The 72,089-nt window shown below is 40.5% G+C and overlaps 1 protein-coding gene across 1 annotated transcript; it reads left to right on the top strand.

The window, feature by feature from the left end:
- The first annotated feature begins 49,017 nt into the window (after nucleotides 1–49,017).
- BMP2 (bone morphogenetic protein 2) lies at nucleotides 49,018–61,097 on the top strand. The gene is made up of 3 exons (XM_007469122.1): nucleotides 49,018–50,022; nucleotides 51,160–51,509; nucleotides 59,123–61,097. Exons 2-3 carry the CDS (start codon nucleotides 51,167–51,169, stop codon nucleotides 59,965–59,967), a joined length of 1,188 nt encoding a protein of 395 aa, XP_007469184.1. The 5' UTR covers nucleotides 49,018–50,022; nucleotides 51,160–51,166; the 3' UTR covers nucleotides 59,968–61,097.
- The last annotated feature ends 10,992 nt before the right edge of the window (nucleotides 61,098–72,089 follow it).

Here is a 72,089-nt window from a genome sequence, read left to right as displayed (position 1 = left end):
AGGGGATCTGAGCCAACGGGACATAGGACTGTTAAGTTGTGATGGAGAGTGGAGAGAAGAGGAGCCCTGGCCGGAGAAGACAGTCTGGATGTAGTGGGGAAGGAAACAGCAGGGCAGGACTGGAGAGTTCTGGAACCAGGCTACTCTAAGTGTGATCTAAGACCATCAGCATCACCTGGGAACTTGTTAGCAATACAGGATCTCAGGCCCCAGCCCCAACCTCCTGAATCAAAATCAGTATATTAACAAGATCCTCAGGTAATTTGTGTGCCAATTAAAATTCTAGAAGCACTCAAGAAATTAAACTTCTCCAAGGAATAATAAAATGGTACTCTCAACTCAGGATATAAAAGCACCATAAGAAAACCAGTTTTAATTCCTTGTAGGATCAATGAATCGATCCCTGTCTTACAGTTATTTATGCCCATTGAAAGAGTGTCAGTGACCAATAGGTTTCTTATCTTGATTGCAGAGAGAGGGAAAAGACAAAAAGAGTGTCAGTGACCAATAGGTTTCTTATCTTGATTGCAGAGAGAGGGAAAAGACAAGAAAAAGACATTTCCTAAGGGGTACGTTGCTTTCAGACCTGGAGTTCGTTGGGGAGCCAGCAGCCAGGACAAGGGCGCAGACTCCTCCACCACTCTGCCTTCTAAGTATCGAACCATACTTCCTCCTTAACCAGTCAGTCCCTCCTGGCCAAAGAGCAGGGAAGAAACCATGCCAGGGAACCGGTAATTGTATAGCTTTCCAGTGTACTGCTCCAGATCATGTAACAGACATGTCAAAGCCTACTTTCCCCTCTGAACATTCAGCAGTGACCAAATGGGCTGGAGGAAGTGGGAGAAATACCATGAAAAATCCTGGGCTGCACCTCAGAGACTAATAAATAATTACTAATGGGAAAGAAAACAGAGGAAAGAGAAAAAGCAAAGTAGCAGGAAAGACAGGCAGAATGGACTCTGGCCCACAAGAGAGGAACAAACTGGGGGTTAAGTGCAATCGAAAAAAATCTAACACACCAAAGAGCAGTGACCCAATGACAGCAAAAAAGAAAGACAGAGAGTAAAGCTTGTCGGGGAAACTTTCTGTTCTCACATTTGATCCCTCTGCTCACAGCATTTCAATGACTTATTGAAGTTTAGAATTGGACTGTTAAATCATTCAACATACGAGATTTGTCCCAAGTTGAATGGATTGCTTCCCCTTGTAGGTTTTTCGATGCTGACTTATTTTTAAGGAGAGAATTGGAGGGTTTCTGCTAAATTATTGATGGGCAGGAGACTTTAACCCAGGCAGCAGAAATGACCAAATGGAGAAGTATGGGCAGGTGCCACACTGTAATTTGTCCACCTCTTAAATTATGTAGCATATGTATCACAATATATTGAATTTAAAACCTGAAGTATGACATTCGGTAAATAATTCATACTGGCTCTTTCATTAAGTGTGAGCTGAGGCTTAGGATAATGATATCCAATTTTAGCTTGTGCCTCATTTAAATACAGATGTACAGAAGGGAATTTCTTTAGCACTGCTATAGACAAGGCATGCATGCTGTGTAGGAAACTGGACCTAAATCTCACACACACACACACACACACACACACACACACACACGCACATGCACACGCACACACACACACACACACAATTTCCCCAGGATAAAAATAAATAATGCATTATTTTTTTAATGGATTTCATTCACCCTTCTCCTGCCTAAGTTCTTTAAAATCTATATCTGATAGATAATTATCTCATTAGGGGTACTATTTTCTTCTCACAGAAGATTCTGATCCCAAGAACATGCCTGGGATTTTAGGGATGAGTGTTATTCATAGGGTGAAAATCCATAAAACACCTCCTTTAAGTCTTCCTTTTCCAGATCCTACAGGAAACTCACAGCCCAGAGATAAATCTCTGATTTACTTCTGGGACACTATGCACGCACATTTGAAAATTGGAATAATCATGCAAAAAAACATGCTTGCAACATTTCAAGCAATATGCATTTTAGCTTCCAGTGACTGATGTTACCAAAATATATTCTATGATTTTGTAGAAAGGAAGAAACTTGGGACTGATGCAGCTACAAGCATCTGAGCTGAAAAACTTGGGTGAGAGATAATGTCTTTCTTATTCCTTCTTACATCTGTTATCACATTGCCTTTTCTAACATCTTTTCTTCATTAGCTGAACAACCACCATGTTAACATCTTACTTTTAATTTTGTGGAACTTTTGGAGAATATGCTCAAAATATGATTCCCTCCTCTCCCCCTTCCCCCCCATATCATGTTTGAGATAATAAAGGTATAAGCAATGTTAATTGATGCATCTTTCAATAAGATTGAGTTTGGAAAAGATGGACATTGGTCTGTAAAGCCCCAAGGTAAGCTGTTTTTAACTTTAGTGCACGCAAAACCATCATTTTTTTTTACCTTTATCTTAATGGATGTATTCATTTAATACATATTTATAGATAGAGAGAATACAACATATGCACAAAATACTTCAGCCTTGCAATAAGAAATGAATCCCTCAGGTAAAATAACTATGGTGCATGAGTCTATGCAAGATCAGGTATCAACTATATCCAAAGGTTGGTATTGAGAGACAGGAAAGACCATTTCTGGATGGAGCAATTAGGAAAGGGTAATGAAGGAAGACAATCTTGTATGAGTCTTGAAATAAGGCAGGGTTTTATTAGTCAGATATTGAGAGAGGGAGGTGCCATGCACAAAGACAAAGGCATGGAAAGACAAGGAACGACTGGGAACAAGAAGTTAGAAGATAGGCTTTGCATGGAGCAATGGAAGGAGAAAAACATTACAAATGTAGGTGGAGATCGATCTGGGGGGACTTTGAAGCCATACTGGGGAGGTGAAGGCATTGGGTGAGTAGTGGGGAGCCTTGGAAAATGTGTGAAGTGGAGAAAGATATAGTCAAAATGCACATTCAAAAGATTACTCTGAGGAGGAATGTAGAATTTGTTGGAGTAGGGAGGGGCAGTGATTAAGCAAGTCCTTTAGGAGACACTGCCATGCATTTCAGGTACAAGTACCTGAATTACTGTGGTGATAATTGGAGCTTGCCATCTCCACCTTCTTGCCTCTAGGTCAATTCTCAACCTACTGTCATCTAGCTTCCTCTACTCAACATAGTCCAAACTGAATTTGTCTTTCTCACAAACCTACTTCTCCCCATATTGTCCACATCTCACTTATGACACCACCTACAGTGCCAGCAGTTAGAAATTTCCAAGTTAAGCCAACTCCTTCCTCTGCTGATCCTTCTTTTATCCAATCAACCTCAAGTTCTCTTTATCTATCCACATAAATATTTCCTAAATCTAATCCTTGTGGCAATTCCACTATCCCTACTTAGCTCATCTAACATTTGCAATAGCCTTCTATTTGGTCTCTCCACATCTAGCCATAACAAATAGTATAGTGGTTCACATTTGGTCTTTGATATCAAACTGTCTGGGCTCTCAGACTTCTTAGCTATATGGCCAGGAAAAAGTTTCTTCATTTCTTTCTGTCTCTCTTGTTTCATATGTAAAATTGTAAATCATAGTAGCCTATCTACTAAGGCTGTTAGGAGAATTAAATGAGCTAATGTTTGTATAACACTTAGAATGGCATCTGGCATGTAATAGGTGCTATCTAATGTTTTCTGTTTTAGTTAAAAAATAATCCACCCTCCCTACTAGGAGACATCTAGCCATGCCTCTTTCCCAAATTCTGTAGGCTAAATGCTAAGCTGCATACATCCATGGTGTACAAACTTTCCCATGGTCTAGACCCTGCTTAATTTTCCCGTCTCATCTCCTACCACCCCTAACTTCACAATTTAAGCCCAGATAATACTGAACCACACGTAGCCTCCCCAGATCCACCACACTCAATCACATCTTCCTGGTTCTCCTCAGAAGAGTTTGTCTGCTAGCTATGTCCCATCCCCCTTTCCCTGATACTGCTTACTCATTCCTGAAATGCCAGCTCAGGTGTCATTTCCCCCAGGCATCCTTCTGAGAATGCCCAGGTTAGGCCATGTGCCTCTCCTCTCCACCAACATGATAATTTTATCACAGCATGAATTGTATAGTGCTGAAGTCATCTTTATGATCCTACTCCCAGATCAGACTGAAGACTTCTCAAGGGCAGGGGTTCTGTCTTATCCCATTGTAAATCTCACAAAAAGAAGGGCCATGCTAGATCTATAGTAGGTTTTTATAAACAATTATTGAAATAAAGGAAAAAATTCAACAGGCTTGACAGTTAACTAAATATGGAATTAGTGAGAAAGAGAGAGGTTGGAAGCTGATTCCACAGTTTGAAGTCCAAGCTAGCATAAGGATCTATGTCATATTTATAGAAATGGGGAAGTCAGAAGGAGGAAATTCTATTAGAGAAAAGAAAAAGAAAGAAAAACCCTGATAAGTTAATTTTTAAACAAACTAATTTTGAGATGCCAACAAAACAGTCTGAAATATGGGCTGTGTGGTATTGGAAAGAAGCCATGGTAAATTTGAGATTGACTGTGTTTGTCATATTTCACTAGATTATGCTGCACAACAAACATCCCCCAAGTCTCAGTGACTTGTAACAACAGAAGCCTCTTGCTGCTCACCTAACTAACATGTCACCTGTAAGTCAGCTGCAGCTCTGTGGTTCTATTGCTCTGTTCCAGGCTACATGTGGTTAGTACACACTGTTCTCAAGGTGAAAGCTCAGAGTAAGTGGAGCACAGAGCCATCCACATAAGCACATTTAAAACCTATGCTCAGATGTGACATGTATAATATCTACTCACATTCCATTGGCCAAAGCAAGTCATATGGCCAGGCCTGTAGTCAGTGGTGTGGGGAAGCATGGCAAGGACATGGCAGAGAATGAGATATTATAAACAAATAATGCACTGCAGCACAGTGGGGCTAGCTGGGATTGTGTAGGCAGATCTGATCATGCACTTGATTTCTAATTGGAGGGGAAAGAGAAACCAATGAAGGAAGAAAGGAAGTAACTTAAAGGCAGTCCAAGAGATAAAGAGAAGAACAAGAATAATTGATTATAGTGAAATTCAAAGGAGAAAACAGTCCAAGAAGAGGTGGTCACATGGTCCAATACTGCAGATGTCAATGAAAATGAGGATGCCATGTGACTGTGATGAGGAAAATGGGGACATTGGAGAGAAGAGGTTCATTACCTATGCTGAACCTATTTCTTCACATATTCTGAGCAAGTTGGCTAATCTAGGCTTAGGGTGACACTCACAGGAGATGGCCTAGAATGGTTTTGGACACTAAGTTCTACAGCAGCTGAGTCGTGTGGACCAGAAGATAAGAAACTAAAAGCATATAACGTAGCACTCCTAATTTTCATCAAGTATTAGGAGGATTGTCACAAGGGGGGTGGGGTGACACCTCTAGGTCCTGGGTCAGTCTAGAGAGCAAGATTCCTGACACAGTTGCTGGATAACCTAGAGGCAGATTTTTGCTCAGTTAAGAAAACAATGTTCTACAGCCTGGAAAGTCCAACAATGGAATGGTAACATTCATGAAATGACCACCTCCCAACAACAACCACCACTGGAATTCTCAAGCAGAATTTAAATGACCACACAACAAATATGCTGTGGAAAAGTGCATGATGCATGGGATAAAAAGTTAGGCCAATAGATTTTTACTGTCCCTTTAAAGTATAAACTTTATACTTTATGATTTATGATCATCATATGAAATATGTTGGCTCCCTTATATCCACCACTTACTTTTTTGTTTCTCTAACTCCTTGCAAATACATTCAGCTTTATTTTCCCTATTAAATAGGTGTTTTCAGGTATCTGAATGTTATGGTTTGAATTGTGTGTCTGTAAAAGGTATGTTGAAATCCTAATCCCCAGTACTTCAGATGTGAGCTTTTTGAAAATAAGGTCTTTGCAGATGTAGTTAAGAAGAGGTCAGACTCGAGTAACCTTGGCCCTTAATCCAATATGGCTTGCATCCTTAAAAGAAGAGAAGAGACAGACTCAGGGAGAAGGCCATGTGATGAGAGAGGCAGAGATTAAAGCTGCAAGCCAAAGAATGCCAAGGATTGCTGGAAACTATCAGAAGCCGGGAAGAAACAAACGATTCTCCCCTATGGGTTTCAGAGGGAGCATGGCCCTGCCAACAACTTGATTTTGGACTCCTAGCTCCAGAACTATGAGAGAATAAACTTCTATTGTTTTAAGCCACCCAGTTTGTAGTACCTCATTAGGCAGGCCTAGGTAATGAATACACTGAAACAGATTTCTAAAAGCAGCAAAGTATCTTTTGAAATGCCTGCTGATGATTTTGTTGTAATTAATTTTAATTAGAGTAGGATTATTTTTCTTGAAGCTACAAACCTCCATGAGTATGAAAGACATAAAATTCTACCTCCTATGAAGATGCAGGAAAAAAAGTATTCAGTATTATAACATCTGCCTTCCTATGACTTGTCATGAATGCAGTAACATTGCTCTAAGAATGCTCTTTGTGAAACTTACTTTGACTCTTATTTGTTTCAAAGATTTGAGCTCTAGCTTGGCGGGAAAACTCTCTTGAGATGTTTAATAGTTGTAATTGTTTTAAGGAGAGAGGGAAAATACAGATTCTCATTTGATTAAATAAAATATTTTTGCTTGTGTTAAATGCAGCTGCAGTGGAAACTTTATATTCCATTATTTACATTTTCCTGGGAAGCACTTGGCTTCAGGAGGTACAAAACAAAGGACATTAGGCTTTCAATCTAATCAAAAGGGTGTGTCTTTCAGACAGGTGATTGGTACTGCAGAATGTGAACTTGGCAGCCATCGTGGAATGCTCATACAAGTACATATGTGGGCACAGACATGGAGATCAAGATACAGAGATGTCTGGAAGCAGAGCAACACTTGCAGCCACTAACGCTCAATAAAGCCACTTTAGCTTACAGGGAAGGTCCCGAGATATGCTCAATGGCAACCAGACCAAGCATGGACTGGTCTGAATTCTACTGAGCTCATTAAGTGCTCTGTAAGCACCCACTATGTGCATCTGTTGGCCACAGTCACCTGGAGGTTATACATGATATATCCATAGCACTGACGTACATAGGAATTGTTCTTACCACTTTCTAGATGAGACAAGCAAGTCCAAGACAGTTACTGTTATCTTTCTAGTGTCATATAACCAGTAAATGGCAGAAGGGGGCCTGGGACCCAAGTCTCCTCCTTCCTAGTGACTTACACTTACCCTACAATCAAAAAATATGAACACCATGGTTCATTTTCATATACATTTGTGTAGAAGACACATCACTTTGTACAGCTTGTACCCCCTCACTCTCACAGGAGTAAGTCTCAACACAGACTCCAGTCCACTCAAGATGTTCTCCTAACAGCTTTGTCTTATGTTAAGCCAGGATTTCTCTTCTACTTTGAAATGCCACCAACAAATATATGACAAGAAGGAAAATCCATTCCAGTCCAACTGTTATCATAAAACCTTAATCATCTCGGCAAGTAGCCATTTTCAAACTGCCTACGTTCTGCATCAATACTTCCTTTAGAAACCTACCAAGGCCTGTGTATCCATAGAGAGTACAGAAGTTTGCAAACATTTTGAGAGCTTAGAGACAATCACTGCTGAGTCATAATCAAGTTACCTTCCTTGCCCTGATGCCAAGGGTTCTGCCATTTGAGAAAAACAAAAACAAACAAACAAACAAAAAACTCATTGCTGCTCTATCCTTGTACCATAGAAATCCACTGATTTCCCTTGAATCTTTCAGTTCTACTCAGGAACCCAGTTCAAGAGCCAAGAACCCACGTAGTCAGATTCATGGTCATGAGGGCACCCTAAAAGGAAGTTTTGGCCTGGAAAGAGACCAAGATTTGAACTAACTAGCTAAAGATGTAATCAACAATAATAAAAAAAATAGAGGTTACTGGTGTGGGACATCCATTATATGCCAAGAACTGTCTATACATTATTGTTACCATACCCTACCTACCAGGGATGTTTCTCAATGTTTTCCAGAAATTGATGTTGTGAGTTTGGCAGAGCTGAGACTGGGAAATAGGACTGTCCAAATGGAAAATTCTATGCTTTTCTTTGTCATACCATAAAAGCCAGCTTTCACATACTGAGTATTAGCAGAATCAGAAGTGCTCAGCATTGTCCTTGCAGCACTGTGCTCACAGCCTTCTGTTCACGGGCAAACATCACCATCTTGTAAATGGAGATGAAACTGGAGAGATCCCTTTCATGGTAGTAAGTGAGGATGCTAGCAGGCAGAGCCAAGTCTCCAGGCCACAAACCCTGGCCTCCTTCCCATCCAGCCAGGCTGTCTCTCAATGGAAAATGGAAAAGAAGTTCCATGCACTAAAGACTGAAATTTCAGTCTCTAGGGTTCAGCAAGTGTCCAGAAACAATGATCTACTCTTACAAGACCCAGATCCCTCTCAACATACCTTCTTTCCACTCTGACTTCCCTAAACCCCACAGGAATGGGGTGCTGACACCCACACATTGACTGTGTCACCAGATTCCCTACAAGGCCATGAGACCAGTGCCCTGAGAAATCACCCACATTCCAGATGGTTCTTCTGAATATCCAATTAGTACATTTTTAAAGTGATAAAGAAGATGTGGCACATATATATAATGGAATATTACTCAGCCATAAAAAGAAACGAAATTGAGTTATTTGTAGTGAGGTGGATGGACCTAGAGACTGTCATACAGAGTGAAGTAAGTCAGAAAGAGAAAAACAAATATTGTATGCTAACACATATATATGGAATCTAAAAAAAAAAAAGAAATGTTCTGAAGAACCTAGGGGCAGGACAGGAATAAAGATGCGGATGTAGAGAATGGACTTGTGGACATGGGGAGGGGGAAGGGTAAGCTGGGATGAAGTGAGAGAGTGGCATGGACTTATATATACTACCAAATGTAAAATAGATAGCTAGTGGGAAGCAGCCACATAGCACAGGGAGATCAGCTCGGTGCTTTGTGACCACTTAGAGGGGTGGGATAGGGAGCATGGGAGGGAGACGCAAGAGGGAGGAGATATGAGGATATATGTATATATATAGCTGATTCACTTTGTTATAAAGCAGAAACTGACACACCATTGTAAAGCAATTATACTCCAAAAAAGACGTTAAAAAAATACTGATAAATTTTATGCCTGGCACATGGTTTCATTATAATTATACATCGTCTTATTCATAACAGCATTTCTCCATAGAATTGCCTACCACCCTGTCAATTTCCATGTGTTTCTTTTCGTTCAACCTCTTCTTTTAAAAATGATATCTGTTTAAGTGCTCAAAGTTAACAGTAGTAATAAGACATCATCATAATTTACTCAGACATGATGCCCTGAGGAGGGCCCAACATCACTTTTTCAATATTCTTAACAAAAATTTGTAACACCAATCTAATCATGAGAAAAAAAATCAGACAAACCCAAATGGAGAGATATTTTACAAAATAACTGGGCAGTACTGTTCAAAGTTGAAGATGTCATGAAAGACAAGGGAAGACTGAAGAACCATCACAGATGGGGGGAAAGCAAGGGGATGTAATAATTGAATGCAGTATGGGATCCTAGATTAGATCCTGGAACATAAAGGGGACATTATTGGAAAAATGAGTGAAATCCAAAAACATCTGTAGTTAATATTGTACCAGTGCCAATTCCCCTGTTTTGATCATTGTATGATCAAAAAAATTTCTTATGTTTTACTTTGTAGGTAGAGAGAGGGCTCAAAGTCAGACAAGAGTTGAAACCAGGCTACTTGTGTTGGAATCCCAGCTCTACTACTTCCAAATGGTATGGCCTCAGACAAGTTCCCCAAACTTCTATAAACTTGGGATTCTCAATTGTCAAATGGGAATAATAACTACCTCATAGGTCTGTTACAAGCTTAGTATAAGACAACGCATGTAAAATGTGTGGTACGGTGCTTGGCACATGGTAAGTACTCACAACTAGAAGCTATTGTCATTACCTTTAATCAGTATATATTTTTTCACCTCTTAGCTGGATGCCTAATAAACACATTCTCAAAAGGACATTAATGACTGATAATAGTTGATCATATTACCTTTACAGGAATAATTGTGTTTTAGTGAAATTACATTACAGGTGCTCTGAGAGAATTCAGTGACAGATTGTATTTTCTAAAGATGACACCGACAATGTCCCCCACCCAAAGGCATTTCTAAGACCTTGCCACCCTCCATCAAGAGGTAGAGTATATGTACCCACCCTTTGTGTCTGGACAGCTTTTGTAAGTGCCTTGACCAATAGAATATGATGCAAGTGATGCTACATGATTTCCTAAGACAGATCTGAATAATGTCATGTACTGAAAAATTCCTGTTGTCTTAAAATGATTACTCTTGGAATCTAACCACCATGTTGTGATGAAATCTAAGCAGTTCAAGGAAAGACTTGTGTGGAGAGAAATAAAAGTCTATGGCCCACATCCCCCACTGAGCTTCCAGCTAACAGCCGGCACTGACTTGACAACCATGTGAGGGAATCATCTTGAGAGTACATCTTCCAGCCCTGGTCAAGTCACTCACCTGAAGCTGCATGGAAAAAGGATGGCCTGTCCCCATCATGCACTGTCCAGATTAAAATTTTGTAATCAAAAAATACTACTGCTGTTTTAAGCCATTAAGCTTTGGGGGGTTAATTATACACCTATAGGGAAGATCTTTTGATGGCAGAAACTTCAAGAGTAGGGAACAGGAACAGAGAATTTTTAAAATGTGGGCAGAGTTGAGAACTGGAGCTGTAAAGGGGCTTGAGTAGCCTTGAAGAACATTCAGTGGACTTGTGTGTCCATTTTTTCCAAAATGCAAGACAACTCAAAAGCTTTTTTTTTTGCCCAGCAGACTAGAAAATGGAACAAAGTGGGAACACCTAAGACTGGACAGAGCCCTGCATAGATTCACAGGGAAGTTGGTACCCACCATCAGAGCCAAAGTCAAAGTTAGTCCCCGGCGGGTCTACTGTAGGAGCTGAAGTTTGGTGTTCGAGGTGCCAATTCATGATGCCTCTTTCGCTTGTGGTTTAAATCAATGGAGAACAAATCCAAGTGACAAGAAAAGAATTCAATCCAGTATCAGAGTTTTGACTTCCAGATGGAGGATTTCTGGTATTTTGTGTCTGAGGAAGACGTAGCTTGGACTTGAAGGCAAAGGGGAACTGCCCACATGCTCCTTCACGCCTTCCTTTAGAATGTGCCTGCAGGAAGGCCTGGGTTTGTGGAGCTGGGCAGATGGGTAGTCCCTGCCTGCCTGGCTCACAACGCAGGGAGGAACTCCCAAATTTCTAGGCCTTTCTCTAAAAGGCCAGCCCCACCTGACCTGCACCACATGTGCTTGCTCTAAGGAAGCAAAACAAATTCAATGGGCAGCTGTGAGCATGGACCTGCCAGAGACAGAGTCAGGAGCCCAGTCCACATGGAGAGCTTCCTCTGTCCCAATTCACTATCAACTCAGTCATTCCCCACCTGCGATGGAGGGATTAGGGAGGAGCCAGGGGAGAAAGGCTGAAGTTTCCTCCTCATACTTTCTGAGAAGGCAGAGTATCCTAGTTAGAGTCTGAAACAAGACCTTGGGAGACAAGAGCTGTTTTCCAATTAAGAACAGCCACGTGTCTGAGTAGTACAGTGGCTCTTAAACTTGACTGAGTATCAAAATCACCTGGAGGGCTTGTTCAAACACAGATTCTTGGTCCCCACCACCTGAGTTTCCAATTCAGTAGGTCTGGGATGGGGCCAAGAAATTACATTTCTAACAAATTCCAAGAAATCATGATGTTGCTGGTCCAGTATGAGAGCTCTGATACAGTGCATTTTACAGTTCAGAAGACACCAGCACACAGCTTATCTCAGTTAAGTCTCACATGATTCATCATTGACAGGTGAAGGAACTGAAGCTGGTGAGGACTGAGGGTCTCATATAAGCTTACACAACACTGACCTAAGACTGGGGCTTCAAATCCAAGTCTTTTGACACCAACTCAAAAATTATTTTCACTGAGCTATAGTTGTTTACTGGAATAGAAGCAAAACAAAGATAGAAACCCAGGCATCCTTTAGGTATATAAAAATCAGAGATGAGTATTTTGTGTACTTATTATTTTGGGAGGGTAATTTCTTCAACTAATTTTACAATTCCTTTTGAAAGATTTCAAAAGGTCTTGCATATATTGAGAAAAAAAAGACAGGGAAAGGTTGTGTGTTTGTCTGTTTTATCTCCACCTAGACCAGCAGAGCTAGGAGAGTTGAGTGCCTCTAGAAACAACCATGGTTGTAGTAACAGCCACTGTCTTGCCTGGAGACTAGGTAAAATTTGACACCATTGGAATAAGGAGTGGGAGTGTTGGCTAGTTATGACTGGTAATTCTTTTCATAAATGAGCCATTTTTTAAAACAGATAAAAAGTCTTAACCAAAATGAATTAATCTACAAGAGTGCTATTTCAGACAATACCAGAGATGTTTTAAAAAATAAGATCTTTATGTCACCCTTAATATTGCTCCATTTGGATTGGAACCAGGACCACAATCTCTCCATTATTTCTCCTGACCTCCCCTTAATTAACTTTTAGAAAAACCAGGATGAACAACCAACTAGTGTGAGGGATTAATGGAGATCATGTGCTGACGAGTTCAGTTTTCCATGTCTCCTTTCTCATGCTGCTAAAATGAGGACAAGAACCCTCCTGAGCATTTCCAAGGAGTCATACCAATTTTTATGATACATGATTATTTAGGTATCATAGGCATCTCCACTTACAAGTGGGTCTTGATGTGATATCTAGCATACCTCAATCTAGTGTCACAATCACTTTGGCCTTCTTGATAATGACTTGGACTGCTAGGCACCTGCTCCTGCCCCACGACCCCACTTTATGAACCACAGTTGGCAGCATGACTTGCCAACAAGTTTTCAGTTCCTGTAATGTGTGCGAATTTGTGTGAATATGTGTATGTGTGTAAATGAGGGTGAAGGATTAAGAATATAAAAGCTTTCCTAATTTTTGATAGTCTTTATTGAATGATTACAGAAAAAGGACACATTATTAAGTGCAGACATTGATAAATTTTCACAAACTGAACACACCTGAGTAACCAGATCAATAAACAGAACACTACCAGCCCCATGGAAGCTCCTGTCACTACCTCCACAAAGGCACCCACTATCATAACTTGTAACACTATAGATGAGTTTTAGGAATGTATAAAAGTGTATGCTATGGTTTGTACTCTTTTGCATCTGGCATCTTTTGCTCAACATAATGTTTATTAAATATATATATATATATATATATATATATATATATATAATGTCCACTCTCATTGCTGGGTGGTGGTCTATGATGTAAATATACTGCAATTTATTTACCCATTCTACTGTTGATGGATACTTAGATAACTTTCTGTTTGGGGTTATTATAAATAGTGCTGACATGGGAATTCAAGTGTATGTCCCTTGGTGCAACATGTATGTGTTTCTACTGTGCATAAACCTCAGAATGGAATTGCCAGATCGCAGGTTTGCATGTGTTAAACTTCAGTGCATACTGCCAAACAGTGTTCATAAATGGCAGTATCAATTTACACCACTGTAAGCACAGCATGAGAGTTTTGTTTGCTCTACATCCTTGCCAGTACTAGGTACTGTCAGCATTTTTCATTTCAGCCGTTCTGGTGAGGGTATGATGGTAATTCATTTTAGTTTTAATTTGCAGATGTTGGATATTTGGATATTGTCTTTGTGAAGTGCCAGCTGTCTTTTGCCTATATTTCTATAACTGTCTTAACCTCCTTCATCTGTCTTCTCTACTCTCTTTTCTCTTTGTAAAACTGTATCCTATTTCTGTTTAAAAAAACCCAAATGTCCAACAGCAGGTAAATGGATAAATACACTGTGGCATATTCATACACTGAAATACTACCCATCAATAAAAATAAATGATATCTGGATACCCATTACATCAATGAAACTCAAAAACATTGTCTTAGGCAAAAGAAGCCAAATATGAAAGGAAACATACTGTATGATTCTATTTGCATGATATACTAGAAGAGGCAAAACTAATTTATAGTGACAGAAAACAGATCAGTGGTTTTCTGGGGTTGGTAGATAGTACTGACTGAAAAGGGGCCTGAGGGAACATTTTAGGGTGATGGAAATGTTCTGTCTTGACTTCAGTAGCGGTTAGTTAGATGGATGTATACATTTGTCAAAAACTCTTTGCACACTTAAAATGGGTAATTTAATTGTATTAAACTATATCAATACTTCAATAAAATTGATTAAAAAGAAAACTTTTACTGAGCCCTACCATGTGTAACCCATAGAATAAGGTCAAATTAGGGCTTTGCTTTAGCCATAGTGATCAGTCAAGATGCCCAAAGACCCACATGTACCCCAGTGGAGAGCCATATCTCCCTAGAAGGAAATGCAGAGTTGCCAACATCTTTTGAAATAACTATTTTGATTGAAGACATCAAAAAAGCCTGTTTCTGGCTACTGTGGCCACCTCATACCCCACAAATTGTTCAGTTTCCTCTCACTTACAGCTGCCTACCAGTCACCAAGACAGCCAGCCAACCAGCCAGCACACTTAACAAGCTGGCCCATCACCACATTTAAAATATACAAGGAGAATGCAGGCATGTCAAACCCTGGACTGAGGAGAGAAGCCTTCCCAGCTAGTTTTCCCAATACTTTACCTTGCAAGAGCCAAACTCTAATCGTTTTTTTTGTTTGTTTGTTTGTTTTGGTTTTTTTGTTTTTTTTTTACTCTCAAGGGAAATCTGACAGGGTCCACATTTCAGAAAGCTCCCCTACCAGTAGAGAACCAGAGCTGTGATATTCTAATAGCCTTTCTCAGCCCCTCCCCTGGGAACATATTATTATGTGATCATTAGTGATGGGCAAACCTCACTGGGTTTCCAGGTTTGAGTCTGTGCCAGAAGTTGAGAGTTCCTCCTTATTGATGACTCCAAATCGCCCCCATTTTCTCTCATTTTATGTATGTATGTATGTCTTCTTTACTTGGTTTCTTCTTATGGACCTGGGCTTGATCTCCAAGCCTTTACCTACTTTTCACCCCAGAAAGAAAAAAGGGAAGGAGATAAGGCTGGCAGTGTGAGTTCCCTGAATGTTTCTCACCTGGCAAGCATACCATCTCCCTCTGTTGATGTGCCTGCCCTGGGCCGATCAGAATTGCAGTTAGGCCCGAATTATTGGTGTAGCCAGAAAAGAATGACTAGACACTCGTTGTGAGTCCACAGCCACATTTCTGGGGGTGCCCAGTGAATCTGTGAGTGAGTAAAGAATGAGGCTTTTCCTCAGAAGGCTAAGAGATATAACTGAAAAAGCCCTGTCAACCTCATCCTAAAATAGTACCCTTAGGACTAAGAAGCAAAGACCATAGGAAAGCTGAAAAGGGAGCATTAAGAACGTGCAAAAAATATGTGAACATTCTTCCTTGGAGGCAACAATTTCTGTTTCTGGAATATAAGTATAATGCATTAAATTCATTCTATCTAAACTCAAGCACTCCTATCAGTTATCCCTGTTTATATTTTTCTCCTTTAGAAAATAGGAGTGTTGATATTTATTCCATGAACTATTTTGTCAGGTAAGGAGGTAGTGGAGTACTGGATTTATAAATTCGAGATTATATTTAATTCAAATCCATAGAGGCTCGATCACAGGGCTGGAAGTCAAAGCCTACTTTTAAAACTGGACCCACCAGCCAGGGACTCAGAGGGTCATGGGGACAGTGGGGATATGCAGTTTCAAGCCCTTTCCAGCTTCCATTACAAGAATCCCAGAATACACCATGTCCTGTGACCTTGTAGAAGGCTGGGAATGTCCAGGTCAGAGGCAGCAGCTGGCCTAGGAGGGCTGCCAGAATTTCCAGGACACTGATGCATTCAGAATGGGAGAAAAGGGAACATTGGAGGGGGTGTCTGGCAGAAGGAGAGGGGAAGGAAAGCATAGGGAGCCCTGAGCTGATAAATTCAGATTTGTGTGTTGCACTCAGTCTGAAAACACCGATGAGTCACTTATGTTAATATGTATTTTCTCTTTAACACATTTTCCCCGGTTGGTCTGAAACTATACCATGTTTACTATGAGTAATCTCACAGAGTCACAACACAAAATTTGCTTTTCTGCCCAAGGAGCAGCCACTTGTTTTTGGACCACATTCCCCCAGTGTGTAGCTAAATCAGGGAGAGCATTTCTGCCACTGTTAAGGCCTTTCCACTGCTTTCTGTGACGCTGCAGTGACTGTACCTGCTTCTTAAGGAATTTTTCTAACAGACCAGGAAGATCTGTGCCCTATTTATTTTCTTAGTTCTCTTTAGTCAATAATTTTGATTCTCCCTGAGCCTTTGTTTATCATGTTGTATTGCCATTTTTAGATAATTTCAGGTCAAAGAAAAAGAAAAAAAGAACAAAAGGAAATAACTATTCAAAATATTATCTGTTTTCCAATCTGTCCTTTTACAATTGCACTGATTTTATTTTAGAAGTGGTTTGACAGACGGAAATTGACAAATGTACATAGAACAACGACAATATCAGAAATGCAAAAAATATCTAGGTCAAGCGAGGTAACTAGTTATCATCTCAGGTGACAACTTCATTGATTGGTAGTGACTGTTGACAGTGTTGTACTAAGAAAGAGCCTGAGGCCACTTCCAGGCTTAGCAGGATTAGTAATGTCTGCCACAGTAGTACCTTTGTGATGAGTGGGGAAGGAGAGTGTCAGCCCAGACATTATGAATTTGCCATTTCTGGTCTCAGCAAAATGTTCATTCAAGCAATTAACATATCAAATGGAGTTCTCTAGTAACTGATTAAATTGAATAAAGACCTGAGCATTTCATTTGGAGTACATAGTGGATCAAACTACAACTCAGGGCACTTCTAGCCCAATCATGCTTCATCTCCGTAATCATATTTTTACCCTGGCACAGAAGTAAGAGACTCGAAGACTATCTTCTAATTTAAGTCATAAACCATGGAAACATATTTATAATTTGTTTCTGAAATCGCAAGTCCCTTCCATGTAAACACATTCAATACCTCCCTACTCCTCTGCTCCCTTCAGCATTCTTTCTCCTTCCATGCTCCTTGTGTGTCCCAAACAGAAGTTGTGTGACCGATACTCAGAGAAAGGTGTTTAAACGAGGAAATGATGGTGTCATCCTTTTTTAACTGTTGATTTGCTTCTCTTGTTTACCTAAGAACTTGACAGAGCATTGAGCAAAGAGATCTTTGGTCTTAGCCAGGACTGAGAAACCACACCTAATTGGTGAGTCAAGAGAAATGGCGGCCCCTCTTTTGCAGTGTATAACCCATGAGTGCGTGATCCATATGAAAAGTCCTTAGACAAGTCTTAAATCTTTAAGCTTTAATAAATGTGATTGTTGGGCTGAAAAAATTTTTTTTAGTGTTAAACAGTAACATTTTTTATATGTGATAAGAACATCAATTTTGCTAGCCACAGAGGATGTAGATTACCATTTGGGCTAAAGCAGGCATTATTTACTACATTTGGGATCAGAAATAATAATATGCTGTATTAAATGTTCATAGTAGGTGCTAAAAATGTGAAGATATATACAATTGTGCTAACTAGCAATGTATTTGCTTTTTGGCATTGTGTTAGTCAGTTCTTGCCATCATAGAGCTGCATAACAAAATACTCCAAATCTCCTGTGCTTACAACAGCATTTACATTTCTCACTCATGGGTCTATAAGTCAGCTAGGACTGTTTGCTTTAGACTGGGGGTTGACTAGGCTTGGCTTGGGCTTTAGGTTGGGTTCAAGTCTATTCCATGTGTCACTTTTGGGGGACTCAGTTATATGAGGCTGTTGCTACCTGGATAGTGCTTTTCTCATTGTGATCATAGGAGCAGAAGGAAATGAATGAAACCACCTTTTCTGTAGACTGCACACAGTCATTTCCACCCACATTTCACCGATTAAAATTCATCAATGGCTAGCTCCATCATCAATGGATAGAGAAATTAATTCCACTTCTAGGAGACAAAATTCAAAGTTACATGGCAAAGGATGTGAATATACTGGGTTGGCCACAAGTTCGTTTGGGTTTTTCATATGCTGTTACAGAAAAACCTGAGCGAACTTTTTGGCCAATCCAATATCATTCTAAAATAGGAAGGGTATGAGAATTAAGACAATGAACCAATTTACAAAAATACCAGAATGTTCCATCTAAAACATCAAGTAGGGAAGTATTATAATGAGGTTAAAAAAAATCAGGCTTTAAGTATCAGGAAGATCTAAGTTTGAATCTTAGCTCCATTCTTTTCTGACTATATGTCTTCAACAACAGGTAGATCTTGGGAATGCTGGAACAGGTAAAGTGTCCATCCGCAGGACTTTGTAGATATCTCTCCCTGTGCTCTGCCATGTATGGGACTTCATTTCTTTTTGCTTGTCTATTTTTTCACGTACCTGTCTGCTTTCCATATTTGGCATCAATTTGACTAAGCTAAAAGTCACTGTGCCAGTTAAGGCATATAGTTTTACAATGAGCCACATCTGATGCCAGTGGCCAGTATATGAATAGGGCAGGTGCATAGGCAGGCACATACCCTTGGTTCAATCAGCCGTGGCTGATGGGAAGTCACACATACTGAGTCATGCTTTTAGAGTAAAGCTGCTGTTAGGCTGAGATGTCCATTCTTAGAGAGAAGACACAACTCTCAGTCCCTCCTGAGTCTAGGCTGGGCCATGTGACTAAGATTCCCCAATGGAATATAAGCAGAAATTATGTGTATCGCTTCCAAACAAAAAGGTTAAAATGCTGGTGCCTTTTCTACGGTCTAATTTCCTGTCAGACTCCAAAAATGGCAGTGCCACAAGATGGAAAGAGCCTGGATCACTGACTGATAATGTGGAAGGATTCCTGTAAGAAATAAGCATTTAAGGATTAACACTTTGGGGTTGTTTTTATATCAGAAGGCTGTCCGTTCTGTAGGGCTGGAAGAGAACAGTTGTCTCTAAGAAGGGGCTGATGGTATGGTAGTCATTGAGATTAGGGTGTAGAATGGAGCAAAGCATAAAAGCCTAAACAACTGAGCAAAGACTTCAGCTGGAGAGGTCCAAATGTTCTGGGTAGGATTACCTGGGGTGGCTTCACTGATACACACTCAGCTGAGAAGGTTGAGTTCAATTAGGAGTCAACTGTATCTGTCAGGGAGCATGGCCTGTGTGAAGGATAAGCTCCAAATCCAAACAGTTGTCCACACTTTAACTCCTACACATTAAGGAGGGCTTTCATTTAACACAGAGAAGTGAGGATTACCTTTGTGGGTCTGTTGCTTCCCTGGATATGGTTTCTGAAATATCTTTCTTAAGGACTAAGCATCTCTCTTTCTTTTAGGGTCTATGCTCACCCAAATCCACCAGTTTTAACAAAATTTGAAAAGTCATCATCTCTTTGGGGAAGACACACTACCCTCTTAGCCTCCATTAGTAACGAGCATTAGTACCAACTATACTTTCTTAAGCTCACTGATGGTGAGGAAGAGAGGGAGCTGTTCCCTCATTTCTAACCATACCTTGACCCCAGCCTCAAGTTTCAGACCATTGAGGGGGATGATGGTTGCCTGAGTCAGAGGACCCTGCTAAAGTCCATCTTGGACTGCAGGGTATTCCAAGGCCAAAGAGAAGTAGGAAGAAGAAAGCTCAATCCCTTGCAGCTGTTTGTCTCTCTCTCTCTTTCTACTCTCACTCTTTTTCCTGACACAAATCCAGTTATCCAGTGCTGCCCTCCCCTAGCTAGCACACCACCCATGGCAACTGAATTTACTCCATGCTCTTAACATTTTCTCTGTAAGCTGCACTACAATTGCTTCTGCTTCTCTGGTTAATGAGGGTTCCGTCTCCCTCGCTGGACCTATGCTGCTCACCTCTCATTAGTAGAATCCGACCTCAGTCTGTGCGTTGCCTCCACCCCACTCACCAGTTCCTCTCCTTTCCTCTGACAAATTCACCTTTATCCTGCAGGACTGACTTCCTTTTGGACCCCAAGAGCCTCCTAGCTCAGTAGTTTCCAGTCACAAGAACAAAAGCAGAGACCCCCTTTTAGATCTGCACGGCATCATCGTAAACAAGAATCCTGCAACACCAGTACTGGAATGGGGGCCATTCATCTTCAGAAGAAAGGCTCTATTCTGAAGCTTCCTTTCCCAACTGATAACCAGTCTGTCACCGCAAGAGGGAAGGGTGGGGTGGCAAGGCATTGAAGAAAGGGGAGGAGGGTGCAGAGCAGCAAGCTTATTAACCTTTCCAGGAGGCTTGTGATTCAAGCTTGTGGAGCTTAACATTTTTTTTCTCTCCCAATTATTTTAATGATGCTGCAGAAAGTCCTAACTTCTGTGCTGAGACTGTGTTGCTGCCACAGTCTGGGCTGATCACATGGTAACATTCCAACCCAGGTTGGGTCACCCCTTAAGAAAAATCAGCTTGGGAAAACCACTCCTCCTGCTGCGTGCATCTCACTCTCTCTCTTAAGGGCTGGGGGGCGGGGGCGGGGGGAAGCCTCCTTTTTAAGAGCTTTGAAGCTTAAGGCTCAGATGTGAGCTTTTGCTTCAGAGTTTATTAGTTATTTTTTATCCCCATCTACCACCCCCCTCCAAAAAGTTTATGTTCACTAAGAATGGCAATTATTTGACTCTAATTCAAACCATTTTTGTGTCATTTAGATCCAGGCGCATCGCTTGATCTCAATAATAAGGGAATGTACCAAATATTTTTGTTGCTAGAGGAACTATAGTCATATAAGCCAGTTCATCAATCACGTGTTTTTTCCTTTTGCAGTCTTAATGTATTCCTCATTTCATTTTTGAGCAAGAAAATTAATCCTATAACATAAACTTAAAAGCCAACTACTGTAGTCTGTACTTTGAACCCAGATACAAAAGCAAACATTCCTTCCTATTAGGTTTAGATCAAGATGTATTGATTTAGGAGGTTAACTAATACTTAGCAGGAGGCTGATTGGGGGTTGGAAATGTGGGAGGCAGAAGGCAGGGGGAAGCAGAAGAAGTGGCTTTTCTTCTTGTATATGCACATATACACTTATCTGCAGGCATTGCTAGATTTTCAATAATCCACCATGAACATCATCATGACTATGGGGACTGTAAAGATGGAGAACATCTTTCTACAAGGCCAGCCTCCTTTCCCATTTAACAAGAGCAAGTAAACATTGCTGGGGATTAGACATTCCAATCTGGATTGTCACCTTCCATGTATTAATTTTTTAAACTTTTATTGACATATCATCCACATAGGAAGAATTGTGCTTATTGTAAGTGTACATTTTGATGGATTTTCACAACCTGAACACACCTGTGTAACAAGAGTCCAGATTATAAAATGAGACATCAATAGCACCTAGAAGCCACTCACACACAACCCCACCCAGTTACTATCTCACCAAGGGTATCCACTGTCCTAAATTCTAATACCTTAGTTTAATCTTTTTCTTTGAAGTTTCTATAAATGGAATAATATAGCATTTATTCTTTTATGTATGGCTTATTTCACTCAATATTATGCTTGAGAAATTCATCCTTGTTATTGTGTGTAGTTGCAGACTGTCCACCCTCTTTGCTATTGATATTCATTGTATGAGTACACCAAAAAATCTATATCTGTTCTATTGCTGATGGCTATTAGGGCAATTTCCAGTTGGCTATTATGAATAGTGCTGTTATGAACGTTCTAATACATGTCTTTTGCTGAATATATGTCCACATCTTTGCTGGGCTTATTCCTAGGAGAGGACTTGCTGAATGCGGAGTGTGCATGTGATTAATTTTAGTAGAAACTGCCAAACAGTTTCCACACTAGCTGTAACTAATTGATTCTCGCACTAGCAATGTATGAGAGTTCCAGCTGCTCTATATCCTCACCAGTACTTGATATGTTCAGTGTTTATTTTAGTTATTTTGGAGGGCAGGTAGTGATATTGCATTGTAATTTGACTCTGCATGTTCCACACCCATTTTCATTTCCATGCTTCAGTTAATTTCCAATCATCCCTTAACCTAGCAAAGGCCAAACTGACCAACCAGTTTTCCCTCTGCAAAGACTATCTTTCCTATAATGATATCTCCACATCACCTCCTCCACCCACCAACATGGACTTTTCCTTTTGTCGAGCTCTTATTGAATTTATGCATGGAACCACCCCATTTATGCTTGATTAACCACTGGGTAGTGTTATGCTCTAAATGTTTCTCCTGTGCTATTCTGTCTTTCTAACTGGCGGCAGAGTCCCTTGAGGACAGAGTCCAACTCAGCAGGTCATGTATACCCACACAAATCCACCGGGCTGAGTTCACATGAATACAGGCTGTGCCCGGATTGGATTGAACTTTGCACTTTTTGCCCAATCATTATGATGCCCAAGAGCCTAGATGCCTGATATTGATTAAAAAAAAAAAAAAAAACACTCAAGACTTAAGATGTTAAATAGGGCAGGAAGTTGAATAATATGGTTTAAAAAAATGGTTCTTGGAGTTAGAGTTGGATTTGAATCTCACACAGACCAATTTGGTTCTTTGTAATCTTAAGAAGTTATTTTATGATTCTGAACCTCAGTTTCCACATATACAGAAAGAACAGAGTTGCAGTGAGGATTTAACAAGAATAGATAGCTAAGTGTCTGGCATGTTGTAGGTGCTGGAAAAGTCCATTTCTTTTTCCATACTCTCCTTCTTTGAAGAGCTCTCAATTTCTCAGTCTTGTAAGAGGATAAAACTCAAACAGCTTTGTAGATCTTTGATTGGCCAAGCCTTCTTTGTCACCCTCTCTGAAATCAAGCAGTATCCTGAATTAGATGGTGAATTTTGAAATAAATTTAATAACATTTTCCAACAAATAACTTTTTTGAACTAAAATTAAAAAGAATGTATTTTCTGAAATCTAACTAGGCCCCTTAACAGCAAAATCTTCTTTGAGGCAAGACTAGTTAACAGCTTTCTATGTAATCTCCATCTTTCTATCTGCTCAGCCCACTAGATAGAAGTACCTTAAGTGCAGACAATGCAATTTTCATCCACCTCTGCTCTTAAGTATGTGATTAAAGTTCCAACATGTCTACTTCCAGAAGGGCTCTTAGGAAAGTAAATAAGGAAAGGATTTGTCTTAGGGCTTTCTTGCTCTTCCCTGGAGGTTTTTGGCAGCCTTTGTCAATGGACAGGCAAGTTCTGGAGTCACATACTGACTTTGGCCCTTAAAAGTGACTCAGGGCTGGGCTTCCCTGGTGGCGCAGTGGTTGAGAGTCCGCCTGCCGATACAGAGGACAGGGGTTCGTGCCCCGGTCCGGGAAGATCCCGCATGCCGTGGGACACACGCGGGCCTGTGAGCCATGGCCGCTGAGCCTGCGCATTCGGAGCCTGTACTCCGTAACGGGAGAGGCCACAGCGGTGAGAGGCCCGCGTACCGCAAAAAAAATATATATATATATATATAAATATATATATATAATAAAAAAAAAAAGTGACTCAGGGCTTGGAATGGTGGCCTCTATTTTTCTTCTTCTTGAACCTTACTGTGCTGTGCCATGGTGTGTTGGTGTGTCCAAAACTAATTTGGCAGGTCATTCATTTGTTTCCTCTGATAATGCTACACTGGAGGCAGGGTTACAAAATATATTCCAGCTGGCTGGACTTCTGATATGAGTATCTCAGAAAGGTTCCACAGCCTTTAGTTAGATTTAGTGGTCAAGATTCTGGTAGAATCTCCTTTCTCTTTTCTTTTTAATTTCCAGCCAATTTCAATAGAACCACATTGTAATACAGCTCAATGCATTATATATGTATTTTTAATGTCACAGGTCAGACCATGAGGTAGGAATCTTAGCTGCTAATCCTGTAACCTGATTTACTTATAGAGAGGTTCCCATATAGATGCTTGCTTTCTGCCCCCAGGAGGAGCGGGATGAGTGGGAATATTAGAGGGAGAGACATAGAATATGCATTTGATAATTTTTCCAAGGTTCTGTCACTTAATTATGTGACTACCAAGAGGAAGAGGTATTATTATGTCCATTTTACAGAGATGAGACAACAAAAGCTCAAAGTGGTTTACTATCTTGTTCAAGGTCACAAATTGGAATCAGAATCTTGGGCTTGTCTTTTTCCAAAGTCTGAACTCTTTCTTCTCTCCTACCTAGAATCCATGTAACCTTGACATAAATCTTTCAATATTAGACTTAGACATGATCTAAGAGGTCAACTCATGCCCTATCAAGTACAGGAATTCCCTCTATGAGGTCCACGACAGCTCCCTGTGCTTCAGGTGACCTACAATAATGACTACCTCATTCCTTCACAGGGCAGCTGATAGCCATTTTGGATGGCTCTTCCTCTTATTTAGAAAAAATCTTCTTCCTTGAGACTTCTATCCAATGGTGCACTAGAGCAGGTTCATGCTTTTTCACACCAACTCAAGAGCTGACTGTGCACATTTATTCCTAACTCCACACTTGGTGACCTCAAGTTGGCACCTTGAAATCAACTATGGTGGGTGTGTTTACACTACAGAAATTGCCAAAAGCCACAAATCAGGGCTTCTCTCCCCACCCCCTCCCACAGTGAGAGATCATTATTAAACATTTATCACCACACCACTGCTTCTACCCTTTGGGTGTGATTCTGCCCTTTGTCCTCACAGAAAAAAAGTCCAAGTCTTCTACAGCACCTTCTCAGAGATTTCAGGACAGCTGTCCACTCTGTCTTTCTATGATAGCTTCAGAGAAACCTGAGTTTGAGTCTCAGGTCCATTCTTTAGTTGTTGTGGAACCATAAACAAATTATTTAATTTTTCTAAGTTTCAATTTTCATATATGAAAAATAGGGATGATAAAAAATCTTTACCTCTGGGGTGAATGAGGCTTAAATGGAACAATGCATATAAAATACACTGCTTAACCTACAGAAACATCTCAATTAACTTTATTATCAGAATCATTATTACTATTAACCAGAATGCCACAAACATTTAAAGAGTTGCTCAGGACTTCTAGGAAAAGAAATTATATTTTTCAGGGTCTGAGCAGGAGCGGGTAGTCCATATACAAAGAGTCTGGTTACAGAGAGTTTAATGCCTAGACCATGTGCAAAAGAATGAAGATACTTGGATAGTTAAGGGAACTAATAAGGGATATTGAGATACCCAGAATCCACCAACAGGAAGGAATTTTTACCATCCTAATTCTGAAGGCTCAAGAGAAGCTACACAGGAGCTGTAGCACAGCATAAGATCATATCCACTCTCAGACATGAGGCCCAGAAGGAAGAGAATCCAAGAACAAATACTGTGATTTCTCTATCTCTGTCTTGCCCTCCAATCTCTTGTCAGTACCTCCCAGAAGCCAAGCCTGAGGACACAGGAATGGGATGATTCCATCCATAGATATCACCTCATGGGGCATAAAGCAGGATAGAACAAAAAGGAATGTGGATTGGGGGTGGGGTGGCATGGGGTGGGTGTGGGAATAAACAGAATAACCAACCAGCATTTGAATTTTCAATCTTACATTCAATCTATTGAATCCACCTCTGGCCTCTTTTTCCTGTAGAAGATCCAGACTAAGAAATTGTACAAAAATATAATTGTCAAGAGTGGGGCAAGATCTCAGTGTGAGGAAGTGTGTTTTGTTCTTGGGCTTAATTATGCTTTAAATTCAATGTGATGCACTGAAAAAAAATCTACACCTGGGATTGGCAGAATGCCTATTGTTATAATGTGACTTTAGAGTTCCCTCAACACCCCACCAAGGGAAAAACGTCCGATGTTACCTTATTGATTTATATGATCCTATTTAGATTTTGGTCTTATCCAGTGCTTGCCTTTATTTTCTTTCTCTTAGAAAATGTATCTTTTGGTAAATGCTATTGCTGTTGTCTATGCATTTGTGTGTTTCATATTTTAAGGGTCTTCAACTGTTCCATTCTAATAGCATTCCCCTCCCCTTTGAACTACCTCTGTAGTCCATTACAAAAAATCTGCAAGACCTGAAATGTATTAAAGTCCTCAGATTTCCCCAGTACAATGTTTCCATCTGTTTTTAAAAAAGAGACAATTTATAGCTTTGGGAGAGTCACTTAAGAACTTCATGTACTGAGGCATCACGTGCCCCTGTGTGCTGAGAAGTCTTGACTGACAAGAACAGCTTCCCTCTCACCTGGGTCTCCCTAATCCTGTCAGATACAAAGAGGTCAATGACTCTTTCCTCAACTCACTCTTTATATACAAAATTCTGTGGTTATTCACACAATTCACTAAGGATAGTAGCATTTACCCTTTAAAAGCTATTTCCAGAAATTATTTTTTTACAAAACTGAAAGTGGAGTTTTGATGGTTCAAATAAATCCTAATGATCTGAGGAGATAAATTCTTGAGCCCAGCCACCTCATACATTTTTATGTCTAGATCCATATACTGATTACAGAACAAAGATGGAAGTGATAACACTCTCCACAAGTGATCATGTGTGTACCACAGATCCACCACTGTCAAACTCACTGTCATTTTCACCCTTCTAGTATAAATTAGTATAATTTAGGCTCTCAAACTCAAATGCCTACAACAGCCATGAGTGAACTAAAACAGGTATAAGAAAACATTCCTTGGCATTCATAAAGGCTCTCAGTCTGTCTTTTTCTTACAGTTGATAGAGATGTTCATACAAAACATATTTTACTTTTATCTTATTCTATATTTAAATGGAGCAATATGTGAGTGTGTTGATAAATGGCCACAGAGCCCAAGGACAATAGGGAGTAATGGGGTCTGTGGAAAACTGGGCAACACATATCCCCAGAGAGACACTCCACTGCGTTGGCCCAGCATGCTGGGGTTATATGGGAATGAAGACTTGGTGTTTTCAAATCTGTCTCTTTCAAAAAGCAGGGATTCTAACTTTTTATGGAATTTTTTCCAAATTTAGATATTGGCAACACATTTGCAAAAGTTAATATGTTCTTCATAGGCCAAATCTAACACTTCTTAAGCTAGATATCACCTACTGCTATCAGTTAGCAGCTACTAGACTCAATGAGTCCATGAATGAAAAGCCACTGGGCAGAGTTTTACATGGAGTAAGAAGAGGGCTGGCTGGTCCAATTTCCTTCTACAATGATAAAAGTACAGAAACTGTAGAATGTTCTAGAAGCCACTAAGAAGTTACTCAACTGCTTTTTGGGGCAATCCTGACTCTTGATCACCTTTTTCCTATGCCTCAGGGTCCCCTCTTCCCCATCAGCCTCATGCACAAATAATCCACTCTTACATACACACACACACACACACACACACACACACACACACACACACACACAGCATGATTATCTAAGGATACCATCCTTGACATTCAGTCTTTGTCTACACAATTTAACTCCTTTCTTGTGCATTTTGCCATTACTATGTGAAAATATCTCTAGAACAATACTCCCATTTTGCCAAACTCTAATTTATCCTTGATTCAAAGTCATCTAGGCACAGCCATTGAAAACCTCTGGCTCACGTGATCTGTAAGCATTTTCCAGGTGCCACTTTACTAGCAGTATAAGTCGACGGCTGATTTATAAGCACTCGCCTGGATCTCACTGACAGCAGCATAATGTGTACTAAACATGAAGGAGAATCTTGGGATTTCACAATCCATTGATCTGGTAAGAAAATCCATCTAAATGATTGTTTATCATTATAGAGATAAAGGCTTCTCAAATGAGAGATAAGTATAAGGGGTTGTGTATGTCAGAAGACATTCTTCAGTACTTTAAGGCTTTCCAGAGCAAGCCTGTGGCTCCTGCTCCTAGGAGGGACATGTCACAACCCTACAGTATCTGAGTGCCATAGGAAATAGGATAACTCTGAAAGTAGCCCATGAGCCAGTCTCTTGCCTCTATTTCCCCTCCCTCTGTGTCTGGACTGTCTGATTAGGGCTGTTATGGTTCTGGCATTGGCCTGCTGGCTGGACTCACATCCCCTGGCTTTCTGAAATGGTCTGCGTCATGTTTGTTGCATTTGCTTTCCTCAGGTTCTGTTGTCAGTTTTTCCAACCAAAGTGCATTAACTTTGAACCCTTGACTTCTTTGCTAAGAGGATGCTGTCCTTGACAGTGTGAGGACAATTTCCCACCCCCTCCAAGGGCATCTACCTCATGGAAGGATACACAAATTTTTTCCCCTGACAACAACCCCTCTTGCCAGACTCCATGCCTTAGAAACCCTGCCTGAACATTGCCCATTGTTTGCACTGAGTTACATTGGCTGACTACTTGTGCACAGAGACATACCAGAGTCACAGCATTGGAAATATTATTTTATGTCTTTCCCTTTGGTTTTAAAAAGAGTTTTAAAAACAAACTGGTTCCATAATGAACAGAAAGCATGATGTTATTAACCTGAAAATAAAAAAGGCAAATGCTTATTAAGGCATGTTGGTCACTATATGTTAGAGGACGGGAATTCCCAGTGATGCAATCTGCCTCATCCAAAAACCGAGCACAGAAAACCTTTTCATATGTGCTAAGTCTGCAGCTGCAATAAAGCCTCTGTGCAAACAGTCAGCTCTGACTGCAGATCGTAGCCTCTTTACTGAGGTTCAGATCCCTGGGGGTGCAGTGGCATTTCCTGATGGAATCCAGCATGCACATTCTATATTCAGGCCCCCAGATTGATACCTTGCAAGAAAATAAAATGGTTTATGGGGAAGTATTGCTACCAGGTCTTGGTGGTCCTGAGGTCAATAAAAAATGTTATTTGAGGAAAAGAATCATCAGTGTTAAAGATTAATTATCTGTTAAATCATGTTAGTGAGAGTAGCTTTTTCTAATGGGTGATGAGTTTTTATGCATTACATGACATGCATGAGTTTGACATACTGCACACTTGACAGAACAGAATGTACAGTGAGGACCCCATAGAAAGGTAAATTAAACAGAATTTGATTGCATCTGAGTATATAATTCATTCTCTTGAACAACTCAACTTTCATGTCCTCTAAATGAGCAACTATGTATGAAAAACAGAGCATTTAGATCAGGAGAAAATAAAAATTAACATGAGTGTCATAACATCCTTAATATAGGCAAATGGTACATTCTGTCTATAAAAATGCCAGGCCCATAAAACAACATTATTCCTGCAAGTTTTATATCAGAAACAATAATAATAATAAAAAAGAAAAACTGCTTATGGGTATCTGTGAGAATTCAGTCAGGAAAACTGGAATCATTTTAGGTGTTTCAAACAGAAGAGATTTAATAGAGGAACTCAATGACAGAGATGAGGAGGAAGTAAGAAGCCCTACAGGGGATAGTGAAGCAATCCAAAGATTACTTGCGAGAAGCAGATACCATCTCTAAGGTTAACAGAAGGAAAAGTGATTCCCAGGACCAGCATCTGGGTTCATCTATTGCAAGCTAGAATTCATGGTGAGGGCTTCCCAGTGAAAGCGAAATCACAGAGATGATGTAGTCTGAAGCAGTGGAAGTAGGGGAGAAATATCCTGGTTTCTCGCATCTACCATCCCCCAGTCTTCCATCAAAGCCTCCCTTTGGCTCCCTCCCTTCCCTACCAGGAAGCCAGGGTGCAAGAGAGCCTGTGAAATGTAGTTTCCAGAGTAGAGTGTGGGAAACATTGATGACTGACAAATGACTAGCACATTTGGCATCTCTGAAGACATGCATATTTGTATATTTGCATTAGCTAATTGATCTATATCTTAAGTGGGCTTTGATGAGCAAATTTTAGCTCCCGTTTCATTCATTTTCATTCTGAAAAATGAGCGAAGGAAAACCACAGACGATCAGGCTGTGATGTGTTTGCCAGTAATTTACCCTGCGAGATATCTAGTGAGGTTTCTCTGTACCCATATATCTTCATTTCTCCTTAAATGTTCCTTGCTGTCTCCCCAGTTCCTTTTTTTTATTTTAGCTTTGGGATTATCCAGTAAACAAGAATGATGATTTCATTCATTTTTATAACTTAATCCCTCACAGGGAGAGGCAAGCTGTAGAGTGGGGGAGTATATGCTGGTAATTATTTTAGACTTGTAAATTTTATAAGTTCAAATATCTTACTCAGTGCTAGAACATGAGTAGGGAAATACCTGGTTCAATCATGTAAACACGGCAAACATCAGCCTAGAATGTAAGAAGGGAAATACAAGCCAAAGAGTTTTTCAGAAGCATCCCTGCTTTTCAGACACTACCATTTTCTTTGGGCTGAATTGCTCAAGTTCGTTAGAGCTTTGAACAACATTTTTACTTGCTACCATGGGGATCCATTCTCTGAAATCCAAATTTCAGAATGATTTGCTTTTGAACTGTATTGAGTACAATCTGCTTCTAAACCTATAAGGCACATTCAAAAGGACGTGTGTGTTTTATTTAACAAATACTACCATTTTTATCTATTATCTGCCAGCACTATTCTAAGCTATTAAGACATTTGACCCTTTAAACAATTGCATAAAGTTCAGGTAAGAGGACAGGTGTTTTACCCTAGACTATTATTTGTCCTTATTTTATGAATGAGGAAACTGAGACATAGAGAGATTAAGTAATAGTTCTGAGGTTAAACAGCCAAGTACAGCCAGGATTTTCAGTTACTGCTTGGCAATTCTGGGCTCCAGGAATGAGCGTTTCAGTGAACAAGGTGGAAGCTACCTGGCCTTTTAGGATTTGGCAACAGAAGTCACCTAGCGCAACTTCTTCTGTCTCTTGTTTGGAGCACTGACAAGTCCAATCAGATCCAGCAGTGCAGGAGGGGTATCCAAGTGTCAAAGTATTTGTAACCATGCTTTGAAGCCATCACAGTAAGCAAAGTACCAGCAGCAGTGACCACAATATATGATGCCCAGATGGTGGGTTGGTTTTTATTTGCTGAAATGACCTTATGGTTTCCTATATTTGGTCCTCATTTATCTACAACAGGAAATGGAAGGAAATAGAGTCTTTCCTTAAGGCAGTTTTCTGTTCCAATTGGTATTCTTCTAACGCCTCCCTTTGCTCTGACAACTTTCTAAATGGCATCGGACAAGACTTCCACTGACTCAAGTTTCATTGATGTAGTTGTACCCAAATAGAACATGTTCTGTTGCCTATATTCAAAACACATTGCTAAGCCAATTTTCTTTAAATTCTCCTGAATTTCCTCCCCTGAGAGGATCAAACAACTGCCAAGTTTGAGTTTTAAACTTTCAGATACTTTTGAGTAATACTCAGTGGAGAGAATAAAAAGCATTTCGGTAAGGTGATGTTGGTGTGTGTGCGAGTGTGCTGTACTCAGAGAAAAATGCAGGTTTTCTATTTTAACTTAACTGTAAAATGCTGAACTAATTTAGCTCAAATCTTTTGAAAACACATTCGATTTATGGGGCCAGTGACTATCAAAAATTTTAAGCTGAAAAATATTGGAAAAACCACTCAACTAACCAGAATTCTGTTTTTGATTAAAATCTGAGTTTGTGACCAAGTGTTGCTTTTTAAAAAATAGCTCTGGTGAATGCTTCAATTAGAGTATTCAATGACATTTCTTTATGATGTGTCCTGAGGGAACAATTTGATTGGTATACAGAGAAAATTTTCAGAAGAGGAACATTTCCTTCTGTGCCACGGTCTAAGACAGGAATTGCACATGCAAAGAGGCAAAGGTTGGAGTGTTCTGGCTGGGTCATCTGTCGTGCCTTCACGGCCAATGTTAATTCTAATTACATGGCTGGCTGCCAAATCTGTCCTTTTCTCCTTCACCAAGGCATAAGTAGACAAAAGTTGGCTCACTGCAACCTAACAGTTCACTGTTACATTTTCTTTGTCAACCTCTAAATGTGCAGACAAAAAGGAGCTATCAATAAAATTGCTTTTATTGATTAAGGATGAGCCAATATGAAATCGAATCATCCAAACAATTCAATAAGAACTTTGTAAACCCAGCCACCAGGAGTACTGTGCATGGAGTATCTAAATGAATGGATGGAGTTGACTTAATTAGAAAGCTAGCACAGTCTTCTTAGGACAACCAAACTTTTTTTAAGGTCACATGTGCAATACAGAAAGCCTCATGTGACTTGGCAGTATAAAGTAAGGGTTAAAATCACCACTTCTGGGACTGGACCCCCAAGATTTGAGTACTATTTCTACTACTTGGAGCTGGGTAGCTTTGGAAAAATTACTTACCATCCTGTGCCTTTTATTTTCTCTCTATAAAGAAAAGGATAATTAAAGTGCATATTTTATGGTGCTACTGTGAGGAGCAAATGAGTTCATTCATGTTCAGCACCCAGTAGGGTATCTGGCACATTGTACATGCTCAATAAATATAGCTATCATTTATGCTACTGTCTGCTTCTGATATTCTTACCAATTTATCGACATGCTTTCTCTAGCCACCACAACTGAAAAAGTAGGATAAGTCCTACCTTCAACATAATCATCTGGTGGCCATGGGGAAGTTATTTATTATCAATGAACTTTGTGGGATTTTAAGGTTATTCTTACACAGTGGCATCTGCTTTTAAATCAAGCAAATTAAAACACATGACATAGCACATGGTAAATAAATAGTTGATATGCAGAATCTAAAGTAAAATGGCAGAGTGAAACAGAACAATAATAAGTTAAAAAAAAAAAGGAAAAGAATTAGAAAAGAAGGAAAGAAATATACCGATAGGGATCAATAAAAGGAAAAGGCACACTACCTAAAGGAACACCAGTCAGAATCAGAAAGAAACTAGAAACTCTGGCATCCCCCCACCTCCCAAATGGACCCTTCACTTCTACCCAAGCTCAAACAGATGGAAGAAAGTCTATGAATGGACATCTATCTCAAATTTGTAGTGATGTGCACTCAGAGGGTGTGAAGGCCATCCATGGAAAATGTGAAGAAAACTTCTCATAAAGAAGTCATGGGTTGAGGGTCTTGAGCATCACCTTCTGGGGAACCCAAAGATCCAGGAGGAGTCAAGCTGTGACTAGACTTCCGATAGACTCATCACAGAAGCTGAACCCAACCTGGATCCTGTCTTCTCAGATGCCCAGTGAAGAAGATTCCTGGGAAGATTCCTCACAACATATCTCAGGAGTATTAATAAAGAAACTTAGTAACTTTACTCTCAAAAAAAAAAAAAAATCCAATTACAAACTCCCAAGAGATAAACAGGGGGCGCTCCATGTATCAAAGCCCATAGCCTAGTCATTTTTCAGAAGAATGTCTGTGAACTGCAGTTCATTTTAAACAAACGGCTGAAAGCAAGCAAACCACATGCAACTCAAGAAACTAGAAGAAATGAAGATGAACAGCACTTCATCAATAAAAACAAAAAATGGCTGTTAAAAAGGGAGGTTTGGGGCTTCCCTGGTGGCGCAGTGGTTGAGAGTCCACCTGCCGATGCAAGGGACACAGGTTCATGCCCCAGTCCGGGAAGATCCCACATGCCGCGGAGCGGCTGGGCCCGTGAGCCATGGCCGCTGAGCCTGCGCGTCTGGAGCCTGTGCTCCACAATGGGAGAGGCCACAACAGTGAGAGGCCCACGTACGGAAAAAAAAAAAAAATTAAAAAGGGAGGTTTGCTCAAAGAAAAGATACCAATAGGCCAGGGTTTTGAATCTCACCACTACAACCATTTGGGGCCAGGTGATTCTTTGCTGTGCCCTGTCCCGTGCACGTAAGATGTTTAGCAGCATGCCTGACCCTTTGCACTAGATGCCAGTAGCACCTTCCTCCCCAGTTCTGAGAGTCAAGTATGTCTTCAGATATTACCAAATGTCCTGGGGGGAGGGGGATAAAATTGTACCTGGTTGAGAACCATTTTACTAGACATTGGAAAGGAGAAAGGGGGCAACAAATAGACCATCTCAATCATGATTATTAAGTAGGACTTTACCCCAATCAATTTAGAAGACTCAATAAAATGGTGATCATCCAGGAAGATATAAAATTACAGTCTTAATCAAGAAAGAAAATGGAGCAATAACAATTTAGAAAAACTTCTATGTCAGAGATGTACCCCAAGGTAAATTGTTTACTGTTCAAATATTCACTGTCCTTCCCAGGAGAATTATGCTGCATGGTCCCATCACTGCAGGCTTGGACATGTGACTGGCTCTGCCCAATGGAAGAGGAGCAAAACTGATGAGTCACTGTTAGGCAAATGCTTTTAAGAACCAGTGCCTTGGGAATTCCCTGGTGGTCCAATGGTTAGGACTCCTGTTCGATCCCTGGTACAGGAACTAAGATCCTGCAAGCCACTCGGTGTGGCCAAAAACAAAACAAAAACAAACAACAACATAAAAGAGCCAGTGTCTGGTTGGCTACACTTGCTTCTCTTGCCCAAGATGAACTGTAACGTTCCAGATCAGGGGTTGTTTGTTTGTTTGTTTTTTAAGTATAGTTGATTATAATATTATTTATTTCAGGTGTACAACATAGTGATTCACAAGGTTATATTCCACTTATAGTTATTATAAAATATTGGTTTTATTCCCTGTGAAGAGCAGGGGTTCTTTTATTTTTTTAAATAAATTCACTTTATTTATTAAAAAAAAAAAAAAGAAGTCATGGGGTTGTAATGTACAGCATGGTGACCATAGTTATAGTACTGTATTACAAATTTGAAAGTTACCAAGACAGTAGATATTAAAAGTTCTCATCATAAGGAAAAAAAATTTTGTAACTGTGTAAGTGACAGAGGTTAACTAGACTTATTGTGATCATTTTGTGATATATACAAATATTGAATCATTATGTGGTATACCTGAAACTAGCCTCAATTATACCTCAATTATACTTTAATTTAAAAAGTTTTATTTTTTTTTATAAAAAGAACCTGACAAGTAATCCTAACAGATGGAAGAGAGAAGGGGATTAAGACATACACAGGAGAAAATGTCACCTAAATGAAAATGATTTAAATTAACAAATCTATTAAAAGGGTTATGTAATTTGTTCTAAGATAAACTAATAAATAATGACAAACACAGGCATGTCAGCTAAAATTTGAACGTCAAGGATCAAGATGATTTTCTTCAGGAATACAGATAGAAAAAGCAAGTAAAGTATAAGGGTAAAAGTCAAGCTGGCTTCAGACTTCTTTACAGCAATATCTGTTGTCTTCAAGTTATTTGGGTTGGAGGGGTTGATACAAAAATCCTAAACCAAGCCAAGAGGGTATATAAATTTAAGGTCAATTAAATTATATGCAAAAGTTCAAGAACAATACCTTTTTGTGATTAAGTTACTTAATATCTATAAAGCACATAGAACAGTGCCAGGCAGATAGAAAGCACTATGTAAGTATTAGTTAATTCATTAAACAAGAATAAAATAAATCTCATGAAACCCATGAGCTCTTTTTAATAAAATCTACCTTAGGAGAAGCCCTGATCAGACTACAGGTGGATGCACTGAACCTATTTACACATAGAACAAAAATTAAATCAACGTGAGAAATATGATTTCAGAAAGTCAATATTCTAAATATTGAAATTTAAAAAATAATAATAGAGCAACAGGAAATCCGGAGATGAAAGGCAGAGCTAAGGAGATGTGTCTGTGTACTAATCTCCCCATTTTTATATGGACAATCAAAAGATTATATCTAAAGGTGATGAATGAAGAAATAGAGCTTTTTATTATTCATGTGTTCAACTAGTAGTTTTGAAAACCTACTATGTGTCAGAAACTGTTCTAAGTGGTGGATTTAACTACAAACAAGGTATATAAGATCCCTGCTCCTTCACAATTTAGTAGGAAAAGACTAGGCCACGCAATTAGATAAGAAAAAAAGAAGTGGATGAACAGATCAATGAAAGATTCTCAAATATAAATGAGAAATTACATGATAAAGATGTCATTTCAAACCAGTAACAATAGATGGATAACTCAATAAATGTTATGGGAAACTGACAAGTCAAAAAAAATTCCAAATGAGTCAAAGATTTAAAGATAAATATTGGAATCCATTAAAATATTATAAGAAAACATTGGTGAATCTATGATCTTGCAGTATGAAAAGTCCTTTTGAAGTAAGACATACAACACAAAAGTCACTAAATTAAAATTTAATTCATTTAATTACAAAACTATTTGAAATTTCTATACAGAAAAAGTGCATCATAAAATCATAAGCCATCAACAGATGGAATAAATATTTAAACACATTTCTGACAAAAGACTAATTTCTTTAATATGTAAAGAACATGTAAAAATTAATTTAAAAATTTAAGTGTGATAATAGTATTATAATATTTTTCTGTTTTCTTGCTTAAGTTAATGAGAAAGAGACAATCTAGAAAAATAGGTAAAGAGTGTGACCAAAAATTGAAATATAATAGCCAGTAGCATAAGGTAAGACTTTCAACCATGCATAATAAGAAATACAAATTGTAATATAGTGTTTGTACCTAATCATTTTACCAACATTTGATGACACACAAGATTCACAAGGATTCTGTTGATGGTAGAATAAATCAGTATATACTTTTTTGAAGGACAGTTCAGCTATACTCTTTCAATTTTTTTTTTTAATAAACATATTCTGACTGAGAAAATTTATTGTTGGAAATGTACCCTCTGAATATACTTGCCAACTTTTACATGAATTTCTTATTAAAACATTCTTATAAGAGCAAACAAAACAAAACAAAACCTGAAAATATCTAAAATATCAGGAGGAGCAGATTAAAGAAATCATGGCAATAATACTACCTTTATAGTAAGACAGATCTGTGTGCTCTGTCTTATATATATACATATATCTCCATGATATATGTATTTTAAAAATCAAATGATGTGGATATCAGTGTGTAGGATATCAGTCCTTTGTGCAAAAAATTTCACACAAATACACATACATGCATATGTGCAAATGTGTATGTATATGTGTAATGTCTTGATTTCCATAAGATTACATATGCATCCATTAACCCTGGTTACCTTTAGAAAAAGTCATTTTTGGGTAGAAAAGGAGGAGGGAGACCTTTATTTTCATTTTATGCATTTTGGTAATGTTTAATTTTTTTATATACATGTGGATCATTTTTTAAGTTAACAGGAGTTATCTGGGTAACAATCATGGGTCATCATAAATTTCTTTCTCTGCTTTTCTCTACTAAAAATGCTTTAAAATATTATTTAAAATAAAATGTGGCATCATCATTATTCAATTTTTAATAGGTTATAAACTTCTCTTATGTTAAAAAGAAAGTGAATTCTGTAAAGTATTCAGATATTTTGTAAACTGGGAGCAATGCTTTCAGTTTATAGTGTAAGGAGTGATCTGGGGGTTAAACAAGGCTATCATTGGCTCTTGGTATTCTCTTTCTCCCCTGATGGTAACCTGGTCCATATGGCAAGACAATGGCTTCTTCCCCTAGTTCTCCTTCTCCAAAGTGAAATCTTTAAACTCCATTGAAAACAGATATCCCTGGAGGCTTTCCTAGTATGTGGACTTGGAGGAGAGACCACAGAGCTCTGAAAATAGTATGAAGCAGAAAAGGAAAAGCAACTTAAAATACACTTCTGAAAATGTTCATTAAAGCAGGATTTCATGAAAGAATTAATTAGTCATTCATTTTTAAGATCCGTTCATCTTACTCAAGTTATTTCAAAAAGAGAAAGACAACTGAAGAGCTGGTACCATTCAACCTCCATTGTGGCTTAACTGAAGGTAGAAGCCAAATTGACAAAATGGGAAAAGCATCCAGTTTTGATTTTTTTTTTTTTTTATAATGTATTTATTTATTTATTATGGCCGTGTTGGGTCTTCGTTTCTGTGCATGGGCTTTCTCTAGTTGTGGCAAGTGGGGGTCACTCTTCATCGTGGTGCGCAGGCCTCTCACTATCGCGGCCTCTGTTGTTGCAGAGCACAGGCTCCAGACGCGCAGGCTCAGTAATTGTGGCTCACGGGCCCAGTTGCTCCATGGCATGTGGGATCTTCCCAGACCAGGGCTCGAACCTGTGTCCCCTGCATTGGCAGGCAGATTCTCAACCACTGCGCCACCAGGGAAGCCCCAGTTTTGATTTTTAATTACTGACATAGGACATGAAGCAAGAGTCAGCTGATCTGAAAGTTTCTTCCTATCTAAAAGTGCTTCATTTGTTGATTGTTGAAAATAAAGGAGGACATACGGGGTTGCAATTCAGACATCTCTTGGTAGTACCATAATGAAAATCATTCAGTATACATAAATGAAATAAATTATAGAAAATACACTAATACTGAAAATAGCCAAATAGTTCTGGTTCTGTCTGATTCTATGTTTGGCACTTCGGGACACAGTATTAACTCTTTAGCTAAAGTCAAGCAAACTTAAATGTACCCTGAATTCAAATAACAAGAACACTCAAACAACCAGAGATCTTTACTCCTTTATACTACATTCATGACAAATGAATGAATAGCAGGTAGAACTAATTTCTTACCCCTTCCCTCCCTCCTTCCTTCCCTCCCTTCCTTCCTTTCTTTCTACCTCCCTTTTACTCTTCTCTCTTTGCAACACCCACTCCATAGTGTCTCAAATTGTTAAGACAAATATGATGCAATTTCTATATATTATTTTTAGATTAACAGCTGGTACAAGGATAATACTTGGTCATTATCAAGTATTATGGTACTGAGATTTTCATTATAGAAAACTAAGCAAACTTAAAATTTTCAAAAATAGATTAAGTTATGCTCAGAGACATTTTCTTATAATTATATGTAATGTATAAATAAGTAAAATGTAAAATTGCATTTTGATTTCACTTTTGAAACAATACATATGCATATTCATCTGCATATTAATATTCATCTGCATATTAAAATAACTAAGTCACCTAAGTCCCCATGTTTTCTGTATGCATTTTCTGTTTACTTGCCTAATAAGATGCTTAAACAGTAATTTTCTGAGTTAGCAAAAATTAATTGTTAGAAAAGGAGGAGGACTACTGTTAACATTAATTTTCAAGGCATGGAATGTAATGATGGCTGTTTTCCTTAATTGTCTTACAACTTTTTCTATCCTGGATTAGACCAAATATTGCTCATCTTTTAGCTACTTCATGCATGCCAATTTGTCTTTTATTAATTGTTCACACACAAAATGGCACACTAATAACTTAAAATTACTAGTTTCACACTGTAAGTAGACTTAGTTTACTGCTGGATATATACTTACTGGCATGAATGACCTTGAGGGAATAATCTTAAGAGCACAATCACTGATAGTTGAATCTTAAGGACATAATCATTGTTAGTTTAAAATTGAAATTTTGGATCCTGGAAGCCCCATGAGTTTTTTCAAGAATTTTCTCAATCTCTATATATTTGTAAGTTGAGCCCTTCCTACACTTTCTACATCTCCTTTTTCATTCCTTGTGGGCAGTTAAGTGCCATCAGATCTCATCTTTTCAATCTCCTATAGCTTTCTCCTTCACCCCATGCATCTGCTGAGTTCAAGGACGCCCCATTTCTTGCTTAAATAATTATAACAACCTTTTAATTTGTTCAGAAGAAAAAATAGCATCATCAGTCTGGTGCTACTCCAAGGCATCATGCTCCCTTCTACCAAAAAGCTTTTTTTCAAAGTAGATTCTATGGGGAAAAGTCCAAATTCCTTTGCCCAGCAAAGTGCTGGCACCCCTCTCTCCTCTTCTGTCCAGCCACAGTAAATTGTCAACCATTTCTTTAATTCATCTTGATATTTTATGCTTTCCTGCCTTTACCCCTACTGTTCCTCCTGTCTGGAATTCCCTTCCCCCTTTCCTAACTGCTCAACACCTGCTCAGTTTTCTTGATTCAACTCAAGTTTTATGTCCTCCCAGCAAACCTCTGACCTACAAGGGAAGGTGGTAACTCTATTATTAGTTAACATTCTGGACCTTGTGTAAGCTTCTATTTGATCAATTTGCATAATTCACTGTATTCATCTCTATAGCCCCAGAAACTTAGCAGTCTGGAAAAGTAAAAGTCATTGAATGAATAAAAGTAAAAGTCATTGAACAAAATGCAGGAGGTAGGTTGCTAAAGCTAACCATTTTATTTCATTCTTGTCATAGTGCAATCTGAATCTGAGGTGCTATCTTAGGTCAGTAGAATACCCAGGGTTTATTTGAAGTTTCTCTAGAAGCTGACACTAAGACAAGGGTTTTAGTACAGGTAGTTTACAGGAAGGTGGAGAAAACACAATTAGGAAAATGGGGAAGTGAGGAGGGAAAGGGAAGGTCAGTAAAGGATGCATTATCAAGCCAGTTACACTGGGGGTGACAGGGGCTGAGGGAGTTCAGATCACCATGCACCCCAGAGTTATCCCTCCCAGAGATGTGAGGGAGGTGAGGTACTCACTCACTAAGTCGCATTGGTCATTGATTGGGGCTGTTCCTGGGAGGTATTAACTCCCTAGCACATCTGGCCAGCAACACATGTGGGCAAAGCAAACTCCACCAAATGGGGGAAATTGGCAATCAGGTGTGTACTGGTGTGATCAGGGCATTGACATGTGGGCTGCATTTGGTCTTTAGTGACACTGAGTGGTCACTGTAAATATGAGAGGATGAAATATGATATGATTTTTCAAAATCTCTTAGCCACATATACCCCACATTATTTGCTCAGCAAACAAGTTCTGCAGTAGTTAGGGCAGGAAGCAAAATCTTTTGTGTCTAATTAAGACAATTGTGAAATATGCCCAGGATGAGAATATCCCTTAATAGTCACCAGTCAGAGTGATTCTCTTGGATTGCTACTATTCATAGCAAAATGAATTTTATCATAATTCTAAAGTCACAGCCCTCAAACCCCTTTTGCCTTTGCAAAATTCTCTTACTGAACTCCTAGGTAACCAAGATGAAAAGGATTTGCAGTGGAAAGATGAACATGACTGACAGTTCAGTGATAACTGTGCCAGGTTTCTCAGGCTTCCTGTACTCCCAGAAACTGTGAAAGGTGCAGAAATATGCAAATAAAGTTTTAAGTAGATGAGGAAGCTCTAGGTATTAATTACAATGTTAAAATACACTATTCTGCTAGGAGATTCCTTCTTGTAAAAAGCAAATGACCACACAAAACTACTCCAACAAAGCCAATTATACAAACTTGTTATTGATTTTGGTAAGGCTCCCAGAGAACTTCTACTATTTCATGAACTATTTGGAGATACTTTTTACATACTGCTAAATCCTCTTTCACTCATTTACTCAACCTCCTCAGTACTCCTACCTCAGTTCCATGCAGCCCCCTCCCCACTTCACTCTTCTTCTATACCTGTCATCTAGAAACATCGCCAAGGAGCTCTTGTTAATTCTCAGTCTCTCAGTTGTCCCCCAGACCTCACAAGCATTAGGACTGTGGACATGATTCCTCTTCTGAAAGTTCTTCTCTGATGAATTCTAAGACAAATTACTATTGTCTGTTTTTCACTTCTCTGAAACTTTTCCTTCTACATCTATGCCCTTCCTTGGCAATCTTTTCCTCTCCAAATGGTTAAGCCTTAGCTCAGAAATCTGCAATGCACCTAATCCTTTTCCTGAATTCCAGGCCCACCTGCTCTAGACTTCCACGAGGATATTTGACCAGAGCCTCATAGGTAATTCCAAAAAGAACAACCCCTGCATCTCCCATCTGGCTTCTGCACACACTCCTATCTGTTAAGGGCACCACTAGGTTTTTGTCACCTGGACTCCAAACCCTATAGATATTGTTGATTCTTCCCCTACCCAACGACATTGCCTTGTTCTTCACGTGGACTTCAGGCCCCCATTACCACCTGAATGTATAATTACAGAAGCTACTATCCAGTTCCTTCCTCTCCAGTCTCTGTCTGTACTCTCTACTCCACCAAATATGACATTGGTTTTCCTAACATGCACCTCCAACCAGAGCACTCCTCTGGTAAAATCATTTCACAGTGATCCATTTACATGGGATAGAGTTCAAACTCCTTAGACTAGCACTCAAGAGTCTTGAGGTCCTGAAGTTTGCTTATGTTTCAAAATATACTAAATATCAGTACCCAGATCCACTCTTCACCTTGTTCTGTGCCTGAGAGGCTGATCTCTATGGCTGCATGGACTGACATTCCCAGCCTCTACAGGATCCCCTCCCCTTGAGTATGATCTGGATGTACAGATATAATGGAGGGATATTACTCCCCTTATTAGGTTATGTTATATGGCAATGAGTGATGGGATTTTTGCAGATGTAATTAAGGTCCCTAATCAATTTAATTTGAGCTAATCAATGGGGAGATTATGCTGGGTAGGCCTCATATAATCAGGTAAGTCTTTTATTTTATTTTTCTTTTTACTTTTTATTTTATATTGGAGTACAGCCGATTAAAAATGTGATAGTTTCAGCTGCACAGCAAAGGGACTCAGCCATACATATACATGTATCCATTCTCCCTCAAACTCCCCTTCCATCCAGGCTGCCACATAACATTGAGCAGAGTTCCCTGTGCTATACAGTAGGTCCTCGTTGGTTATCCATTTTAAATATAGCAGTGTGTACATGTTGATCTCTTTTAGAAGACAGTCTAGTAGTCAGAGATTTCTTCTGCTGGCATTGATGATCATGAGTGAGTTCTGCTGCTGCAAGGTCATGAATTCTGCCAACAACTCCATAAACTTAAATGAGTACCCTGAGCCTTAAATGAGGCTGCAGTCCTGGCCACCATCTTGACTGTAGCCTTGTGAGATCCTTGGTAGAGAACCAGCTAAATTGCTCTGGATTGCTGACCCACATGAGATAAGAAATGGGCATGAAGCCACTAAGTTTGTGGTAATCTGTTACACAGCAATAGCTAACTAATACCCTTGTCCTTCTGGGAAGATTAGGTCAATAGAATATATCAAGATTGTTCAGAGAGTAGGAGGAAAGAGATCTTGAGATACTTATTTTCCCTGCCAGCTTCTTGCCAGCTGACACCCTACCAGAGCTCCCCACTGCCCCCAACTTCTGCCAATGGCTTCTCTTTAGCTACAGCCATCTCAGGGAGCTAGTAACTGCCCCTCCTGTGCCCCTGTAGACTTAAGGTTGGTAAAGCCTCTGGTTTGGATTCCTAATGTAGGGCCAGAGTACTTCACTATCCCTGGTTATTTTTCCTCAACTCTCCCCCCAACTTGAGTAAATGTCCCTTTGTTAAACATTGTTAAATTCTTTTTTAAAGAATGTTATTACCATTACTTTCATGCTGGGATCCTACCTAAAGAATAAAATTACCTCCTAGTATCCTATCCAAACCCACCTCCAAATCTAAACTACCAGCCATGCTCCGCAGAACACAATCCGACATTTTCCCACCTGATGTCTTGCCTTTGGGTTGCTTCTACTGTCCAGAATCTAGAGACTGTTGGCATGATGGGGGAAGAAAATCCAAACAAACAAAAACATGAATTCTAGAACAAACTACTGACTGTGCTCCTTGCTACCTGTGTGACCTTGGGAAACTGTCTTAACCTCTTTAGGCGGTTTCTTTATCTGTAAGATGGGCATAATAATACCCACTGAGCAAGGGTCTTGTTATGATTAAATGAAAAAATAAGTGGAAAGCATCTAGTATATGAAACTCAGTAACTAAAGGTGTTGGTGGAAATTCTGCTGCTGCTAATGCTTTCATTCATAAAGACACCTACTGATCCTACTGAAATTTTACACACCCTGAATTTTTCTCTCAAGTTCTCTCACATCTATGAATTTAGTGAGTCCACTTTTTAGAAATGAGATTGCTCTTCATTAAACCTATAGAAAGTGTTTCTCACTTCTCTTATTAAAGTTCTTACTTCATATGTCTTATATTCATTTACCTGCAAACATGTCCCATTGTTAGGGGAAACACTGACTGAAACTGCCCACCCTGGCCAGGCACCACAGTAACCATTTTCACGAGTTATTTTACAATAGGAGGTCCTGGTAAGGAACAGGGAACTAATAAGCAACCACAAACTGGAAGAATTCAGGAAAGTCAAAAGGAGACACAAGTCCGTTTGTCCTACCAACCTCCTGTGTTAATTACATTATGAAGAGTCAAAGATAATATTTCTCATTATCATCCTCGCTGGAATCCATGTTGGCTGAGCCATGCATGTGCCACGAGGAAGGACCCTGAGTCAGAACAACAGACAAGAGACAACCCAAAAACTAATCTCATCACCATAAAACCCTGAGACTGCAAACCACATGGCAGAGCAGTCCTTCTGGTTTCACTTCCCCTGCTGCTCTCCACCCCCGGGCACCCCTTTCCAATAAAGGCTCTTGCTTTGTCAGCACAAGTGTCTCCTCAGACAATTCATTTCCGAGTGTTAGACAAGATCCCACTCTCGGGCCCTGGAAGGGGTCCCCCTTCCTGCAACACCATCTCTTCTGCTGAATTCTAAATGCATTATGGGCAGAGATTTAGTATCTTTGTATTTCCTGGGCCCGAAGTGGACAGTTCCATGGCCATAATAGCTGCTCAAGCATATTTGCAGACTGGATATGTAAAGAGAAATATTTTCATTGACTCTTCACAATATAATTAACACAGATTTTAATATCATTGACAAGATATGCAAATATATTGATATGAATATAATAAAATAATATTTAATGGATATCTAAAACAACATATTAGGAAGCTTATAATTATTTTTCAGAAGCGTGTGCTCATTTAACATTGATTTTTGCTGTCTGCCAAGTACAAAAGAAAATAACATGAAACAAAATGAATATTCCAAGAACCACTGACATTAATTTGCATGTGTGTAGTAATTCAAATTGGGCAAATTTTGTTGTCTTGACACATGTATTCTCATTTATTTTTCACTACAGCTCTGTGAGGAGATAAGCAGTTAATCTCTACATATTATTCATGAGGGAGCTGAGACTATCAGAATTTGTTATTGGCTTAATCAACCTCAGTGGTAAACTTTCTGATGAAATACCCACTTCTAGGCAACATGATAAAAGCTGTTAGAAAAGAAAAATAAGAAGAAAAGCATACGAAATCTATCTCAAAATCAGGCCATAATATTTCAGGCAGAAGGCCAAGAAATACATTTAAAGATACATAGAGTAAGTAGCAATCAAAACCTTGTGTTTGTATGGCATTTTTTACTTCTCCAAGTCCACACATGCTAAGCATTTGACCTTTATCATGCCATCTGAGGCAGGTAGAACATATCTATTTACCCCAATTAATAGATGAGGCCAAGAGATGGCCATTTTAAATTCAGCCATCCATAGCCAAACCAGAATTAAAATGTAAGTCACCCAACTATGTCTTGGGCCATAAGCAACATGTGTATAGAGCACCTACTATGCGTATCCTACAATACAATACAATCTAGTTAAATGCCTAAAATTTATTGTCTCTTAATCTTTAAGGAGTAGTCAGTATTTGCCTGAAAGGAATAACCCAGACTCAGAATACTAGGCCTACTAGTTGGCAAATAAGTCACTTTACCCCACCCATCCTTCCACCACATCTAATTATACATCACATAGGTAAAAGTTAAAAGTTTGATTGACCACATGCTGCTCTTTGCTGTGGCTCCTGGTTCCTGTGAAAGAACTTCATCCAGGTGAAGTAAGTGGAATTGCTGCTAAGTGTCACACTAGTTACAAGGTGACAGGTATGCTACCAAGCCTAGAGGTTTCCCTGAGGAGCTGTTGTAGGTTTCAGTGGAATAACAATTACAAGGTAGATGGATCATTTCATGCCTGCTGTGACCTTTACAATATATGAGAGTCATTATTTTAATGTTAATTTGCATAATGGTAGGTCTGAAAGAACAATGGTGAATGCTAATAGCTGCAGGATGCAATAAAATTAAACATCATCTGGGCTGAACTGCTAAAGGAAAAGTTGCCAAAGTATGACTGTTCAAGCACTTAATTTCATCCCAGGTCATGTCCACATTCAATCAAATGCGATTTCTGGTATCTCTTGAAAAACTGGCAATAAGTGACTGGAAGGGAATAGCAGCAACCTCCTTTATATAGAATCCTAACCTGGTAGGCTTTGCTTTTTTCTTTTGCAGTACGCGGGCCTCTCACTGTTGTGGCCTCTCCCATTGCGGAGCACAGGCTCCGGACGTGCAGGCTCAGCGGCCGTGGCTCACGGGCCCAGCCGCTCCGCGGCATGTGGGATCTTCCCGGACGGGGGCACGACCCCGTGTCCCCTGCATCGGCAGGCGGACTCTCAACCACTGCGCCACCAGGGAAGCCCGGCTTTGCTTTTTTACATAACTTGTGTGTCCCCTTAGAGGAAGTTGAATTTTCAACTACCATCACCTTCCCCAAATGACCCCTGACCCCAACTTTCACCACTCCCCACATCTGGCACATACACTAAATTTGATACACCAGAAAGAATGACTCTCACCTTATGGGCCGAAAAACTTGCAATAAACCTTTGAAGAAGGTAGCATGGACCTTGGCTAGCAGCAAGAGATATTTTCAAGGGAAATAGACACTGTCACCTCAAAGTAATAACCCTGCATTCAGAGTTGCAGGTGGGAAGGTAGCTGTGCACAAAGAAAATAAAAAGAGGTCATCTCCATTTAGATTTATTGTTTCAAACTATTCCTAATGCCTAGAAATGGGTAGGTTCGATCATCCTGTACTTCACACCCCAAATCAGTCTTTGGAGATTATTTATTTACTTACATATTTACTTCTTTATTTATTGACTTCTTTCTCCCAAGCGTTCAAACTCATTTTCACCACAAGAGGGCAGCCATCTCTAAAAAACAGCCAGAGCCTGGATCTTAAGAGAAATAGGGCCAACATTTAGGAAGTTATGCTTGGGCAGGGCATTCAGCAGCCCCTGGTAATCACATATCACACACAAGAGGTTCTGTGATGGGCAACACTGAAATGGGATAGAGTGTCCAGAAGTGCCAATTTTCCCTCCGATTCTTGATGATCAAAGATTATTTCACAGACTGACAAGGCTCCCAAGTTATGAAGGCCTGCAGCTGTGAGACATCCTTGATGTCAACACCAAAGATTTATTTTTCATCCTTACTTGAGGCACATTTAATAGCTGTCAGCTTTCTCCTCCTCTTTAAAAGCTACACACTGATTTAGGTTTCATATAAGTTTTGTTTTGTTTTTTAAATCTCACTGATGACAGAAACTATTGTTAACTCCTCAATTAAACTTGATAGGGAAGGAAATTGTTTCAGAAGCACAATAAACACTTTCTGACTTAAAGTGTCTGTGAAGAGAACATGTTCTCTTGCCAACTTGTTTGGTGTCCAATGATTCAGAGTGGCAAACAGCTTCCATAGTGCATTTTCAGGGAAAAATAGTACCATGTTCCTGAATATTTTGTCCCTCATCCCCCCCCCCCCCAATTTATTTTCCTAGTAGGCAGGCTTCCTCATAAATACCTTATTTGACCTTTATACTTGCAGAAACAGCGAGTGCCTAATTCCCCTCTGTGAGTTACTAATCCGATTTACGTGAGCGGAACCTAGAATTATTTTAGCTTTCCGACTGAAAAAATAATACACATGGATAATAGATTGTTATGAGTTCCTGCTTCAGGCTTTTCTCTTTCTGCTCTGCAGGCTGAAGGTTCTGTGCAAGAGAACTTGATTTTGCCCATCTGGCCTTTTCCAAAAATTTTCTCCCTTTGGGTAAACTTGTTGAGCTGTGCATGGGGGGGTCCTGGAATCCTGGAAAGGATTGAAAGCCTTAGCCTTGAAATTTGTGGTGCAGCAGATTTGGGGACTCTCTCAGCTGAGGAAGACAAGTCACTTGACTACATGTCACAGATCAGCTGCTGGGGCCTAGTGTAAGTGGGTGGGGCAGAAGGTTCTAAGGTCTCAGACCAGAATTGTCCTGTCTGCTTGGCTCACACTGTGCGTTATTTTACCTTCCTCTGAGTTGCCTCTGAGCTGGGCAAGATAAATATCACAAGGCATGAAGTGATTGTTACCGTAAGAAGAAATAAAATCCCTCTCATCCTTTCTTCTCTCTCTCTCTCTCTCTCTCTCACACACACACACACACACACACACACACAGAGAGACCACGATGCACATGTCACGTATAGCAGGACATCCATTTCACATAGACATATGTTTACAGAAATGTGTGCTTTCGTTAGCACATATTTACATATATGAATATATTTCGAGACATACACGTGTATATTTGTGTATTACATATATACTTATTGGAGTAATAGTGCACATTTATATAAATACATTTACATATGTAAATAAATATATCTCTCTGTGTTAAAGTTTAAGTAACACCCAATATCCAATCTCTAGTTTTGTTTTAATTCTCCTCCCACCCCGGGGAAACACAGAAGTGTGTACCCCAAGCCTATGCCAAGATGCTTTGTAACTTTGTTGAGTTCTTCTTTTAATCGACGATTATTGAACATCTTCGAACTGAAAGTTGAATAACGGGCCGGGAGGGGAAATAAGGCCCGACCCAGCATTCGTCCGGGATTTCGCTCCCGGAGCCGCAGCCAGGGGCCGCCGCTCCGACGGATCTCCCCTCTGCGGGCAGGGGCTGGAGGCGCGAGCGCCCCCTCTGCGGCCGCGAGTCCCCGCCCTCGGCCCCACCCCACCGCGGCTGCCCCGGCGCGCCGTCCACACCCCTGCTCGCTGCTCCCGCCCGCTCGGGGATCCCCGGTGAGCCGCGCCACCGAGGGGGAGGTGTTCGGCCTCGGCCGGGAGGGAGACGGCAGGCGGCGTCCCCTTTAAAAGCCGCGAGCGCCGCGCCACGGCGCCGCCGCCGCCGCCGCCGTCGCCGCCGGAGTCCTCGCCCTGCCGCGCCGCGCTGCGCCCGGCTCGCGCTGCGCCCGCCGCTCTGCTTCCCACACCCGGCTGGGGATTGGCAGCCGCCGCCGGACATCGGCCGCCACAGGCACCGCCGCCCACCCGGACGACCTAGGCGCTAGCGCCTTGCGGATTACTGCGGGCTCCGAGGCACCCGCGCCCGCAGACCCTGCGCGGGTTGGAGCACCCGGCCCGTGCGCGCCGCTGCGCCGTGGCCTCGGCTGCCCGGGCCGCGCCGGAGCCGAAGACCGGCGTGCAGAGCGCCGGGGAGCCGGGAGCCGAGCCTGAGCCGCGATGCCGATCACCTCCCGCCGTTGCTCGGGGGCCTGGGACGTGCCGGCCGAGGTGTGATTGTACCCCAGGCTGGCCACAAAGGGCACAGCGGCTTGGCCCGGGGGCGAGGAGAGCGAGGGGAGAGCGCAGCCACCCGCTTCGGCAGCCCGAAACTCGGCTTGACTCTCTGGAGAATGCGCCCGAGGACGCCGGAGCGCCGGAGCCGCGGTGGTTTCAACTGGCTAGCGCTAATGGGGGTGCGCTGGAGGAAGGCAGAGTGATGCGGGGGGGCAACTCGCCCGGCACCAAGATCGCCGCTGCGCCCTTCCCCGGACCCGGCGTCTCCCAGGATGGCTGGCCCGAGCCATGGGCCCCTGCGGAGCTAGCGCCGAGCGCCCGACCCTCGCCCCCACAGTCCCGGAGCCAGCCCCCCGCGGGGCCACGCGTCCCGCGGGCTCTGGTTCCTAAGGACGACGACAGCACCAGCTTTTCCTTTCTCCTTTCCCTTCCCTGCTCCGCACTCCTCCCCCTGCTCGCTGTTGTTGTGTGTCAGCACTTGGCTGGAGACTTCTTGAACTTGCAGGGAGAGTAACTTGCGCTCCCCACTTCGCGCCGGTGCCTCTGCCCCAGCGGACCCAGCCTCGCCGCCTGCAAACCCCGCCGCCCCTCCACTCCACCGCTGGGCCCGACCCGAGACGCCTTTCCCTGCGTGCGGAGAGAGACTGCCCGGCCGGCACCCGGGAGGAGAAGGAGGAGGCGAAGGAAGGGAACCCGGTCCCTGCGCCAGGTCTTTCAGCCAGAGCTTTTTCCATGTGGAGGCTCTTTCAATGGACGTGTCCCCGCGTGCTTCTTAGACGGTCTGCGGTCTCCTAAAGGTAGACAACGTGGGCCGAGGCCGGGGCTGTGGGTGGGCGCGGGGCCCCGGCGGATGAGCCCCTCCCGGGGCCAGGTTGGGCCGGACGTAAACAGAGCATGTCCACGTGCAGCTGAGCTCCTGCGGGGATGCCCCCATCCTACCGCCGCCGGGCGACCGTCGGCTTTGCACTCCCGGCTCGCACTTTTCCGCCCCTCCTCCCTCCTTTCTTTTCGGCATTTTATTAGGGCTGTTAACACTTAGATGATTTTATTTTTAAGGCAGGGAAATCCCTTGAAGAGGGTGGCCCCTGGATTTCACCCGTTAGCTGCCAACCTGTACGCCTTGCTATGGCGATCCCTTCTGACTTTTTCAAGTTTCTCCGGGAGACCTGCTCTCTGTATTCAGAGCTGCGTCCCATTTGGGAAAATATTAGAAGTTGGGATTCTCCCTGTTTGTTTCCAGGAATGCGAGGGGGCAGTTCTCTCGTGCCACCTTGTGCTGGCACGGGAATTAACAGATATTAGCCATCTACGTAATCCTATGAAAATACCTGCGTATCTTGACTGCATTGGGGGGAGGGGGTTCGGGGATGGAGTGGCCTGCCCTGACACCTCTGAGGTTAGAGACGTGGGCCACAGGTTGCAAGTGACTTCGGAAGTTGTGCCCCTGAGTTTACTGGCTCTGGAAGTTATAGACCGTGTGTGTGTATCAGGAAGTTCTATACAGTGCCTCTAAGGAAGTCACATGCACCATTTGTGTTTATATGCAAGCGAACGCTGTGTGATTGGGTTAGTTTAGGGGACGGAGGGGTGTGAGACCAAACGGTGGTTTCCCCAGGTTCCCTGCACAGGCTGTCAGCGTGTCACAGAAAGAAAAGGTGACAGTCACTGACGCGGGGTGGGGTGGGGGCAAATTTTGTCAGACGGATTGAGAATGGAATGGGAGGTTGAAATCCATCTGGCTCAGGAACTAAGGGTCTTCCATTCTCCTAAACGTTTGAGCTTCAGCTCCTCTGAAGTGTCTCCGCGAGTGTTGTCAGCCGGGTGGGCACCCTGGAGGAGGAAGCAAGGGTACCGAGCGGGAGCCGGGACCGCGGGGGCGGAAGGGGGGAGGGCTGGGTGGAGAACTCCGTGACTCACGTCGGCCCTGTCCTCAGGTCGACCATGGTGGCCGGGACCCGCTGTCTTCTAGCGTTGCTGCTTCCCCAGGTCCTCCTGGGCGTTGCGGCCGGCCTCATTCCCGAGCTGGGCCGGAGGAAGTTCGCGGTGTCTGCTGGCCGGTCTTCGTCCCAGCCATCGGACGACGTCCTGAGTGAGTTCGAGTTGCGGCTGCTTAGCATGTTCGGCCTGAAGCAGAGACCCACCCCCAGCAGGGGTGCCGTGGTGCCCCCCTACATGCTGGACCTGTACCGCCGGCACTCGGGCCAGCCTGGCGCGCCCGCCCCGGACCACCGGCTGGAGAGGGCAGCCAGCCTCGCCAACACCGTGCGCAGCTTCCACCACGAAGGTGAGGCTTGGAGCCGTGGCGCGGGGGCGGAGACGGGGGCGGGGAGTCGTCCAGCCAAGCGCCCCACAGTGGGCAGACAGCAGGCGTCCCTGGAAGGGCAGCTTGGCCGGGGCGCTGCAGACGTTTCCATGTTTGCCTCTGTAAGAACCTTTACGAACCTGGCATTCACTCACTGCCTGTGTGGCGGGAGAGCCAGGGATTCCCCTTTGGTAAATCTGCACCCTTTTCCTGGCTTGCAGCCAGAAGAGCGACTCCTCCTCCAGGAACTGGAGAGAAATCAAGTGATGGGGAAGATGAGGGCAAAAGGCTTGCCCCTAGTCAGCTAAACGTGCAAGAATTCCATAGGACAAGAATGAGGAGGGGGGCAGATTGGGATCTCTTTAGGTCTGTTTGGAAGCCTTTGCTCTATAAATCTGCTTCTCTTGCTTAAGCCGGGGTTTCAAGCATGACAGAGCCAAGGGCAGAATTTTCAGAGATAGTATTGAAAAATCAAAGCCCAGGGCCCCAGTGTCTTTCTAATTTACAGTAGATCTGGACCTGGTTTGGAAGATTTCAAATCCCTATCTAATCCTCGTGGGAGATCAATTCCACAATCAATCTTACTGTTTCCACAATGACTTTCTTGTCTTGTGCTTAAATCTGAGATGAACTCCTGAGTAGAGACAAGGCTAGCCTTCAGATAAAAGCTTTTGCAGCAACTGCCTGTTTTCCTTCATGTGCACTGAAATGTGGGGTTTTTTTTCTTTTATGATACTGGATGTGGTTCTTTTAAGGTAGGATGTTTATACTTGTTTCATCAGAAAGGCATTTAGTGGATTTGAAATGTCTTAGAGTAGCTAGTGAGATCTGTTGTACCCAAGTTCTTAGGGCAATTGGTCAAAAATATTTTCCACTTCAATTCTTTTTCTACACTTTTAAATGCTCCTTTGGCTTAACACATTCTAAATGAGCCCAGGTTTGTTCAAGTTCTAGAGAATGGTCCAAAGATGTATATCACAGAGCAGCCACTTGTAGGATATCAGGGAACTGGGATATTGTTACGGTTTTCTTGCCTTGCCTTGCTGAGGTGGTCAATTTCAAGTGGAAATCTACCCTCTGATATAAACAAATCAGTAGTATCACAGCCAGGCATTTTCTGCCAGTGTGAAGGAGAACTTACACTTGTGAGAACAGCAGTCAATAGTGGGAAGGGGTCCTAAAGGCCCGTCACATAACAAAAGGGACTTCATCAAGGCAGCTATACATAATGAAGGGGACATGAATTGAAAAATCAATTCATTTTTCAGCAAATTTCTAAGTGAGGTGCTCTCTGCTAGCAGAAATCATATTTGAAAGGAAATAAGATCTCATTTTACTCCTTCAGGATTCATCCACTGAAAGCAGAAGTTGTATGTTGTCATGCAGAAATGTTCTTGTTCCTGTATATTCTGTCATCACCACCTTGGGGAGATTATAGATCCAGCTCATCATTCCCAGCTGCTGCTGATTAGAATTGTTTTTCTGGATAGAAAAGTAATAAGAATTGCTATTTCAGCCACCTCTCCTGGAGATATAGCATGGAAACCATTCTGAACTTTATTTTTAAGACCAAGAAGGCACTGTGTGTATCTCTTAGAACTTTAAAGGAAGATAGATCATTTAAGGCATTTGACACCTAAAAACGTTCAGTTGCATGAGGATTCCATCAGTGAAGTCTGCATATTTCTCCTTCCTCTGGAAGTGGCTCGACCAAAACTAAACAGTCTAGAACTTATTGGAGTGTATGATTTTAACTTAAATAGCATGCTTGAGTTTATAAGTCAGAATTTATGCCTTTAAATATGTAAATGTTATGTACCAAATAGTGCAGAAGTTACCAACTTGCTTAAAATCAACTTGAAATAATAACTTCAGATCTTTATGAAATTAGATAATAAAAAAAAGCTATGTAATGTTTGCCCCAAGTTTCAACAAACCCATTCCTTTTCTTCTTAAGACTAACATATAATCATTAAGCTACAAATTGCCCTTTTTTAAAGACCGTTTCATTTTTACGTAAACCAGAATTTGGTTTTTGTAAATATTCTTGTTTATAAAACATCCATGCATGGCACTAAAAAATCTTTTAATAAACCATGTGATTAAGGCTGCAGGTTTAAGAGCAGAATTTGGTTCCTAGAGCCTTTGTGGACGTTTTTTTGGTAAAGGACCAAAGGACCTGATTACGAGAATTACCTGTTGGTTTTATTTGCGGGTAGGATCTGGGTGATTTGGCGAAATAAAAGACAAGAAGTATCATGATGGCATTCTTTCAACCGATGTGTGAAGATAATTGGTCTACATCATAGGTGATCTGACACAGAAATTGTCAGTTGTCATTTCTCCTATTAAGCTTTGTCTAGTCCTTTCTCCAGTGGCTTTTATTCGGGAGAGCCCAAGCGCTGGAAAATTTTTCTTTTTTCAAAGTTGTTAAAAAGTGCTTCGGAACTGCCACTGAGGATAGAAAAATCACTTCTTCAACTGGAAACGTGTTTTGTGTTTTGCTTGTAGTTAAAAACACATTGAAATTGGTTGACTTGATTGGCCTTGCAAAAAAATCTTCATTCTTTTCTGTCAGATTGGAATATGGAAGGACCACGTGCTCGCTCTCCAGACTCTGAAGGACACAGTTCTCTTTTTGCCCAAAATAACTGAATTATTTGCCTCTATGACTGAAGCTTTGAAATAGAGATTAATCCCGTTCCCACAAATGTAATTTTCTTGAAAATATTCATTTAAAAGGAAATTTCAAGAAACAACCACTGCTCTGTGATGGAGCACTGGTATCACAAATTCCCAGTGCAACCAAAGGATTTGGACACATACACCCCCCCCCAACCAGTGCTCACTTGGGGTGCTTCCCTAGTGTCCCCAGATATTTCATTGTGATTGTGAAAGGCCCCCTTTAGGTAGAACAGGCGTTCTATTTGGAAGTGCTCATAGAGATTGAGGCTTTGGTGCCCAGAGATAGTTCTTGCACTTATGTTTTCCATTTTGCCTCTTTTTTAGTGGTTCCTCTCTGTTCCCCCTTGGTCCCTCCTCATTGAGCTATTTTGTCTTTTTAAGGCTTTCCCTTTGTGTGTTTCACCAAATAAGCCACAATAAGAGGGCCCTGGATCATTCCAAAGGTGTTGGAGCTAAGAGAGTGGGTAGAGGCCAAATCAGGGTTGGTGACCACGACCATGCTCTTTCTTTTAGCTGCCATCTCCTTTGTTGTCTTTGTTTTTTTTAACTGATTCATTTTAACCTTTTGTATTTTATCGTTTTTTTTTTCTCCTTGATACATCAATTCTCTAACCATTATTTTATATTTTGGAAAATTTTATTTATTATTCTCCACTACTTTCATTTTATTTCAGGGCAGTGATTTCCAACCTTACTGATTTACTAGAACATTCCCAGATTTTTATTGTTGTTTTCTTAATGGACATTTTTTGTCTAAAGAGTGTTGCAAAATTCTCAAAATGTAATGACAACTCACTTTTTGCTAAAACCCATCAAAACTTGTCCTCGTCATACTGTAGGACAAACAGGCAGTCACAAAATATCAGTGGTTCCACACAAGATCTGTATGTCCCAGTGGCTCTTGCCACTTTACTTTTCTGCTTTACTTTTCTGTTCTGTCTGCTTCTTCCACCATTTCTATCCCTTTAACTGGGACAGAACTTGCCCTACGGTTATCACTGTGTTAAATATAAATCTGCCTCTAATGGTTTTGACTTTTGCTTGAGTTTTTGACTCCTCCCCTATGTTAGATGGTGCCGTCTAGTGGCCAGAAACCTGGGAGCTGCAGTAGACTCAAGTTCATAGCTATGTTCTTAGTTTACTAGCTCTGTGACCTTAGGAAAATCACATAACCTCTCTGAGCTCCAACTATTTCATTTACAAAATGGAGCTAGTAACAGTTCCTCTCTAACTGATTTGTCATAAGGTAATTCATATAAAGTTCTTAGTGCCAGACCTGGCACAAACAACCATTCAGCACACTTGCTGTCATTATCGTGATGACTTGTTTCTTTATGTCCTGTTCTCCCCTGGTCTAGGGAAGAGGAGGCCAAAGTGGACCTAGGCTAGCTGAGGGAATTCAATCTCATCTTTTTGAATGTAGATGAATAATTGACAGCGTAGATGATTAAATTAGAACTTCACTTTTTGGAGGAGAGGTCAAATGTCATTGTTGCCTTATTTTTCTTTACTTTACTTTCCCACATTTTTGCAGCCATAGCTCCATCTATTTGGATAAGAACTTAGAGGTTCAAGAGCCCATGTCTAAGATAGGCTGGAATCCTCAGATCCCTTGGCAAGTACAGCTTATTCAATAAGCGTTATTTACAGAGAATTAATAATTGTATATACCTCTAGAAAAGCATACATTACCTACTTAGGTAAATACTCCATATTTTCAGAATCCCTAGGCTTGATGTGGTGATTTGCAGATTCTTTACTTCATTTCAAAATGTTCAGATTTTTTTCTGCCTTCTAGAAAAAATTAATGTTTCCTTGAAGATCAAAGGAGAGGGTAGTAGGTACCCTAACCTTGGTCAGTTGTTTTCCTGGGTTTGGGGGGTTCCTATGACTTTCTGACTTATCTCTGTGACCAGAGCCTGCAGTCAGGGGTCTTGTCATGGAGGCCTTTGTATTAAGGAGGGATAGTGGTCCTTCAGGGATTAGGCTGACTGAGATGAAACTGCACAGTTGGGGAGGGATCTTCACATTACTTGTTAATGTTTAATAGTGTAATTTTTTCCTTTGCTAAGTGATTATCCTTTTGGCCACTTACCTCCAGTGAGATTTTGAAGCACATGAAACTGCTTTTTTATAGGTTAAATCCAGTTGCATGGTGGTAGTTTTATATAATTCAGTCTCATATTAGTCTTTTGGAGGGTTATTGTTCTATTTAATGCCCCTTTTATACCCATCCTCTTTACTTCATTTACTTGTCTCTCGTGCTTACCTGGGAGATTGTTCCTTCATCCTCCTCCTGGCTGTGTGTGTGTGTGTGTGTGTGTGTGTGTGTGTGTGTGTGTATGTGTGTATGATTTCTCTGGGCACCTTTGTTAATACAGCTGTTCCCCAAAGGCCCTGGATAATGTGCCATTCCTTCCTCTCCTTAAAAGAAGAGAGAGCACTTTTAGGTGTTCCAGGATCAGCGAAGTCAGTTGCCCGGGTCCAAGCCTTGGCTTTGTGTCATTGTGTCTGATGTATGTGCAGATTTTTAGGTCACTCTTCTTTTCTCTGGTAGCTGGTGGCTTCTCTGCTGAAAGAATGCCTTCAGGGGAAACATCAGAGGGCTCCTGAATTGCAGGGAGGAAAGGAAAGAAGGGGCTAAACACAACCCTTGATACTTGTCTGAGCCACAGAGGAGAGCTCTGGTTGTTTGGTGGGAGGGTTATTTTAAAAATAGTGCCTGGCCCGAAGTACCATTAGCCAGCAGCGGGGTTTAGAGCGGCTCCCCAAAGGTATCCGTACGGGTGCGGGTTAGCAGGCTTGAGGGGACCGTGGGGGGCTCCCTTCTTGGCCTGATGGTCTCCCTGTCCAAGGAGAGGAGCTTTAGATCTTTCTGTTCTGAGTCTGGCTGCTCACCCCTGGCCTCAAGTCTTACTCCTTGGCCAACGCTAATGGTTCTTCTATTCATTTCTATATTATTTAACAAAAAGGCACTTTAAAATATGTTCCTGGGGCTTCCCTGGTGGCGCAGTGGTTGAGAGTCCGCCTGCTGATGCTGGGGACATGGGTTGGTGCCCCGGTCCGGGAAGATCCCACGTGCCGCGGAGCGGCTGGGTCCGTGAGCCATGGCCGCTGGGCCTGCGCGTCCAGAGCCTGTGCTCCGCAACGGGAGAGGCCACAACAGTGAGAGGCCCGCATACTGAAAAAAAAAAAAAAAAAAAGTTCCTGGCAATTTATACTTGCATGTGAAAAACGTTCTTTAAAACCTTTAGCCTCGAAGGGCAGTTCACCAGCTTCCAGCATTACCTCACCTGAGAGCTGCTAGAAATGCTGCATCTCAGGCCCTACCCCAGACTTACCCACTGAATCAGAATCTGCATTTGAAGCGTTAAGGTGTCCTATAGGTGTTTTGCACACAGGTTGAAGTTTGAGAAATGTCCCATTAAAGCATTCCTCCATAATTTGGTGTAAACCACCCCTGTTGACCTTAGCTTGCAGTGATGACTGTTGCTTTGATGATGAAGGTTTACACAGGTAGAACCTTTGAGAGTGATCTGAAGTGATTATCTTTTGCTAAATTGTCTAAATTTTGTGAACAATGAATAGCGGAGAAATACAACCAGAAAATTAATGAAAATATGGTTTCCTCTTATGGTGATGACAGGGCCAAATAGATTTTGTTAGCATTCAGGTTGGATCCTGAATGAAGCAGGTAAAATTTGTTGACAGTGAAATAACAGGATGTGGTAAAGCTAGAAGAAAGTAAACACAAATATCCCAAATTCTAGTGCTGTTTACTATCAATTTAATAATAATGTGCACCTTTGATGATTTGCAGACTATACATTCAAGGTGCTATGTTATATTTTATTGTTTGCTCGATAAGCAATACTCCTTAAAATTGAAATTCTGGAATTTTAAATCAGGAAGAACTTTTATGAATAGCCTACTTGAATGACTATTTCAAAATAATGATAATAGATATAAAATGATTATTCTGTAATTAGATTATCCCTTACATCATGAATGTCATAATGACATTTCTGTAGATTTTTATAAATTTGGGGGAGATTTATCTGTATCCTGTAGCCTATTATTGGGTAGGTGTATAAGTTTAATATGGTTTATTTTTTTTTTAAGATAAAGGAATTACAAACAGAAGAGAATTATTTTTTTTCCCAAAAGCATCTGCAATGAGATTTTGATTTTTGAGGTCATAAAGAGGTGAGAGAACAGACAAAGTTGGGAAGTTATTTCTCTTGAAATCATCCAGCTTTAATTACTACAGTGTCCTAGTACCACCCTTATGTTTCCAAAGAAGTAGATCCCTGTAAATGCCTTTGTCTCTGGACTTTTGAGTAAAATAGTAGGGTGTACTTTGCAAACTGTCATCGTTGATGTTGAGTTTCAGAGTCTTTAATTAGGAAACTGAAATCTGTATATCGAGATTTGTAAATCATCTAAATTGCAGAGTAATGTTTTAGAATACTGCTTAAGGGATTGACATTAAAGCCTTTTTCTTTTTAAGAAATGCAATAATTTCCTCAAATCCTCACTCATTAGACCTCTATTAACTATAGTGCTGACTTTTTTTTTTTTGCCCTAAAGTCTGTGAATTCCAAAGAAATGCTTCACCATTTCCCCCATTATTATAGCCACCTGGAAGCAGTATTCACGTATTAGATTAAACACGTAACAGTGAATTGCGAAATTTTGTTTCATGGTGTGTATATTGACATAAATGTATAGAAAAGGGAGGATCATTTCTTTATCTAAAGGGCAAATTTTAACTTTCTGGCTGCAGATTTTTACATGTGTTAAGTCAAACCCTGAAGTGATGTATATAAATCCTTATATACAATCAAATTGTCATACTTGCCTTACTGAATGATTTTTCTTTTTTTTTCTACTTTTTTCCGTTAAATTAGAATCTTTGGAAGAATTGCCAGAAATAAGTGGAAAAACAACCCGTAGATTCTTCTTTAATTTAACTTCTATCCCCACTGAGGAGTTTATCACCTCAGCAGAACTTCAGGTCTTTCGGGAACAGATGCAGGAAACTTTGGAAAACAATAGCAGTTTCCATCACCGAATTAATATTTATGAAATTATAAAACCTGCCACAGCCAACTCCAAGTTCCCCATGACCAGACTTCTGGACACCAGGTTGGTGACTCAGAATGCCAGCAGGTGGGAGAGCTTTGATGTCCCCCCTGCCGTGATGAGGTGGACAGCTCAGGGGCTCGCCAACCATGGGTTTGTGGTGGAGGTGGCCCACCCAGAGGACAGCCACGGGGTCTCCAAGAGGCACGTGCGGATTAGCAGGTCTTTGCACCAAGACAAGCACAGCTGGTCACAGAGAAGGCCCTTGCTGGTCACTTTTGGCCACGATGGGAAAGGACACCCTCTCCACCAAAGAGAAAAGCGTCAGGCAAAACACAAACAGCGGAAACGCCTCAAGTCCAGTTGTAAGAGACACCCTTTGTACGTGGACTTCAGTGACGTAGGGTGGAATGACTGGATCGTCGCCCCCCCGGGGTATCATGCCTTTTACTGCCACGGGGAGTGCCCTTTCCCCCTGGCTGATCACCTGAACTCCACAAACCACGCCATCGTCCAGACGCTGGTCAACTCAGTTAACTCTAAGATTCCCAAGGCGTGCTGTGTCCCAACAGAACTCAGTGCCATCTCCATGCTGTACCTTGACGAGAATGAAAAGGTGGTATTAAAGAACTATCAGGACATGGTTGTCGAGGGTTGTGGGTGTCGTTAGCACAGCAAAATAAAATAAAATAAATATATATATATATATATATATATTTTAGAAAAAAGCAAAAAAAAAAATCAAGTTGACACTTTAATATTTCCCAATGAAGACTTTATTTATGGAATGGAATGGGGAAAAATAAAACAGCTATTTTGAAAATATATTTATATCTACGAAAAGAAGTTGGGAAAACAAATATTTTAATCAGAGAATTATTCCTTAAAGATTTTAAAATGTATTTAGTTGTACATTTTATATGGGTTCAACCCCAGCACATGAAGTATAATGGTCAGATTTATTTTGTATTTATTTACTATTATAACCACTTTTTAGGAAAAATAGCTAATTTGTATTTATATGTAATCAAAAGAAGTATTGGGTTTGTACATAATTTTCCAAAAATTGTAGTTGTTTTCAGTCGTGTGTATTTAAGATGAAAAGTCTACATGGAAGGTTACTCTGGCAAAGTGCTTAGCACATTTGCTTTTTTTTTTTGCAGTGCTACTGTTAAGGTCACAAGTTCATGTCCAGAAAAAAAAAAAGTGGATAATCCACTCTGCTGACTTTCAAGATTATTATATTATTCAATTCTCAGGAATGTTGCAGAGTGGTTGTCCAGTCCATGAGAACTTACGTCCTTATTAGGTGAAATATTTGGATAAGAACCAGACATTGCTGATCTAATATAGAAACCCCCCACCCCTTAGTTTGCAGAAAGAGTAAAGCAGGACCAATAGAAATAATTAAGAAAAGATGAACCTGCAGGAAAGTGAATGATGGTTTGTTGTTCTTCTTTCCTAAACTAGTGACCCCTTCCAAGGGGCTGGTCTGGCCAAAGTATTAAATAAAACATAAGATTTCGTCATTATTGATATTGTGGTCATGTATATTTAAAACTGATATCTAGTGGCCCTCATGAAGAGTTGAAAATTGATTTGTATTTTACTTTTACCTCACCTAAGAGCTCTTTATGCTCAAAAGGACTCAATTTTCTAACTTTCCCTCTCCACAGCAAAATTGTTTTCTGCCTACCCCTGTTCTCTGTTCCATCAGCTTGCTTTTCTTTCCAAGGTTATGTGTTTGAACACATTTCTCCAAATGTTAAACCTATTTCAGATAATAAATATCAAAGCTCTGGCATTTCATTCTATAAAGGCCAATCTGTAAGAGAAAATGGTGCATTTGTACAGCGTTCACAAAGATTACCTTGTGTTTGCGTTTTTGCTTCTGAGGCTACTCATTTTGGAGGAAGGTAGGGAGAAGGCAAGGAATAGTTGGAAATTTGCAGGCAAGTCATTGGCTAATTCCTAGGAATTAATCAATGATTTAGTATTTCACATGAACCTCTTTGGAGCAGGAAGATTTAAGAGAAAACCGAAGCAACAAAAATCAAGCCAAACCTGGGGAACCCAAGATAAAGTTTCAGAGATGATATCCCATGCAATAGAGGCAATGGTGCCAAAAAATTAGAAAGGGAAAGTGTCTGAGATCAAGCTTCTACAAGGACATCTGCCAGTTGGACTGAAGCCCAAGCAGAATGAAGTCGAATTAGGCCGCTCAGAATGAACACATACCAGTGGCAGGGCTTCTGTGCTCTGGGTTGAAATCAGACCCAAGGAAGGGTTCGGTGGATATGTTTGTATGGCCAGGGGACCCACAACCCCACAATTTTATTGGAAGTACTTTAAGGTCAATTTCTAGGACTTTGTGTCACCTCTGATCCTGCTGTGATTGGTGAGGCCTAGTTCTAATTTCCTTTCCTAGCCCTTCCTTGATGTGGCTGAAAAAAAGTGTGTTAGTAAAGGAACAGACTGTTATCATCAGATTCTTCCCAGGAATTAACTTGCAATGACCCTGTTACATTTTGGGTTATATTTTGGGTGTGATAGATTTAACCCTCGTTTTGAGATGACGTAGATCATATTTTTCTAAAAAATTAGTACAAGTTATCTTTTATTCCTTCCACTGTTAAAATCTCTTAGTTTCTTTTTATCCCTATTCTATTGCTCTTTATGTATCATTGGTGTTAGACACCCCTGTGGAGGGCGGGATCGTCTTTGTCCCTTGGCATTCTTCACCCTCTCTTGCCATGGATGTGAGGGGCAGGCTGCACAGTCGTAACATCTTAAAAAATAATAATCCATGTTTTCTCATCTCCAAATACTCTAGATAAGAGTTGTAAAAGTACAGCACAAGAATTTCCATACATTTGGCAGTTCCGTCCCTTTTTATTTCTCTGCTTGATTGGGTCTGATTTTCTCGGTTAAAATGGTTCTCAAATGTTCTTTTCTCAAATGGTTCTCAAATGGTTCTTGCATAATATATATGTGTAAATATATATAGACATATATATGTGAATGTATATAAATATATACACAAATATGTGTAAATATACATACAAATATATGTATGAATACGTATAAATATATGTGTAAATATATAGACATATATGTAGTAAGTATAAATATACATATGAAGATATATGTGATTAGTATTACATATATATAGATGATGGCATTTTCAGTTTAGTTTCAGAGATTTTTTAATAGTTGAGGACTCTGACCCTCTTGGCAGCTCATTTGAGAAACATAATATTCTTACATACATTCTACATATTCCTATAGACGTTTTGTCTCACCTTCTTCATTCTGAGAAAAAAAGTGTCATACCTAACCCCATGACACTGAATGTCTTCAGTTTTCAGTCACTATTCTATAGGAAACTTTGAATCTTTTTAGAGTTGGCTTTTCAAAATATGTAGTAAGTTTCTGAATTTGGGGAGATCACCTTTCAAAATTAAGTTGTGTCATCTCATTTTGTGCTTGTCTGGGCTGTGTGCACCTCCCTGGCATGGTTTTAACCTGTATGGCAGGTCCAGATTGCTCTGTTCATTTTCTGCCTTCAAAATTGGGGAAGAAGAAGATGAGTCGTTTACAAATTTCTCTGTGCTTCCATTTTTTCGTAATTTCTTCTCCATTTGCTGCTTTAAATTGTACCTCAGGAGGCCAAGAGTGGGGAGATGATCTATCAGTCTGGTCTAGGTAGCAGGCTACATCATTACTGGATAATCTAAGTGTTCCATATCTTTTTCCTCAGCTTTTTATTGGAGGTGGAAAAATCATTTGTGCATTTCACAGCACTTTTAAAAATAGTGTATTTCTATTCTAGAGTCATATTAATGTTAAGATACTGATTCATGGAGTTTTAGATGCCACAGCCCCCCAATCTGTTATAAGGCAAAAGGAATCTAGCGTTGCAGTAAAGAACAATTTAAGTGTAGAAATAAGTGTGACATGGATAGGCAATCACAAAGAAGTAGGACTGCCCTGGCACTATTCTATTCCTTTTCTGCTTTATTTTTTGCAGGGGGCAGGTAGGGTGAGATGGGATTAATGCAGGTCTGCTTCACTCAGGTAAATTGCTTTTCCTCCTGCCTGCACCCCACTGACATAAATTACAGCCTTATGGTTTTCTCCAGGGCAGAGTTTTCTCACTGTTTCCCTGCCCTGCAAACTTCAAAGTGAACTTCTACCTAACTTGGGGGACCAATGCTCTAAATAAAACTTTTTAGATTTTAACGTGCATGCGAATCACCAATACTAGCTCCAGGAGAATGCAGCCTTGATGTGTATACAGACCCCTTGGGATCATGTTATAACATAGGTTCTATTGCCATGAGTCTGGGGTGGGGCCTGAGATTCTGCATTTCCAACACATTCCCAGGTGTAGCTGCCTTTACCCACCGGCTTAAGGTCTCACACATTGAGTAGCAAGGCTGTAAGAATTCTCAATCACAACAGCAGAAAGCGGGACTAAGTTTAGGCCCCTTGCTAAGAAATAGCACTAAAAGGAAAAACAAAACAAAACAACAAAACTCGTATACAGGATGGCATTTGGATACATTTTATCTGAAATGATGCCCTACGTATTTTTTCAAAGGCATTCTTTTCCCCCACAAGATGACTGGCAATTTTGTGTTCTAGCCACCCTCAGACATGAAAACACTTGGTTGCTTATCTTGTAAAATCTGCTCAGCTTGCTTGCTTGGGCATGTATGTAGTCAGTTTAGTCAAATACGTGTCAGTACATCTATGTGGATGGGGGAGCAGGTGCAAGCCCTTAACGTACTTTTAAAAAGTTTTAACACTTAAGTCAGTCCACTGAGTTGATCCCGTGTGATCTTAGTGCCAAGCGTCTGAGTTAAAAGTTTTCCCTTTGAAGGCAGCAAATAGATGTCATACATTTGAAGCATTTGTTTATACTAAAAATGATGCTTTATTTTTTTTTCAAGTTCTATGACAGTTCACCCTACAGCACCATTGAGCCTAGAGGGTGATATAAAACTTCCCAAGCTAGTATTTGACATTTGATTTAATGGATATTGGAATTTGTGATGCCACGGTTGGCTTCAAAGAAGGTACTGAAGTGAATGGGGTCTGACTAGAAAAAGTTAAAGGAATTGACTTCCATCTGCAAAGGGGGTCAGCAAAGAAAGAACTTTGTCTTGGCCCCTCTTTTGTAGCAAAACGTCTTAGGAAGGTCATCTGTTTGGTAGCCTCATTTTACTTTCTAAGGGAGCACTTTGAAGGTTTCTTACAAGCAACTCAGATTTGAATATTTGTTGAAGAAATGCTGAAATGAATGAATCCTAATCTCAAATACACTCTTTATATACATATATAACGTAGACATATGTCGATATAGATATACACACACACAGATATATATATATAGATAGATAGATATAGATATAGATATAGATAGATAGATGATAGATATGCCTATGTTTTCTCTTGCAGATATATATACCCCAAGGGAAAAAAATCTCGGTTTGTTCCTGTCTGGGGTCCAAATGCTGAGTGTAGGGTGCCTAATTTTGTATCCAGTGGGTCTATCATTTTGTTTAGGTCTCCACACTTTGGACTGAGTCCCTCTGAGGTGCGTGAGCAGTGTGCCAGATATTGACTTGAATGCCAGCCCATGTGTGCCCTGCCTTCTGGGCCACACTCCAAGCAGTGCCAGGACTGCATTCTCGCTGCAGTGCGTGCCGATGAGCAGCTCTCTCTGCAAACCTCCCATTGCTGAAAGCTCCCCTCGTGAGGAACAGGCTCTCATCTGGTCTGCATTTACACTGGAACTGCTTGGCCACAACACGATGAGAGAATAATTATTGAACTATTTTACTGTACAACTATTTCCAAATTGTTGATTCTTTATTGATTTCAGGAGGCAAGCTAATTGCCCCATGGCAACTTGATGTGAACATTTAATGAAGATCAGGAAACAGAGTTTATGAAAAGCTTTGTATAGTCACTGCAAAGTTTCAAGAACTGTTTTATACTTCCTGACAGTGCTGGGCCGAGCTTAATGGTTTGTTTTTATTACTTAAGAGTGTAAACCTTGCTTTAGCCCGGTGTGTGGAAACTATACCCTCATCCCACATTACGCATTTTCGAGTTGCTTTTTCCTCACTCCCAACTTCCTTTCCTGCCATCTACAATCAGGACTTGTTCTGTTTTAATTGTCTGAAAGCAAGTTTCTATCTTTGCACCCCGAGAACCTTAATACACACACACTCCTAAATAAGTATCTGCATTGTTTCACTTTGTTTTGGGTGGAGTTTCTTTTCGGCACTTGGTTGCTAGACAACCAACTAGACAAAAGTTAAAGATTGAAAAGGCATTTTTAAAGATGTCGAATCTCGGCTGCTGAACTGTTTTATCTTTGTCTTTATATGGAAGGCTTAGTTCTCTTACCAGGTTACCCTGGTCTTTTGTTGCCGAGATGGATGGTAGAAGATTTGTTGAAGTTGAGCTCCTAAAGCAATAGCTGTTTGAGAACTTTCTTAAGTGTTGTTCCCATTTGCTGGAACACCCTTCCCACCTGGATGGACAAAAAAAAAGCCAGCTTAGTTTCCAAGGGTGCGTTTTAAATCACTAATAAAGTGAGCTCCAGCCCCCAGCTACTTCAATTGTTGCAAGGCAAAGAGGTAGAGAAAAGATTGGAGGCAACATTCAGAAACACAAGACATCAGTTTATGGAGAATCCTATCTCCATGAAGCTGCATTTGGTTTTTGGTAGATAACATTGGAAATGCTTTTAAAAATTCTTAAAAGTCTAATTCTAAATCAAAGTCACTTAAATCATCATCATTTCAGTAAGATGTTTCAGGAGAACATTATAAATACCCAATCTTTAAACATCTGCCAAGTTGGACGTGTGTTCACAAGTTCATCTTGCATGTGTACACAATTTGTAGCTGACGTGCTTGTGCTTTGCTCACTTCAGGTCTACCCTTTTCCCTCCTCCATCCTCTGAGATGCTGTCTTTCTGCCTCTCCTCTTCACAGGGTTCCCTGTGCTGGAATTCAGTCAAATCCATGGAAAACTTTATCAGCTTTTCTGAATCATTTACAGGCAGGATTTCCTGGCATGGGAATCAAACAGGGAGCCCCGAAGTTTGTTCATAGTCATGACTATGACAGTCATAGACTGTCTTGGAAATTAGGATCTTCTGAAACCCATCTGGCCTGTACATACCAATTTGATAAAATGTTTTCCTCTAAAGAAATCTTACTACTGACTTACTTAAACATTGCTCAGTCACTTGGCTTCACCAGTAAACCTACTGTCCTCACTAGCACATTTGTCTTGTCAATATTAGGAGGCATGACAATAATGATGCTTCAATGTCAAGGCCCTGAAATGAATCAGACTGCAAACCTCATGACAATCAGAGGGTGAGCTAAACAAAAATAAGAAAATAGGCCCAGGAGAAAATTCCAATATTTTCTAATCTCAAAGGATTTGCTGTGTGTTTACCTGAAGATCGCTTGGTTGAATAAAAGAAAATGGGGAGAACTGGAGAAGTTAAGCAATGTTTTGTGGTGAAAAGAAATACATATGTGAGTGAGATCAATGCAGCTTTTATGAGCAGAAGGGTGATTTTTAAATACCACCATTGCACAATAACTCCTTCCTTGGTGATGCTACAGAGTATTTTACCTGTGTAGAGAAGGCACAGAAGTGACTTTTGATACCTCCCTTTTTATTGAACTGTGGAGAAACTGAAAAAGAGTTTCAGTTTTGTTACCTGAAAAAGAGCTGAGACTAAGAATTCTAGAATCCTCTTACCAACAATAGCAACCCAGAGGAAAATGTATTTCTGCCTTGCTGGGGAATAACATCTAAGTGAACTCTAGATCCTTTCTCTTTTGTGAGTACCTTTTATACCTGAATATCACTTTCAGTGACTGGGTCAAGCTGAGGCCTGGATGTTCCTTTGTACCTCGGTGTACTCATGAGTTTGCTAAGATACTTTTAAGGGTGTGGCATGAAGGAGCAGAGAGGGGGTTGCCAGATACTCCCAAAATACAGGTGCATTCTCATAACATGGGGGGGCAGTGTCTCAAGGATTCCCCCTTCCTAGAACCACATATTATGTACCATTTCTAGGAAAATCAGGGAGATGGTTGTGTTTCAGCCCCAGTGGTGTAAAAATAGGAGCCTCCCTCCATAGCAGCTGTTGCCAAAACACAATTCTCTCAAAGCTCCTGCCAAGTGGATCTGTGGGGGTTTGACTTCTGGGTCCCAAAGGACATCACAGGCTGTCCAGTGATGAAGTAAGTCAAGTGGTGGTCCTTGTTTAGCAGGAGTGGAAATTGATATATTTTGTTCCCATCACTTACATAATCTTCAAAAAACCAATTAGAATTTTCCTATACTTCTATTTTACATTCAGCTCTCCCTCTGTCTCTCTTTCTCTCTCTCTCTCTTTCTCCCTTCTTCCGGGTACCAGGACAGTCTGGGAGATGAGGAAATGCATTTGGGAAAGAGGAGCTAGAAAAGCTAAACTGATCTGATACAAAAGGAGAGGGAATTGGTCCTATGTTGTCACCAATCTGAGAGTTTGCTGAACCGAAGTGCCAGCTTGGACAGGGAACACAATCCTATCATGATTTCCCTTTTTTCCAGGGTTGTAGGACTGAGTTTGGGGAAAGGAGTAACGCCACAGCCTTTCCTTGTGGAAAATGCTCATGGTGGGAGAGGAATTGCTCTGCTCCTCTCCATAACCCAGCCTATGGGATGCTGGAGGGAAGGGCCAGTCAGGCAGGTGGGGGTGGGGTGAGGTGGGAGGGAGCTGGCAGCCAATTGTCCATCAGCAGAGTATAAGCACAGACCAAAGTGCTCCTGCTTTTCAGGGAGAAGCCATGATTCATTTGATTTTAATTTTGACGTTAGCATTTTTCTCCTGACTCATTGATAATTTCATGTCAAATTTCAAAGGCTGAAACAGTTATTTACTTTTTAGGAACTTAAAACATTCACCAGGTGGAATACACTTTCCCCCCTCTGAAATGGAAGATGAACTAATGCTTCAATTAAAAAAACAAAGGCAAGGGGGCATTTTTCAGACCCTTCTCCTCCTGGGTCCCCCTGGCTCCTCTTCCCCAGCACATCTTCTCTCTAACATTGACCAACTGTCAGGCAGCCTGTCTCATCTTCATGTTTCTCTTATCTTGAATTCCTTTCACCACTATATGGGATGTTACTGTAGGTATTTTTTAAAAGATGTTTCTTTATCAAGTTGAAGAAACCCTTCTCTATTCCTGTGTTTTGAGAGTTTTTAACATGCAGAAGAGATGCGTTTTATGCTTCAATTGCTGAGATCACATGATTTTTCTCCTTTCCTCTGTTAATGTGGTAGATTACATTGATTTTCAAAATGTCAACCAGCCTCGCCTCACTGGAATAATCCCTACTTGGTCATTGTATAATACTTTTTATACATTGCTGAATTCTGTCTGCTAATATATTATTAAGGATGTGTACATCCATATTCATGAGGAATATTGGTCTACCTTTTTCTCTTTTTGGTACTATTTTTGTCTGGTTTTGTTATAAAGGTAATACTGGCTTCATAGAATGAATTAGGAAGTGTTCTCTCTTCTTGAATTTTCTGGAAAAGATTGTATAAAATCGGCATTAATTCTTCTTTGACCATTTGGTAGAATTCTTCAGTGAAACCATCTGGGTTGAAGATTTCTTTTTTGGAGAAGTTTTAAATTATGAATTCAATTTCAATTTTTAAAATAATTATAGGGCTATTCAAATTATCTACTGCATATGGAGTGATTTATGCTAGTTTGTACTTCTCAAGGAATTGGTCCATTTAAATTGTCAACTTTATGTGTAGAGTTTCTTGTAATATTTCTTTATTATCTTTTTGAAGTCTGCAGGGTCTGCAGTGATATCTCCTGTTTCATTCCAGATATTTTTAATTGTGTCTTCTCCCTTTTATTTTCTGTCAGACTTACTTTATAGAGTTTATTGATCTTTTCAAAGAACCAAATTTTTTGTTCATTGATTCTCTAGTTTTTTCCTGTTTTCAATTTTTATTAATTTCTGTTCTTTTTTATTTCCTTCCTTCTTCCTATTTGGGTTTATTTTTGCTCTTTGTTGTCTATGCTCTTGAGGTGAGAGCTTAGTTTATTGATTTGAGACTTTTCTTCATTCTTCATGTAAGCATCTAGTGCTACAAATTTCCCTCTCAACATTTCTTTATCTGTGTCTCACAAATTTTAATAAGATTTATTTTAACTTTCATTCTGTTGTTTTCAATGAGACTTCCTTGTTGACCCGTGGATTATTTAGAAGTATGTTTTTTAGTTTCCAAGTGTTTGAATATTTTCACTTTGTCTTTCTGCCATTGATTTCTAGTTTGATTGCATTATGGTCATAGAACATACTGTATTTGATTTCAAATATTTAAAATTTGTTAGCATTTGTTCTATTGCCAAGATTTGGTCTATCTTGGTATATGCTATGTGAGTACTTGAAAATGTGAATTCTGCTGTCATTGTGTGGAGTGTTCTGTGAATGTCTTTAGATCTTAAACCTTGTTGGTTGATGGTGGTGTTGAGTTCTTCTCTGTCTTTGACTTTCTGTCTAGTTATTCTATCAAGTGTTGAGAGACGGGAGTTGAGATATTCAACTATAGTTGTGGATTTGTTGACTTTTCCTTGCAGGCCTATCAATTTTTGCTTCACGTGTATATCATAGGCATAAAATATACTGCATCATATATCTTTTTCCATCCCTAACTAAAGTGAAGAAATCTTACCTCCCTGAATGTCACTTTACTCATCCCCATTTGTAATACAGATGTTTTAAATATTTCCTCTACAGTCATTGACAATCACATTAGACAATGTTATAATTTTTACTTTAATTATCAAGCATAATTCAGAAAAATCAAGGACAAAATCACTTGTCCCACACCACATGAGCAGCCAGCACTCTTCTTTAGCTATTGGTTCGAAGTAGATCTGCTGGCAATAAATTCTTAGTTTTTCTTCATCTGAGAATGTCTAAAGTTTCCCCTTCATTCTTAAAGGATATTTTCACTGGGTATAAGATTCAGAGTTGGCAGTTCTTTTTTCTTCAGCACTTAAAAAAATCTTCTGCCCCTTCCTTCTGGCTTCTGGTGAGAAATACACTGCCATTTGAATTGTTTCTCTCCTCTAAGGGATACCTCATTTCTCTCCAGCTACTTTCAAGATTTTGTCTTTAGTTTCAGAAGTTTGACTATGATGTGTTTTGGAATGGATTTCTTTTTCTTTTTTTCTGTTTGAGTTTCACTCAGCTTCTTGAATCTACTGGTCCCCACCAACCTCCCTTTTTTTTTGCCAGATTTAGGAAAATTTTTGCCATTATTTGTTTGGGTATGTTTTTCAGCCTCATCTTCTTTCTCCTTTTCTTCTAGGACTTTGATGACAGGGTCTTCTGTTATAGTTCCACATAACCCTGAGACTGTTCATTTCTTCCAGTCTATTTCCTCTCTGTTGTTTGGATTGGATAATTTCTATTGTTCTATTCAAGTTCATTGATTCTTTCCTCTGCCTTGTTTCTTCTTATGTTGAGCCCATCCACTGAGCTTTTTATATCAGTTACTTTCATTCTTTAGTTCTAAATTTTCCATTTGGTTTTCTCTCATGTCTTCTATTTCTTTGCTGAAACTTTCTATTAATCATTTATTTCAGGTATGTTTATAAATGTTCATTGGGGCAGCTTTATGATAGCTGTTTTAAAATCCTTGTCAGAGAATTCTAACATCTGTATCATTTGGGGTATCATCTGATGATTGTCTTTTCTCATTCAGTTTGAGCTCCTCCTTGTTCTTGGTATAAAAAGTGAGTTTTTAAAAACTGAAACCCAGACAGTTTGGGTGTGTTATAAGATTCTAGATCTTATTCAGATCTCATGTTGTAGCAGCCCTCCTCTGACAGTGCTCTGGTGGGTGAAGTTGGGGGGTGCCACCACCTTACTGCTGGGTGAGGTTGGAGTCTAGGTTGTCCCCTCTGCCTCCACTGACACCCAGGGGGTGAGGGGCTCTTTGTTGCTGTTGGTTGGGGTGAGATTTCAGGGTCCCTGAATGGCTTCCACTAATGCTGTGGATTGGGGTGTTATTGTTACCACTTAATGTTGGTGAAAATCCTGACTCTCCATTAGGCCTCTTCTGACAAACCCTGGGGGAGAGAGGATTGGAGCCCCTGATTTCAACCTGCCAAGGGTGGATGTCTAAGCTCTCCACTTGGCCTTTGCTGGTGGAGGTAGGGGTTGGGCTGCAGTTTATTTCTGTGTTGCTTGGCTGGTGTAGACTGGTTGTTATCTAAAAGTTTTTTACCTTTCTAGACTACCCCATTCCTTATCCTTTGGCCAGAGAGAGCAGGCTTCCCTTTGTTTTTGTTTTTTTTTTTTTTTTTCCATCTATGGTGTTGGTAGGGTGCCACTTCTCCAGTATTCAGTCTGGAATACGTGAAGTGCCGAGAAACCTCAGGGAACTTACCACCTATGGTCTTCCGGTCCCAAGGCCTCTAGCTGGCCTGTCTTCCTCTTATCAACTTTAGGATCTTCTTATATTTGTTTTTAGTTTAGTTGTGTTTAGTTGAACTGAGCAGGAGGAGTAAGTAGAAGGATGGCTACTCCATCTTCCTGGAAACAGAAATCCCAGCAGGTAGGTTTCATTCAATATCTAAATGCCCTTACAAATTTGCAGATCAAAGGTGATACATTATTTCAATTTTCTAGAGGGAAAAATTGAGACACTTAGAGGTAATTTACCTGATC

Source organism: Lipotes vexillifer, unplaced genomic scaffold (assembly GCF_000442215.2).
Source record: "Lipotes vexillifer unplaced genomic scaffold, Lipotes_vexillifer_v1.1 scaffold610, whole genome shotgun sequence".
In the NCBI taxonomy this organism is placed as follows: Eukaryota; Metazoa; Chordata; class Mammalia; order Artiodactyla; family Lipotidae; genus Lipotes; species Lipotes vexillifer.
Note: the sequence above shows the minus strand (reverse complement) of the source record. Positions and strands in the feature narration are given on the sequence as shown.

Excerpts from the sequence above, each read along its gene's own strand:
- BMP2 (XM_007469122.1), top strand. The coding sequence starts at position 51,167 with ATGGTGGCCGGGACCCGCTGTCTTCTAGCGTTGCTGCTTCCCCAGGTC. Across the intron at positions 51,510-59,122 it reads GCGCAGCTTCCACCACGAAG|AATCTTTGGAAGAATTGCCA; the intron begins GTGAGGCTTGGA and ends CCGTTAAATTAG.